At 48.7% G+C, this 64,434-nt stretch overlaps 3 protein-coding genes across 4 annotated transcripts; 2 read left to right on the forward strand and 1 right to left on the reverse strand.

The window, feature by feature from the left end:
* Window positions 1-393: 393 nt before the first annotated feature.
* Window positions 394-3,767, forward strand: AGMAT (agmatinase (putative)). 2 transcript variants are annotated; one of them, XM_081346911.1, is made up of 7 exons: window positions 394-797; window positions 1,141-1,343; window positions 1,502-1,550; window positions 2,086-2,281; window positions 2,605-2,784; window positions 2,893-2,977; window positions 3,312-3,767. In XM_081346911.1, exons 1-7 carry the CDS (start codon window positions 445-447, stop codon window positions 3,413-3,415), a joined length of 1,170 nt encoding a protein of 389 aa, XP_081203037.1. In that variant the 5' UTR covers window positions 394-444; the 3' UTR covers window positions 3,416-3,767. The 2 variants fall into 2 exon arrangements, with proteins under 2 accessions (XP_081203037.1, XP_081203038.1); XM_081346912.1 differs by lacking the exon at window positions 2,893-2,977.
* Window positions 3,768-37,470: 33,703 nt separating this feature from the next.
* Window positions 37,471-39,385, forward strand: LOC308679306 (coiled-coil domain-containing protein 166-like; the record flags this gene model as incomplete). Its single annotated transcript, XM_081346913.1, has 1 exon — window positions 37,471-39,385. One exon carries the CDS (start codon window positions 37,471-37,473, stop codon window positions 38,476-38,478), a length of 1,008 nt encoding a protein of 335 aa, XP_081203039.1. The 3' UTR covers window positions 38,479-39,385.
* A 6,729-nt stretch (window positions 39,386-46,114) lies between these two features.
* Window positions 46,115-60,710, reverse strand: LOC308679307 (germ cell nuclear acidic protein-like; the record flags this gene model as incomplete). Its single annotated transcript, XM_081346914.1, has 7 exons — window positions 46,115-46,528; window positions 54,407-54,611; window positions 56,148-56,286; window positions 56,371-56,512; window positions 58,026-58,197; window positions 60,101-60,487; window positions 60,683-60,710. The coding sequence occupies 7 exons, from the start codon at window positions 60,708-60,710 to the stop codon at window positions 46,294-46,296; spliced, it is 1,308 nt and encodes a 435-aa protein (XP_081203040.1). The 3' UTR covers window positions 46,115-46,293.
* Window positions 60,711-64,434: the final 3,724 nt, after the last annotated feature.

Raw genomic sequence — 64,434 nt, forward strand, 5'->3', positions numbered from 1 at the left:
AAGCTACGTTTTCCCGCAAAGGCCGCTCAGGATCCCTCAGATGGTGTCTTTTGAGAGAGTCACCTCTCCACAAATGCAGAAAAATCTGACTGGCTGGCCTTTTGCAGGCAAGGAAGCGGTCAGAATGGCCTTTCCTTTCAAGGTGGAGCGGCCCATGTTTACTGCAGTCCGGATGCATCATGTATCTTTAAACTGTTTTCTTAGGTGGCTTTTTAAAGTGTCCTGTGGCCAAAGGAGGAAATGGAAGTGCGTACTTGAGGGACGCCTCAGCTGGCCACGTGCCAGGCGTGGGCGGGTATATATTTCCCTGCCCCATGGTTGGCAGGAGGTCATGACTCCTGCCCTTTGGCTGCTGGAGCAGGGAGGGAGGGAGGGAGGGGCAGGCTGGCACTTCTCCCTGGCAGCTGCCAAGGCTCTTCTCGGTTGCGGCTGCTGAGTGGCGGCATGGCTGGTCTCCTTGCCCCAGGGGGCCGAGGTTTGCTCCGGGCCTCATGTCAGGGTGTCCGGCGCCTGGCACCGGCTCTGCGCTCCTGCTGCAGCCAGACCCACCCGGCCCTCCACCAGGGCATCACCTGCAGGACTCCTGGGGGCTCTTTCCTGCATGGCAGGAGGCTGCCCTGCCCTCGCCAGGCGTCAGGCTCTGCCTTCAATGTGCCCCCCAGCGCCGAGGACACGGCCAGGCTGGTGGGTGTCTGCTCCATGTTCAAGCTGCCCATGCAGGATTCGGCCGACGGGCTGGATGTGGCCTTTGTGGGCATCCCTCTTGACATCGGCACCTCCAACCGCCCTGGGGCCAGGTAGGGGGGCCCCTTCTTGGAGTGTGGGGGGTAAGGCCTGTCCAGCAGCCCAGGATTGGGGGGGGCAGCAGTCTACCACTTGTGCAGGAAAAATCCTGCATCAAATTAACATTGCTTGGGCTTAATTCACCAGGCTTGCTTATTTGATCATTTGGTTCTTTGAAACCTGCTGGAGCAGGAAATTCTCGAGAGCTGGTGGGCCTGATCCACCGAGCCACAAACCGGGGTCTTTAGTGCTCTTGAGCCCAACCAGGCGGGCCATTACTGGGGCTGTTTGAGGCCAGGGAGGTGGCCTTGGGGGGTGTTTGTGGGGGGGAATGTGTCAAGCAAGCTGCTTCTCCAGATTTGGCCCTCTTCACCTCCGTGCTGAGTCGGTCATGGTGCGCCGTTTCAACCCCGCCACCGGGGCAGACCCCTACCACTCGCTCCAGGTGGCTGACATCGGGGACGTGGGCATCAACCTCTACGACCTGAAGGACAGCTGCAGGAGAATCCGGGAAGCCTATCGGAGGATCGTGGCGGGGGGCTGCATCCCCCTCACACTGGGTAAGCCAAGCAGGAGAAGGGCGGTGGGCTTGGCCTGTGCTAAACAAAGGGGTTCTGCCTCCTGTCCATCACTCCCGTCAAGTGGCGGGCAGTTCAACAGATATCTGCCCCAGGAAAGGAAGGGGTTATTATTCACATGCTGTTTTTGGATTCTGCAGGCGGAGACCACACGATAACCTACCCCATCCTGCAGGCCTTGGCAGAGAAGTGAGTCCAAGGTGCAGTTTGGGACAGATAAGTCAGTTTTGGGATTCTTATTTGTCTTGTTGATTGGAAAGTAGCCAGAATCCCACTACAAAGAGGATGGCAACAGGGATCTCTGTGCAAACTGTGGAGGGGGCTGAACTGGAACAAACACATTGACCCCCTCCCTTTCCCCTTGAAGGTTCTAATTTTAGGCTGGCATACTCTGCCGCCCAGGCCAAGTATGTGGCTGGTTCACACTGGAGTTACACAACCCCCTGGAGAAAACATTAACTAATCCATGATTAATTTAAGAGCCCTCCCTGAAAAACAGAGCGGCTGCATTCACACAAGCTTGATTGCTTCCAGTCCCGGCTCTTTCTTGTCATGGTGGCCAAGTGTGTTGTGCGAACTGCCCATTTGAGAGTGGAGGATTCAGGGATTTGGAGAAATTGAAGAAGTGGCCCCCGCAGGGACCAGCTTAAGAGGCTATGTGAAGCCGGCCGGCCGTGGCAGACTATCCTCCAGGCACCGACCAGCCTTGTCCTCCTCCCCGCAGGCATGGTCCGGTAGCACTGGTCCACGTGGATGCCCACACCGACACAGGTGACCAAGCGCTGGGGGAGCGGATCTATCACGGCACCCCATTCCGGCGCTGCGTGGAGGAGGGGCTGCTGGACTCCCGGCGTGTCGTTCAGATCGGGATCCGGGGCTCCTCCTACTCCCCGGATCCATACAGGTTTTCCTGGGATCAGGTGAGCCCTGCCACCCCCCTGAGGGATCTCTTCTTTCTAGCTGATCCAGATTTCTGGAGCCAAAGCAAAACGGGCACCTGAGATGGCTTGAAACTGCTGGGAGGGGGCGATGAAATATAGGGGAAGGGTCCTTGAAGACCCCCATGAAGCCAGCTCCCCCTTTTCACTTATGCCAAAGGTAAAGGTGACCCTTGTCCACTCGCAAAGCCACCCTTTAAATTAACGGGGACTTTCTATTGGGGGGAGGAATCCCAATGCTCCCTGGGGCTGGGAGGACCCCCGTGCCCTTCCCAACTAAGACGTCCCCTCCGACCCCTCCGCAGGGCTTCCGGGTGGTGCTGGCGGAGGACTGCTGGATGAAGTCGCTGGCCCCTCTGATGGTCGAGGTGAGGGCGCAGGTGGGGGACCGGCCGCTCTACCTCAGCTTCGACATTGACGCGCTGGACCCGGCCTTCGCTCCCGGCACGGGGACTCCCGAGATGGCAGGCCTCACCCCAGCCCAGGTCAGCCAACTGCTTTCATTTGGGCACCTGCCCTGAGACCCCCGGGGGGGGCCTTGTCCTGGCGGCCTCTCCGCCTGCCCACTCGCTCATTCTGGCTCCCCCCACCAGGCTCTGGAGATCATCCGAGGCTGCCAAGGGCTGTGCGTCGTGGGGGGGGACCTGGTGGAAGTGGCCCCTGTGTACGATCTTTCCGGTAAGGGGGCTGGGGAGGGAGGGAGGACCAGGCTTCCACTCCCCGAATGTCAGATTCAGTGCCCAGGGCGGCCCCTCACATGCCCTGGCACCCTTGAGCTTGGGGGAGCCTCCCAACCCGTCCGCTCCTGCCCCATTTCACAGGGTGGCAGGCTGAGGCTGAGGTCATTTGGGGGTTCCCATCCTTTCCTTCCCCCCAAAGGTTGACCCCTTGGGGGAGGGGCTTCAGAGATGCTCAGTGCCCAGAAAACCACCCTCTGTGTAATTGTGCCAGCAAAATGCCCCCCCCCCGGGCCTCCCCTCTTGCTGAAATGCCTACTACTCTCTGCCTGCAGGCAACACGGCCCTCCTGGGTGCAAACCTCCTCTTTGAGATGCTGTGCGCCCTCCCTGGGGTGAAGAGGAGCCCCCTCCCCAAAAAGTCTGACTCCACGCTCTGAGAATAAAAGGGTGGCCCCCCCACCTCTGGGATCTCGGCTTTACAATATCTGCACCAGGCACCCTTGGAGACACGTAGGATCGACAGCGCCCCCCCCTCTCCCCGATCCTCTTCTGGTTTTGGAGTACTGCAGTACTGGCAGGAGGCTGCTGCAGTACTGGCAGGAGGCCGGCTCCTGAGGCTGGTCTGCGACTCCTCCGTTTAGGGGGAGAGACTGGAGACCCATCAGCCTTGTTGAGAGGAAGATTGGAACCCAGATCCCTGGAAGAAAGCCCGTTGCCCTTTAATTCCCCCCCTCCGCTAAATGACTGTCTTGTAGCCAGACATTAAAATAAGTTTATTTCAGCTTCAAACGGGTTTCAGAGTCTTAAAGCAAAGCAAACCCCAAATAAAGGCAGTGCTTGTTCACAGATACCCGGAAAGGGGAGGGGGGAGGGGGGAAAAAGGCTGTTTGCCCAATAAATTATTTATTCCCTGATACCCGCTCGTCCTCCGTATCAAAAGTGCAAAATTCATCACTCTCCCTCCAAAGCGACTTCCCTGCCTGCACTGCGGTGCCCGTCCGTTTTGGGGCACCCCTTTTCTTCAGGAGACGGGAGGCAACCGGAGGGGGGGGCAGAGGTGGTTGTGGGGGAACGAAAGTTGCCAAAGAGGAAAGGGGGGGGCTGCAGGGGAGGGATGAGGGCAGCTCAAGGCTCTGGGTTGTGCCATCTCGTCCCTTTTGGCTGCAGGCCACTTGGGCGGGGGGGGGGCAAAGCGCTGTGTTGGGCCAGGCTTGCCATTCGCCATCACTTGGCAAGGGAGCTGCCTCGGTTTTGGCACTGGCCGATGGAGTGCCCAGGTCAGCCCGCTGCCCCAAAGTGTGTTGGCGTGGGGGAGGAACGTCCCCCTTGGCAAAGCCCCCAGGCTCTGCTGAAGGCCCCTTCTCCTAAAGGAATCTTGTCTCGCCCGCTGCTGTCAAGGCAAATGGGGGTGGGGTGGGAGACACCCCCAGCCTGAAACTCAATCCCTCCCCTCATTGGGGGCAGAGTAGGGGGTTGATTTCCCCCCCCAGCCGTCTTTGTGGGGCAGGGCAGCCCCCCCCCGTGCCTTTCCTCAGTTCTCCCACCATAAAGGACCACCTGCAGGACTCTGGATCAAACTACCGAAAAGCCTTCTCGCGGGGAGAAAGCTAGCACCTCAAGAAAGGGCAGAGTCACCTACAATCTTCCAGGAGCTGAAGGGGAGAAGCTGCTATGTATCGTCTCCCCCCCACCCCTGCAGCATCTGAACCCCACAACCCACCCCGCAGTCTCAAGCCTGGCAGCCTATCTAGACACGTAGAGATCAACTTGAAGTATGAACAGCCCCCCCCCTCCAAAAAACAGGCACTCTCCCTGCCCCGTCCCAAGGGAGGGAAAAGGGAGGGGAAAAGGCAGCTCCACACAAATGTAAACAAAAACAGAGGGTCCGGGCGGTCGGGTCACCTCCAGATCCAGGACCCTTGAGACAGGGAGCCATCCCAAAGGGGTTTTGGTTTTGCACTTGCAATCAGGTGTGTGTGTGTGTGTACACAGGAGGTCACTTATGGCTGTAGACTAGACATCCTGACACAGACAGCCATGGAAGGAGACGGATGAGGGAAAATGGCCCATGGATCTGGGTGGGGCCTGGGTGGGGCCTGGCCGGGCCCATTCTGCAGCTTCCCCAGACCTGGAGGGTGAGAGGGGGTGGCAGGCACCTCCTTACCTGCTCCCCCCACCACTAGACCACCCGCCCTGTCAACCGGTCAGTAGCCAAGGAAAGACACGGCTAGTCAGGAAAGGCTGGGGGAGTCGGGCCCCAGGGCATGCAGGGGGAGGCCAGGCCCCAGCGAGCCACAGGTGGACGGTCTGGAGGGACAACAAAGCCCATCTTCAAAGGAGCAGCAGCAGTAGGAATCCATAGCCTGAGAGTCTTGACAGCAGCACTGGCTCCCACAGGTGCTTCGAAGGCTGGGGGAGGAGACGCAGGTGCGGGGTGGGTGGGTGGGTGGAGAAACCACCCCTGCCCAGGCTCCCCTGAGACAGTCCACACTATTTGACCCCAGAGGGCTGGTCAGCACCTTCCTCCGTCGGCCCCGAGGGCGAGGGCATGGTTTCTAACTCACTGGGCCTTGGAGAGGTCATCTAAAAGCTACAGTCTCATCGGACATCCAAGAGGCTCCCCGGGGTCCTCCTTCTGGGTACGAGTAATCCAGTCGCTTCTCAACCTTTCTGGATGATTTTAATCGAGGGGGGGCCTCAGTCCAGGGCGGGCCAGGAGGGGATATAAAATCTTTGCAAGGACCCCTCCAGCAGCCACTCCATCCAGAAGGACAGCTGGTGCAGCTTGCCCTTCAGGCTCTGGGGGCCCCACGCCGAGGAGGGCCTGCCCCAGGCCTCTGCCGGGCCGACAGCCTTGTCCTCGCCGGGGCCCAGGCAGCTGCTATCACCCTCCTTGGGCTGGGGGCGGGCAGAAGGGGCAGAAGTACTTCTTATGGCCATTCAGGGCCAGGATGTCGCCTGTGGAATTTTCCGGCAATGGGATTTTCCCATGTATTTTACCAGGAAACATAGATAGGGCAGGCTAGAAAAGTCAGTGCCCTCCTAACTATACCCAAGCACTCTGAATTTGTTGGCGATGTCAATTTTGCTCTATGAGTTCACGGTGACCTAACCCTAAGTGGAATTTTCCGGCAATGGGATTTTCCCATGTATTTTACCAGGAAACATAGGGCAGGCTAGAAAAGTCAGTGCCTGTTGTGATTCAGGGTCAGCCTGTGGGTTCGGCAGTTGGGTCGGATGACTCAGATGAGGGGGAGGAGGGGGGTGTTGAAGAACTTGCTGATGATGGCTTTGAGGCTCCGCAGAGCCCCCAGCCAGGCCCCTCCTACCTGGTGGAGACCCAGCTGTGTGAGCCTGATAGTGTGGATGAAGATGACCCACAGCTGGCCCTGTTCAAGGACGCCCGACGCAGGAGGCAGTCAAGTAGGAGTGAACGGAGGAAGGCAATGGGGCTTCTCGGAAGGAGGGGGAGAGAGGCCACGCCCTGAACTCTTTATAAAGGACTTGTGTGGGGAGGGCTGGTTTGCTGAAAGCAACCGCTCAGATAGTGTTTCAAAGCTCCTGTATCTTGGTACGTGTCTTGTTTGTTTTTTGTAGTAATAAATTTGGCAGACGTCATTCCAGCCTCTTGCCGTCTGTAAAGGGGTTGCCTTTTCTGCAAGGCCGGTAGCAGGCTGGTACAGAACAGTGCCCTCCTAAACATACTCAAGCACTCCAACATTGTTGGCGATGTCCATTTTGCTTCTATGAGTTCATGGTCACTTAACCCTAAGTGGAATTTTAGATAGGGTAGGCTAGAAAAGTCAGTGCCCTCCTAAGTACTTGTTTGATTTTTCAAGATAAAGTATTTACTGTTATTTTGACTCCTATATATTATAGAAAATATGATTTTGAATGAGACATAACATTTTACGCTCTTAAGATATATGTATAGGCTTACTTTCAACAAATGTACTTTTCTCATTAAAAATGATCAAATTATTCACTATCAATATGTTCTGTATTTAATATTTTCAAACTGTTGTGGAGCTGTACTTTCTGGAAGATGTTTTCTGCCCCGTGTCCCTTCACGGTTGAACAGAGGCGCAGGCTGTTGGAGGTGAGTCTGTGTTGTCTGCATCTCAAACTGAAGTGCAAATGGTTCCTGTAGTCTGCAAATTTTCTGGGAATCTGTTCATTAGAGCTGAAGCAGCTTTATTTTTGTGGCTGCTATACCTACTTGGAGAGGGACACGGTGGCTCAGTGGGGTAGGACGCTGAGCCTGTTGACCAGAAGGTCGGCAGTTTGGCGGGTCGAATCCCGAGTGCCGCGTAACAGAGTGAGCACCTGTTACTCATCCCAGCTTCTGCCAACCTAGCAGTTCGAAAGCACGTAAAAATGCAAGTAGAAAAATAGGGACCATTATGGTGGGAAAGTAACAGCGTTCCGTGCGCCTTTGGCATCTAGTCATGCCGGCAACATGACCACGGAGATGTCCTTGGACAAGCGCTGGCTCTTCGGCTTTGAAACGGAGATGAGCACCAGCCCCTAGAGTCGGAAACGACTAGCATGCATGTGCGGGGGAACCTTTACCTTTACCTTATACCTACTTGGACCACAGGATGGCATGGTTTTCCATCCCTGACGGCTGCAGAACTGGCACAGAAGAAGGAATCCTGTTTCAAAAGTGTTGAACAGAATTAAACATATGACTAGGATAGTTTCAACAGACAGAATAATCATAAAATGCCATTTAAAAGGTTTATTTCTTTTTGTGGCTGCTATTTTCTGGCAAAGGTCAGACATTGTCAATGTAAGCAGCTCTCACGAGAGATCGATGGGCCGTTAAGGTGCTTCCAAGTAAAAGAGGCAGGATGCAGAGATGCAATCATTATGAAGCTTTATTCATCGATAGATTATATAGAAAGAGCTATATGGCATGGAGGCATCCATGCTTGTATGATAGAGAGAGAATGCATGCAAGAGAGAAAAGAATAAGATGCAGAACAAGAACAAAGAGCAGCCCCTGAGCAGAGGTATTTATGGGGGGTCTCAGCTCCTCCCTAACCATAAAACACTCCAATGGGGCTGCAGGGGCCTAGGACCCCTGACTCATCAGTGGAAGCAAAGAAGCCTCTTTGCTTCCATCTGATGACCCTTTTGGGTAACTGCCAATGGCTGGCACAAAACATCTAACAATTCCCCTTCTTGCCAGCCAATGACAGGGACCAGTGAATGTGTGTGAGGGGGCGAGCAGGTGTCATAGACATGTATAAAAACGTTCAGAAGACCAAACACAAACGCTTACACAGAAGGTTGTGCCGGTCAATGGGAACAGGTTGGGTGAACAGATCAGCTATCTGGTCAGCTGTGTTACAATGCTCAACATGTATGAAACCCTCCTTGGCAAGCTGTCTGACATTTTTATAGCGTATGTCTATGTGGCGAGATCTAGAGCCTACTGCATAAGCCTCCGAGATTGCAATTGCGGCTGTGTTGTCCTCTAGAATTTGGATGGGCAGAGGAGGAGATGCCCAGATGCTCGTTATCAGATCATTGAACCAAATCAAATCATTGGCCGTGTCTGACAGGCTGGCATATTCAGCCTCGGCCGTGGAGCAAGAAACAAATTTTTGCTGCCTAACATGCCAATGTATTGGACAGCCATTTAGCAATATGAGGAAACCAGAGGTGCTCCGTCTACTTTTGGTGTCACCAGCCCAGTCTGCGTCTGAGTAAGCGGAGAGCTGGGCCGTCTTCCCCTTCTCTGGTTCCAGCACAAGGAGAGCATCGGTCGTGCCCCTGAGATACCTAAGTACCCTCTTAACAGCATTCCAGTGGAATTCCTTTGGGTGTTCCACGTGCCTGGACAATAGATTCACAGCTAAAGCTATGTCAGGCCTGCTCCAATTGCTGATGTATAGCAAGGAGCCAATCACAGATCTGTAAAGCGTGTTATCTGTGAACTCAGGACCGTCCTTGTGAGTATGGTTGTAAAAGTCACTTTGCATTGGGCTATGCGTTGGGTTAGATTCTGCCATTTTGCATTTGGCCAATAACTCCTCTATCTTTTCTTTTTGAGATAGAGCGAACCCCCCCTTATTGGCCAAAATGTGTACACCCAAGTACTTATCAACCCGCCCCAAAGATTTCAGAGTGAACTTTTCCTCCAGGGCCTTGGCAAATTCATCACACCCTTCCTTGTCAGGCCCTACATATAGTAGGTCGTCCACACAAACTAACACCCGTTCTGTGGTACCCTTGGAGTTGCGTGTGAAAACACATTCATCTGCATGGGATGCAGTGAAACCAACTCGTTCTAAACTTTTTCTAAGGCAGTCATACCATAGTTTCCCCGACTGCTTGAGGCCATATAACCCTTTGTGGAGTAACCATGTATTTCCCCCTTCTTGCTGGTAGCCAGGAGGGGCCCTCACGTAGATCTGCCGGTCCAGGTTGGCGTGGAGGTAAGCCGTCTGGATGTCGAATTGGAAGACTTCCTCCCCCAGAGCGGCTGCAGTCACGAGGGCGGTCTTGACGCTCTCTGCCTGGACAGTTGGAGAGTAGGTCTCCCCATAGTCCTCCATGTAGCGTTGGGCGAATCCCTGAGCTACCAAACGGGCCTTATACAGGTAGAGGCCATTGGCAAGTGGTTTTGCCTTGTAAACCCACCTTGTGCCAATGACTTTCCTGTCCTTTGGAGGTTGCTGCGGGGTGAAGACCTTGAGTTGTTTTAGGCTCTGCATTTCCTTCTCCATCGCAAGCTGCCATTTCTCCTGTTCTTCGATGGGCAGCTCCTGGATGTCAGAGAAGGATTTTGGGGTGACCACAATGCTGTTGACAGACGCGATGTGCCCAATGTCAATTCTCTTTGGCGGGATGCCTTTGTTGGACCGCTTTGACCTCCTTACCTTCTGCCACTCATCGCCTTTTTCTTCTGCGGGTTTTTGAGGTGTCGTTGGGGAACTGGATGGCTCATCCTCCCCATCTGAACCAGGTGGGATGACATCTTCGTCTTGTTCCACACTTTCGTCGGTGGCAGGGTATGTGGACGTCTCAGGTGATGTCGTAGTCGGTGTGCCCTTGCTGGGACGGTTGATATATGGGCTCAGATCATTGGAGTGTATCTGGGCCCAATTGGAGTCCTCTTCGAAGGAGGCAGATTGAGAAGTCACAATCCTGCCCCCTTCTCCCAGGAAACGGTAGGCCTTGGAGCCAGGAGCGTAGCCCAAGAACCTCAGTCTCTGGGAGACAGATCTCCCCTTCTTCCGCAGCTGCTTGGGGATGTGAACCCATGCGTAGGACCCAAACACACGTAAATGTCCCAGATTTGGTTTCCTACCGTGAACTAGGAAATATGGGGTCTGGTTCACAACACTGCTCCAGGTGCGGTTTAAGGTGTAATTGGCGTATTTTACCGCTTCTGCCCAGTATGATTCTGCGACTCCAGCGTCTGCAATCAGACTACGCATCATAGTTTGTAGAACTCCATTTCTTTTCTCTGCCACGCCATTCTGAGCTGGAGTGAAAGGCGCGGTAAGAAAATGGCGGATGCCCTTACGCCTTACCCAGTCCTGGAATTTTCGGGACATGAACTCAGCCCCGTGGTCGCTCTGCAGTTGTGCGATCTTGGTTTTATACTGGGTCTCTACAAAGTTGTAGAGTGATTTTATGGCGTCAAAGGCTTCAGATTTTTCTGTGAGGATATACACGTGGCCGTACCGTGAAAAATCATCAACGGCAGTGAGAAAATACTGACTTTTCCCTAGGGATGGTGTGAAGGGCCCGACCAAATCGACATGTACTAGTTGGTACGGGTATTGGGCCTTACGTAGTGACACTTTTGGAATGGGCGCAGCCTTCCTCTTTGACCTCTTACAGATTGCACAGTCCAGGAATACCTCACAATCTTTGAGCTGGACTCCCTCAGCAAACTCTCCCATCTTTTTAACTACAGGGAAGCTTGCATGACCTAATCTTCGGTGTAAGAGATGGGCACACTTATCGTGGAGTGGCTTCCCCACTGACACCCTCTTGGCATTGGTTGCCTTGAGCGGTGCTTCAAGTGACAGCTGAGGTTCGGATTTCTTATCCACACTGCCTTGCTGTGGGGGCTTGGATGCAACTGCTTCGGCCTTACGCTCGTTAAGCAGCCTTGGGGCTGGCTGTGGGGCCCCTTCTGAGGTGGGTGGTTTCTCAGGGGAGAAATATGGCAAACCATTTATGATGGCAATATTTCCAATGACCCTCTGGTTCCGGGTGACATGACCTCCCCCTTTGCGAAATAGAACTTCCACCCTGTCATCGTCACATAATTTGATAATGCTTAATAGGTTGTTGGCAATGGAGGGAGCATGTAAAACACCTTCAACTTTTCCAAGCCCGGGTACAGAAACAGTTCCCTCCCCAACAACCAAAGCCTTATCACCATTTGCCACCTTGACAGATGAGTTAATTTTCTTTAACCTTTTAAAACCTTGTTTCATGTTGGTAATGTGAGATGAAGCTCCAGAGTCCAGTAACCATAAGTCAGTGGGGCTATCAGCCTTTGTGGTGGGGGCACAAGTATGCAGAAAATTTCCCTTGGTATTTCCTTTGCCCCTGCCACGCCCCCTTCCTTGCCCCTTGCCCCTTACTTGATTGGGACCACGCTTGGGGCCTTGTTGATAATGGGGGCAGTCCTTCTTGAGGTGCCCCTCAGAGCCACAGATGAAACACTTGAGTAGAGCATTAACCTGCTCTGAGTTGTGGTGTCGTCTGCTGGCTGGCTGGGTGGTGACTCTGGTGTATTCTCCTGCATCTCTTTGTCTCCTATCTTCCTCAATGAGTCTGCCCTCGAGATAGGACAGAGGCATGGCTTCATCCCTGCCCCCCTCCAGAGAAATAATAAAATTGCTCCAATTTTTGTCCAGGGAAGCCAGGATGACAGCGACCATGTTCTCTTCAGGTACATGGTAGTTTCTGGACATCAGTTGCGCCCTGAGCGATTTTAATTTTCCAAGATGTTCTGCCATGCTGGCACCAAACCTGAGTCTTGTGTGGTAAAACTCAGTTGTGAGTCTGGTGAGGGAACCAATGCTGTTGCTGTTGAATAAATTGTATAACAACTGCCAAACTGCGCTAGCTGTGAGCCCATCTGGAATGCTAGGGAACAAGTTGTCATCTATCGAACTCATTAGAGTGGTGAAAGCTTGTCTGTGCCGCCACTCTTCTCGCAGTCCCCACGGAAGAGGTGGTGGATTCAGAGCCATCTCAAGAGTCCCATCCTTTAATAGACATACCTGCACATTTCTATTCCAACTGTGGTAGTTCTCCCCCCCAATTTTCAGTTTTTCAAAGTCATGTGGTAACGGGGACGCAGGTACAAGTGAATTCTTGTCTGTTTTGTCATGATTTGAAAAAATTTGAGAGGTTTCCATTGAAAAGAAAGGTAAAGGGACCCCTCTAGTGGTCGTTGGTGGTATTTTTCTCTGATTTTCAGATGGCCCCATCTGGGCATGCCCGGAAAACATGTGATCAGGGGGTGGGCATTGCCCAAGATTGCCAGCCGGCAATTGGATTTGAAAAAACTCTGGAAATCCTTCCTGGAGCCTTCCCGGCCCTGGATTGCCCCAAAGATGCTGTGGATTGCCTTGAGAAGCCCATCGCTGGTCCTCAAAACCTTGGGGATGGCTAAAGCCGATGCTGGAGGAGGGGGCCAATCCCCCCGAAGGCCATCTGGTAAGGAGAACGTCTGAGGGGTGGCGAATGGAAAATTGGGGGCCCCGGGGAGAGGGTCGGGGGCCTTGGAGGGTAGGTTACCCCCGATGTTGGAGCTGCAGTCTTTTTGGCTTCGAGGGCCGCAACTAGGACCTGGATGGCTGTTTTAAGCGCAGCTGTATCTGTATCAGCCTCGGCTGAACAGTCCTTATTGCCATCATAGGTCTTGAGGGTTTCTGGTGGGGAGAGCCCAGTAGTTTGCATGCTGCTACGGCTGGATGCCAGGGATTGCTGGGCCTCCAGGCTTAATTGAGGCCTGTCTTTATTAGACCATGTGGGGTTACTGGGGGCCGCCATCTTGTTTCCTGTGCCGGGCCATGTGGCCTCCCTGGGGGCAGCCATCTTGTTTCCTGTTGCCCCAGGAAGCTGTAGGTCACAGTTTGGCGGGGAATTTTGCGCTGAAAGCCCTGGGGTCCCGGGGTTACTCAGGGTGGCGGGCGCCATATTAAGAGGCCTCGTGGTCGCTGAGGGGGGGCTTACCCGTCATCCAGAGTCCCTCTGCGCTGATGTCCCGCGTGGAGAGGCTTGTGGGGGCTTCTGTACTGCAAGGAATTTTAGGAGCAGTTCCTTGCATTCCTGTGTAGACATTTGGTCTACGCGGTGCCTGTGCTGGGCCCGGACCGCTTCTGCTGCATCTGTGCAGTCTTGGGCGGACTGTAAAACTTCCATGCTTCCCTCTGTGGCGTGCAGATGGAAGCCATCTGTGCTCTCACCTGGAACGGAGCTTGCTTCAGGGGCTGTAGGTAGGGCTGCTGATCTTGACTGAAGACTCCTGGTCACAACCGGGGACCTGCTGCCATCCGTTTCAGTTTCAAATCTAGGCATCTTACTGCTAACTGCAAGCTTGGAAGCTTTACCTTAAACCATCCTCTCTGCTACCAACTTGTAAGCAGCTTTCACGAGAGATCGATGGGCCGTTAAGGTGCTTCCAAGTAAAAGAGGCAGGATGCAGAGATGCAATCATTATGAAGCTTTATTCATCGATAGATTATATAGAAAGAGCTATATGGCATGGAGGCATCCATGCTTGTATGATAGAGAGAGAATGCATGCAAGAGAGAAAAGAACAAGATGCAGAACAAGAACAAAGAGCAGCCCCTGAGCAGAGGTATTTATGGGGGGTCTCAGCTCCTCCCTAACCATAAAACACTCTCTCCAATGGGGCTGCAGGGGCCTAGGACCCCTGACTCATCAGTGGAAGCAAAGAAGCCTCTTTGCTTCCATCTGATGACCCTTTTGGGTAACTGCCAATGGCTGGCACAAAACATCTAACAGTCAATGCCTGGCGGCAGTCCCAGAATTGAGGCACAAGAGAAGATGTGGCAGGTAAGCTGGCAGGAAGAGAAAGCAACGGCGGCACCCAAGTTAAGGGTAACAAAAGCATCAGACGGACTGTGTACACTACAGGGACAAAGAGTGGCAAAGGTCAGAGAGTCAATGCCCGGTGGCACTGACGGAATTGAACACTGCCCAGTGGCGGCAGTGCCAGAATCCAAGCACACAGGCCCTGGGAACATCGAAGCCAGAGACTGTCTGGCAGGTAAGCTGGAAGGAAGGACAAGCAACGGCGGCACCAAAGTCAAGGAAGGGAACAAAATGCAGGCTACGCTTAAGAGAGAAAGAGTACCAAGTTCTGTCAATGCCCAGTGGTGGCAGTGCCAGAATCGAGACAAGCAGGCCCTGGGAACACCAGAGCTCAAAGAGATGCGATGGGCAAGCTGGCAAGGAAAAGCAATGATGGCACCAAATTCAAGGAAGGGAACAAAAAGATAAGACGGATTACGCTTAAGGGAAGCGGTGCCAGTATTCCATTCAAAGGTCCCCACGTACCCGTTACTCCAACCCATAAAAAGAGGAAACCGATCTCCCATCTGATCTCCTTCCCTGCAATGGCCCCAGATTGCAGCAAGCAAGCTCTTCACTGGGTGTGTCAAAGCTCTCTTCTTTCTTGGGTTCCTTCGTAGCAGCAGCAGCAGCAGTACACAGATCATTTCATCTGCAGCGATTTAGGGCTCCCCTTTCCTTCATCCCAGAAACATGCAGGTATAATGTCTTCCAAGCAGGATGACTACACCTCAATACATTTGCTCTGCTAATACAAAAGGTATTCTCGGCATTTCTCAAGAAGGTACAAGCTTGGGGAACTACACTAGCCTCCTCGGCTCTGCCTCTCCCAGGGGATGCCGACCGATTCGGTGTCCTGGTGGGAAAAGACAAGTTCGCTATGGCTTGAGGGGCCGGTATCTACATCGCCGGTCCAGTGGTGCCTGTTAACATAACACAAAACACTGGCTCCTTACCTCTAAACTCCAAGCTCTTGCTGTCCCCCATGGCCAAAAGGATAGGGTGGTCACCTTGGCATTTCTCTTTCCAAAGGGCAGGCTGATGTAAGGTCTTCGCAGAAGGGCTCCACACCTGCATCCATCAAGCAGCCTAGTTCCAGAAAGTGGGAGAAACAAGTGTTACACGGACTGCTTTTTTCCCAAAAGAGGGATAAAGACAAATGCAAAACAGCTATTGAAGTTGCCCCTATGCTCGGAAAAACAGTGCTGACTCAATAGGACCCCAAATACTATCGGAACCACCCTGGGTTTCATCTGCCGCCTGCTTGCTGCAAAGCTACCTGCTTGCCTGTCTCGTCTCCTCCTTTCTGTTCTGGATTCTGCTGCTAAGAGGGCCCTGGAGGTCGTTTCTGACTCCCAGCCCCCAGCCCCCACCCCCGGCCAGAAGGCGCCTTCTCTGCACAGCTAACCGGACTGCGCGACAGGACCCTGGAGAGCGGCTCTTTGCCCTACCCTCAAAGGATTTAAGAATAGGGCAGTTGTGCATCTCTTTAACTGAGCTTCCACCTGAAACCTATCCTGATGCTTAATTTGAACCAATTTCCATGGCAGAATCTTGCTCTGATTTTCACTTGATGATTTAAAAAACAAAAGTACTGCTTTTGCAGGCAGGGGCTGTTACAGTTACGCTTCTGTGTTTTTTATTTTAAAAGTGTGGACAGCAAATTAACCCTAATGATTTTCAAAATTTGGTTTAGTTACGTTTATTCCTAGAGTTTAGTATGCTAAGGTTTAAGATGTAATCTAAGTTTATAGTTATTTCTAATTTTACATTTGGTATTTTATATCTAGGCAGCTTTTGTTTCTTCTACCATCAAAGTGCATCACAAAACACTAACACTGTAATCTATAAACAACATTAATGCAATTAAAATCGGTCTTAAAATTACACAAAAGGATTGTTCAGAAACCAAAAGCTCGCCAAAAGAGATGCGTTCTACCTTGTCCCTAAATGCCTGGAAAGTGGGGCCCATCAGCATCACCCGAAGATTCTGCTGCTGTTGTGATTCCGTGTCAGCCTGTGCTCCCAGCAGCTGAGTCCGAGGGAACTGAGGAGGAGGAGGAGGAGGAGGAGGAGGAGGGGTTTGGAGAGCCTTTGGTGTCGGAGGGAGGCTCTGATGCATTACAGGATTCTCAGTCAGAGGAACAGCCGGGCCACACCAGTTGTGTTCATTATGAGGCTCAGCTGTGTGAGGAGGAGTGTTCAGACTCAGAGGAGTCACAACTGAATCTGTTTAGAGATGCTAGAAGCAAGAGGCACTTGAGCAGAGCAGACCAGAGGAAGTCTATGAAGCAACTCAGTGAAAGGAGGAGGAGGCATTGAGAAGCCACACCTTTGGGCTGTTAATAAAAGGGGAAGGTGTGGGTGGTGCTGGTTGCTGAAGGCAACCGTTCATAGAAATCCAAAGAAAATCCTGGTCTGTTCTTGCTAATCTTCCTGTTTGACTCTTGTTTGATGTTTGAATCATTTATTTTTGTTAAGGAAAATATTCTGCTGCTTTTTTGTTTGAAGGACTTTATTATTTGGAACTGTAAATAAGTTTGGATTGGTTTTTTTTCCCCAGCCTATTGATTTAAAAAGAAAAAAGGGGTTGTCCTTGAAGCAAACTGGGACGGTCGTTGTGCTGCCACCATGTGGTTGTTTTGGGGAAAATAACAGCATGCTAACTCAGAGCCAGCCCTTCCCTATTATGTCCCTATGTTATGACGTATTTCCTCCTTCCCCCCCCTGACTCTGTGCCTTCACCCCTCCCCTTTCTGGGACGGACTTCCTCCTTCTCCTTGTTCCTTTGTGTTTCATCTGCTCCTCTATAACCGGCAGATACAAGTGCAGACACTGTGAGTCGTTACTGTCTTTTGACCTTGGAAATATCGTGCGTTTATCATCTACCTCACCTTGACTGCTGTACTCTTCTCTGCATGAAAATAAAGGTATTTCTGGATAATAAAAGATACTTTCATGAGTTCTGCTATCTGGCAAAGACTGTTAACAATGATAGTATCCGCTTATACAGGCCAGGCACAGCGGTCTTAGCAAGGGGAAAAATCATTAAATGACAGTCTGATCCAGAATAGTCGTAGGCTGGAACAGAACAGCTGCACGGCCTGGCAGGCATGCCAGAAAGGGCCCTTTCTGGTAGACTGCCAAGCTCTGCTCATGGGAAGGCCCTTGGAAAGGTCCCTCCTGCTATTTCCCACCAAAACTGCAATATTTAGAGTGCTGGCCATCACAACCTCCCACCGTGTTTCCCGCTGCCTCTTGTGGCTTTTAGTTGACTCCCAAACTTACTCAATTTCCATCCCCATCTCTTTAAAAGGAAAAATCTTAACCACACTGAAACTGGCAAAAAAAAAAACACCTCAACGAAGAAAGTGTTACTGTTTAGCGTGGGAAACAAAGATGCTACCACGCTCCCCTTCTGTAAAAGAAATAAGTTCCTTATGTCTAAACCCCAAGCTCTCCTGTCCCCTCGCGCAAAGGATAGGTGGTCATCTTGGCAGCAACCTGTTTGACTATTTCTCTTTTTCAAAAGTCAGGCCAATGTAAGGCCTTCGCAGCAGGAATCTTACCTGCATCCATCGAGCAGCCTAGTTCCAGAAGGTGGGAGAAACAAGTGTTACGCAGGTAGCTTCTTTCCCCAAAAGAGGGCTAGAGGAAAGACAAAACAGCTACTGAAGTTGCCCCCTATGCTTGGAAAAACAGCACCAATAGGACGCAAAATATCAGCCGTCTGCATGGAACAATCCTGTGCTTCATCTTCCACCGGCTTGCTGCAAAGCCTACCCCACCCTACCCCTGAGCCCCCCCCCCTCCATTTTGGATTCTGCTGCTGCTGCTTAGATGGCCCTGCAGATCCTTTCTGAACCTTCCCCCTGTGGCCAGGAACTAAAGCACCCGGGGGCCGTAGGAAAGAGCCTTCTCTGCACAGCTACTGGACTGTGCGACAGGACCCTGGAGAGCGGCTCTTCAACCGACTCACGGAGGATTTAAGAACAGGGTAATCATGCGTCTCTTTGACTTAGCTCGGACCTGAAACTTATCCCCCAATGCTTAATTTGAACTGATTTCCACAGCATAATATTTCTTTAATTTTTACTTGCTTTTTGTCTTTAAAAAAACCCAAGCACCTTGATGATTTAAGAAACAAAAGAATGTACTTTGGCTACACTTTGATGACATTTAAAGTAATTACCATTATAGTGATTTTCAAGAGAGAGAGAGAGAGAGAGAGAGAGAGAGAGAGAGAGAGAGAGAGAGAGAGAGATCTCCTGCCCTTCCTAACCCTGACTCTCCCTTTGGACAAAGATGGCAGGGGAAAACCAAGTCGTTGGATTACCTGCCCTGTCTTGGTATTGCCTGCCTAAAATTAGTTGCCATTCCAGGTCACAAAAAATGCTTCAGCTAATGTGAAGGCAGAATATATTTCCCCAAAGGAATAATGGAGAAGATCTTTAAAAAAAGGCAGAAACCAGCCCCAGCCTCTCTCCCCCAAGCAGAAACTAAGCAGAGGCCAGCTTTTAGAAATGCAGATGTAATAATCCATTCAGAAAGGTTGGGGCCAGGAAGCTAGAAGGTAATGAAATTAGGAAGACAAAGACCTCTAAAATCTACCTACCTCCACCCAAATTCTAAGGACAGGAAACAATAGGATTAACCCATATCAAAAGGACAGACTCAGGTCAACGTACACGACACAGGAAATACAAAGCCTCAAACAGGAAGAACTCCAAATACAAAGCCCAAAGGAGGTATAAAAGCCCACCACTCCCTGCTACATGTGGTCAGGTTTCCCAGATCCATATTTCTGTCTGGCTCTCCTCTCCAATAAACAAAAGCTTTTTTTCTAAAGCAGTCTCCATTTTGTTTATTCCCAACTTCGTCTGGACCCTGATGAAGATTTTTCTTTCAACAAGCTCTTCCGATGTTCTAGATGCATCAAAAGTAGGGAAGATTCCACAGATTGTTCCTTATGATGTCAAGTCCTTCCACTTCCATGGATGCACACAACCTTCCACAGAGGTTAGTTGTTCCTACCTGCTTCCTTACCCTTTTCGTCAAATTTGATAGACTCCAACCTGAGAACAATAATTTAAGAAGTAAGGAAAGCAACTTTACGATACAGGTTGGTGCTTTTCACAGGATCCCTGGTGGCATTGCGTGGGGGTCCCTTGGGATATTTGAACCTGCCTTCCAGAATCGTCCTTGGGAAGTGATTGATTTACTTCACAATCAAATCTACTCTCTGAAAGTTAAAGCAATGGAGGTTTCCACATAAAAATAAACTTCATGGCCTGCTAATACCCATTCCTTTAGCCTGACATTAGTTGTTCTGTACTTGAATATCTTAACTCAGTTACCAGTTACCAGGTACTGAGTTTCTGCTGAAAGTTGCTCAACAATAAAACAGATTCATGGAAAAGATTAACCCAAGATATCACTTTTATACCAATACAAAGATAACTTGCCTTAAACCAATACCTTAACAAAAAATATTACAAACACATGAAAATATATGGCTGTGATATACATTGCCTATTAACAGTCTCAGTTCTTTGCTCATAATTCAGCATTCCTTATGGGTAATCACAAATTATGGGAATGAATGACTACTGTCCTAAAAAGCCCATGAAGACAGAGGGAATCTGCGAATAGACTTTATGAAGCTGATGCACCGTCAGCCATGCAAAAAGTGTGGGAATTCAGCAGAGACATTGCAGAAATATAATGGAATTTCATTCCTTTGGATAACATTGTTTTAGCACTGTGGTTGGCTGGTTGAGGGAATGTGAGAAATATTGCAATTGCTTTTATTATTTCTGGGGTCACGCTGCTGTTACAGGGCAGCTATTTTGAGATTCCTTGGTGGAGGAACAACAGACATCCAGTTGTGTCGGAGGATGGCAAGCTCAGGATAAGGCCATTCTTCCTCTCTTGCCTTCTCTTTCTTTTACTCTTTTGGCCAGATTTTCTCAACAAATATAATAGAAGGAGATGTATAAAAATAAATTGCAATGGATAAAGCTATTATAACAAAAATACAGACACATATAGGGGCTTCCGGTTCCAGAATTTCGGTGCTCCCAGATGCACGAGGGAATTGCTCCTTGTGTCGCCTGGATTTCTTCATGGGGGGGCCTGTAAAGGGGTCAAACGTTGCCCTGGAGGGGCAATGAGTGGGGGAAAGGTCTCTCCAGTCAGCAGTAGAAGGGTGGCGACCCTCCCATCGGCTTGGAGCTACTCTCTGAACCGAAGAAGAAAGGATCGGCCACTGCCATGGCCTATCATTTAGCTGTTTCTACCAAAGCCAAAAGCACAACAAAGCACTTGAAAGCACTTGAAAACTGGGTGAGAATTGCCTTCTTGTTTTCCTAATTGTCTACTTTCCCTGCCAAAAGCTTCTCGAATTTGCGTCCCCCTGCGAGAGAGTGGGAAGAGATTTTTTTTCCTCCACCCTCCTTAAGAGCGGCCTTTGTCTACGTTGGGAGAGAAAAGAAAAAGCCTTGTATTAAATTATACTGATTTATTGGACTTACTGCCTTCCTACTTTTGGCCCAAAGCTCCAATATTTACAGAAATGGACTATTCTACTTATTAGTCTAAAAAAGGGGACAAAAATAAATAAATAAATAAATAAAAATATACTGTCTGAAAAGGTTCTGAAGTACTCTGGTGATATCTAGTGAATACTATTGGCAAACAAGCTTGTTTACATTTTGGACTGACCTTGGCTGTGTTGCCACCACGTGGCTGTTTGGGAAACTATACATTATGGTAATGGGCCAGTCAATCCCTCCCTCTTTGTGATGTATTTCCCTCTTTCTGAGCTAACTTCCTCCTTCTTCTTGGCTCCGTGCCTGATCTCCTCCATAACTGGCAGATTCACATGCTCCTTCATTTCACGTGCAGACACTGTGAGTCATTACCATCTTTTGACCTTGGGAATACCGTCCAAATATCATCTTAACGCACCTCATCTGCTGTAATCTACTCTGCATGCAAATAAAGGTATTTCTAGATGATAAAAGGTGTTTCCACGAGTTCTGCTATCTGGAAAAGGGCTGTTAATAGTGATGGCATCATACAGACCAAGCGCAGAGGTCTTAACAAGGGGATTAATCACAATACATCAGCTTGATCCAGAATATTGGCATTAAGATAAAAACCTGAAACAGCTGGAGATGAATTTGGCTTAGACATGTGGAGGTGGACTCTTACTGATTCTTGTTTGAAAAATAGCCTCCACCAAGGACTATTTATAATTATTACAAAATGGAGAAGGATCAGCCACAAACCTCACTTGACTACAACCTTATACTTGAAACAATTTAGAGTCACTGAGATGTCTATCTCCAGATTTAATAATTTACATGCCAACCTTAAGTCACAAATTGAAACCCAGACTGCAACTAAAGAATTTACATTTCAGAATATAACAAAATTGGAAGATATTACTACTGAGACAGAAGAATATAAGCAACAACTATCCAAAGAACTGACAACTTTAAAATTACAAGGAACTATCACTAAAGCAAATAACCTTAAGGACCAACAACATACTATGGGAAAACGTAATGTGGAAGATAGTGATGCTAACACAGAGGACGTGGAAGATCAACAAAGACAGTTTCCTGAAAGCCTGGATAGCCAAGCATTAATTACAAAATTGGATAAGACTCTCTATTTAAAGCAGATGAACCCAGATGGAAGAGGAATCCAGACCAAACTGAAGATAAAGTTTTTAGAGCAAATACAAAGACTAGAACTAACAGGGCAACAACATAATGATTACAAATGGTTTGGTTTTTGTGGACCACTGATGGCTAGATGGCCTCCTTCAATTCAAATAATATGTATTGGAGCGAAGGGAGACCTATCTGGCAATTCAAAGGCCTTGGTCTGGAAACCTGATTGGCAAAAAAGAAAAAAGGAAAAAAAAGCCAGATTTAGATTTAAAAAATGAGTTCTTAGAGAACCATTAAAGGTTATCCTTTTAGTAATCAGTGACCTATCAGGATCTAAAATAGAAAACGTGTATGAGATAGAACTAGAATGTGTTTATGTATCTATTAGGCTTATTTTAGACATAATTTGTGCACTGACATAATGGAAATTTGGTTTATAGATCCCATGTTTGATGTTAAAAGACGTTTGATTATTCTATTTAAGAATTAAGAATTAGCTAAAATTTAAAACAGAATCTGGTTGTGTATAAATAGTTGTAGATTGATAAACATAGGCTGTGGTCCTGTCAGTAACATGTGATGTATTAGGATGTGAAACAGACAATGTTTATTAGGTAGAACATAGCTACTCAGCCACTGTGTACATGTTGGATGCTATACTTTTCGCTGTAATGAAATAAGGGAAATTTGGGTTGTGAATATTATTTGGGATGTTAAAGGCTTAATTTGAATAATATAATTAAAATTAAAATTAGGTAAACTTTAATAACAGGACATAGATATATCTCATTGAAATTGAATTGACAAATGTTTTGTGAGGTGTTCTCACGAGTGAATCGTTAAAGGAGCTTCCAAGCAAAGGCATCACGCAGAGATGCAATCATGTTAGCTTTATTCATGATAGATCAAAGAGAAAGAAATATTTGGCATGAAAGCATTCATGCCTGCATGTGAGAGAGAAATAAAATAAAACAAAACAAGCTAGCATTACATGACTAAAATAGAGGTTAGGAGTAGAGATAGAACTGGAGAATAGAAGTAGAACTAGAATTAGAACTAGAACAAAGAACAGCCCCTCGTGCAGAGGTATTTATGGGGGGTCTTGGCCCCTCCCTGACCATAAAACTCTCTCGCCAATGGGGCTGTGGGTCCGAGACCCTTGGCTCATCAGTGGAAGCAAAGAAGCCTCTTTGCCTCCATCTGATGATCCTTTTGGGGAACTGCCAATGGCTGGCACTAATCATCTAACAATTCCCCTTCTTGCCAGCCAATGACAGGGACCAGTGAATGTATGTAAGGGGCGAGCAGGTGTCATAGACATGCATGAAAACATTCAGAAGGCCAAACACAAACGCTTACACAGAAGGTTGTGCCGGTCAATGGGAACAGGCTTGGTAAACAGATCAGCTATCTGGTCAGCTGTATTACAGTGCTCCACATGTATAAAACCCTCTTTCGCAAGCTGCCTGACATTTTTATAGCGTATGTCTATGTGGCGAGATCTGGAGCCTACTGCATAAGCCTCCGAGATTGCAATTGCGGCAGTGTTGTCCTCTAGAATTTGGATGGGCAGAGGAGGAGATGCCCAGATGTTTGTTATCAGCTCATTGAATCAAGTCAAATCATTGGCCGTGTCTGACAGACTGGCAAATTCAGCCTCGGCCGTGGAGCAAGAAATAAATTTTTGCTGCCTAACATGCCAATGTATTGGGCAGCCATTTAGCAATATGATGAAACCAGAAGTGCTCCGTCTAGTTTTGGTGTCTCCAGCCCAGTCTGCGTCTGAGTAAGCGGAGAGCTGGACCGTCTTCCCCTTCTCTGGTTCTAGCATAAGGAGGGCGTCAGCTGTGCCCTTTAGGTATCTAAGCACCCTTTTAACAGCAGTCCAGTGGAATTCCTTTGGGTGTTCCACGTGCCTGGACAATAGATTTACAGCTAAAGCTATGTCAGGTCTGCTCCAATTGCTGATGTATAGCAAGGAGCCAATCACAGATCTGTAAAGCGTGTTATCTGTGAACTCAGGACCGTCCTTATGGGAGTGGTTGTAAAAGTCGCATTGCATTGGGCTATGCGTAGGATTAGATTCTGTCATTTTGCATTTGGCCAGTAATTCCTCTATCTTTTCTTTTTGAGATAGAGCGAACCCCCCCTTAGTGGCCAAAATATGCACACCCAAGTACTTGTCAACCCGCCCCAAAGACTTCAGAGTAAACTTTTCTTCCAGGGCCTTGGCAAATTCATCACACCTTTCCTTGTTAGGCCCTACATATAATAGGTCGTCCACATAAACTAACACCCGTTCTGTGGTTCCCTTGGAATTGAATGTGAAAACACATTGATCTGCATGAGATTCTGAGAAACCAACTCATTCTAAACTCTTTCTAAGACAGTCATACCATAATTTCCCTGACTGCTTAAGACCATATAACCCTTTGTGAAGCAACCATGTATTTCCCCCTTCTTGCTGGTAGCCAGGAGGAGCTCTCACGTAGATCTGCCGGTCCAGGTTGGCGTGGAGGTAAGCCGTCTGGATGTCGAATTGGAAGACTTCTTCTCCCAGAGCGGCTGCAGTCACGAGGGCAGCCTTGACGCTCTCTGCCCGGACGGTTGGAGAGTAAGTCTCCGAGTAGTCCTCCATATAACGCTGAGCGAAGCCCTGGGCTACCAAACGGGCCTTGTATAGGTAGAGGCCATTGGCAAGTGGTTTGGCCTTGTAAACCCACCTTGTGCCAATGACTTTCCTCTCTTTTGGAGGTTGCTGGGGGGTGAAGACCTTGAGTTGTTTTAAGCTTTGCATTTCCTTCTCCATCGCGAGCTGCCATCTCTCCTGCTCCTAGATGGGCAGCTCCTGGATGTCAGAGAAGGATTTTGGGGTGACCACAACGCTGTTGACAGACGCGATGTGGCCAATGTCAATTCTCTTTGGCGGGACCCCTTTGTTGGACCGCTTTGACCTCCTTACCTTCTGCCACTCACCGCTCTTTTCTTCCGCGGGTCTCTGAGATGTCGCTGGTGGTGAAGACAGCGTGTCTTCTTCCATGGGACTGGACGCATCTTCGTCTTGTTCCTCACTTTCGTCGGTGGCAGGGTATGTGGTCGTCTCAGGTGATGTCGTGGTCGGTGTGCCTCTGCTGGGTCGGTTGGCATATGGGCTCAGATAATTTGAGTGGATCTGGGTCCAATTGGAATCCTCTTCGAAAGAGGCAGATTGGGAAGTCACAGGCCTGCCCCCTTCTCCCAGGAAACGATAGGCCTTGGAGCCAGGAGCATAGCCCAAGAACATTAGTCTCTGGGAAACAGATCTCCCCTTCTTCCGCAGCTGCTTGGGGATGTGCACCCATGCATAGGTACCAAAAACACGCAAATGTGCCAGATTTGGTTTCCTACCGTGAACCAGGAAATATGGGGTCTGGTTCACAACACTGCTCCAGGTGCGGTTTAAGGTGTAATTGGCATAATGGACCGCCTCTCCCCAGTATGATTCTGCGACACCCGCGTCTGCAATCAGACTACGCATCATGGTTTGCAGGATTCCATTCCTTTTCTCAGCTACACCATTCTGCGAAGGGGTGAACGGTGCAGTTAGAAAATGGCGGATGCCCTTACGCTTTACCCAGTCCTGAAACTTCTGAGACATGAACTCAGCCCCGCGATCGCTCTGCAATTGTGCGATCTTGGTTTTGTACTGGGTCTCTACGAAGTTATACAATGACTTTATGGCGTCAAAGGCTTCAGATTTTTCTGTGAGAGTATATACGTGGCCGTATCTTGAAAAATCATCAACGGCAGTGAGGAAATACTTTTTCTTTCCTAGGGATGGTGTGAAAGGCCCAACCAAATCAACATGTACTAGTTGGTACGGATATAGAGACTTACGTAATGACACTTTTGAGGTCGGGGCAGCCTTCCTCTTTGTTTTCTTGCAAATGGCACAGTCCAGAAACACGTCACAGTCCTTGAGCTGGACTCCCTCAGCAAATTCTCCCATCTTTTTAACTACAGGGAAGCTTGCATGACCCAGCCTTCTGTGCAATAAGTGGGCGCACTTATCATGAAGCCGCTTTCCCACTGACACCCTCTTGGCTCTAGTTGCTTTGAGTGGTGCTGTAGGTGCCTGCTGAGATTCAGGCTCCTTGCCCACACTGCCCTTGGAAAACCTTGGGGCAGGCTGTGGTGGCTTGGGAGAAAAATATGGTAAGCCATTTATGATTGTAATATTTCCAATGACCTTCTGGTCCCTGGTGACATGACCTCCCCCCTTGCGAAATAAAACTTCCACTTTGTCATCGTCACACAATTTGGTAATGCTCAATAGGTTGTTGGCTATGGAGGGAGCGTGCAAGACACCTTCAACTTTCCCAAGACCAGGTACAGAAACAAACCCCTCCCCAACAACTAAAGCAGTATCTCCATTTGCAACCTTGACAGATGAGTTAATTTTCTTTAACCTTTTAAAACCTTGACTCATATTAGTAATGTGAGAAAAAGCTCCAGAGTCCAGTAACCATAAGTCAGTGGAGCTATTAGCCTTTGTTGTGGGGGTGAGGGAACAAGTATGCAGAGAATTTCCCTTGCCCCTGCCACGCCCCCTTCCTTGCCCCTTGCCCCTTACTTGATTGGGACCACGTTTAGGGGCTTGATGTTGATGGGGGCAGTCTTTCTTGAGGTGCTCCTCAGAGCCACAGATGAAACACTTAAACAGAGCATTAATTTGCTCTGAGTTGTGGCGCCCCTTTCTGGCTTGTTGAGTGATGACTCTGGCGTATTCTCCGGCATCTCTTCTCCTTCTATCCTCTTCGATCAGTCTTCCTGTGAGGTAGGACAGATTTATGTTTTCCCTCTTGACCGCTTCGAGTGAAACAATGAAATTGCTCCAACTCCTGTCTAGGGAAGCGAAAATGACCACAACCATGCTCACATCATTTACAGGAAAGCCTCTGGATATTAATTCTGACCTGAGTGCCTTTAATTTTGCAAGATGTTCAGGCATGCTGGCACCAAACCTCAGTCTGGTTGAATAAAGCTCAGTTGTAAGTCTGGTGATGGAACCAATGGTATCGCTGTTAAATAAATTGTATAATAGGCGCCACACTTCATCAGCTCTGAGCCCCGCTGGTATGCTGGAGAACAGGTTATTATCCAGAGAACTGAGTAGAGTCGAATAAGCCTGCAAATGTCGCCACTCTTCTTGACGTCCCCATGGAGGAGGGGGTGGTTTCTGGACCATTTGTAGAGTCCCATTCTTTAAGAGATATAGCTGTATATCTTTACTCCAACTGCTATAATTCTCCCCTCCCAGTTGTAGTTTTTTAAAATCATTTGGCAGATTGGCTGCCGGAATATAGTCCTTATCAGACCCACTTTCAAAAATTTTTGAGGTGTCCATTGATGTGAATGGGAGAGGAAAAGTGGTTTCCACAGTGAAAGGGGTCCCTCTAGTGGTCGAGGAGGGAATCCTTTCTTGACTATTTATTAACTCCAGATGGGCGTGCCCGGAAACCATGTGATCCGGGGGAGGGCGTTGTTCAGGATTTCTCCCTTCTTCCCATGAGGCATTGGGGGGGCGGAGCCCAGATTTGCCGGCCGGCATTTTGTTCTTAGAATTGCAAGCACGTGGATTTTCATCGTTGCTGCAAGCACATGGATTTTCATCATTGCCTGTTTTTCTTTGCCCTCGCTGGTCATGAAGACCTGAAGAGAAGGTAGGAAGCTGCGGGGGTTGATCGTTGGGAGGCTTCAGGCTGGACCCCCCCCGGCAGTTGGGCCCTGGGGAGAGAATAGGAGGCCTGGGGGGGGGCTGGGCACCCCTGATGCTGCCGCCGCTGTCTTGCTGGCCTCTAAGGCGCTGGCCAAGGCTTGCATGGCTGTCTGGAGAGCCGTTGTAACAGTTTTGGCTGGACAGACCTCATTGTCATCATAGCACTTTAGGCTTTGTGGGGGGGAGAACTCAGGATTTTGCATGCTGCCTTGGTCGGATGTCAGGAATTGCATGTCATTTCTGCTGTATGCCAGGGACTGCTGGCTATTCTGGTTGGATGCCAGGGACTGCTGGCTTTCCAGGCTTAAAAAGTCTTTGTCTCTGTTAGACAGTGTGGGGTTATAGGGGGCCGCCATCTTGTTTCCTGTTCCAGACCATGTGGGCGGAGCCATCTTGTTTCCGCTTGCCCCCGGAAGCTGTAGCTCACAGCTGGGCAGGGGGGTTCGCGCCAAAATCCCTGGGGTCCCGGGGTCACTAAGGGTGGCGGACGCCATATTTGGAAGCCTCGTGGTCGATAGGGAAAGGCTCACCAGGGGTTCTGAGGCTTTCTGGGCTGTTTCGTGGGCTGCCCCCCCCTTCCCTTGCATTGCAAAAATCTCTTTAAGCAGCTCTTCACGTTCCTGTGCAGTCAGTTTACTCACGCGGCGTTTGGTCTCAGCCAGGTCCATCTCTGCAGCATCTGAGCAATCTTGGACAGTCTGCAAACCTTGTATGCTCTCCTCTGTGGCGTTCAGTTGTAGAGAGGCATGTGAAGGGGTCCCAGATGCTCTGCTGGATCCTCTGACGGGATGAAGGTCATTTGAGCTCTCACCTGCAGCTGAGGTTGCTTCAGGAACTGGGGCTGTTGATTTTGATTGAAGACTCCTGGTGACAATCTGGGATCTGCGGCCATCCATTTCAGTTTCAAATCTTCTGCAAGCTTGGAAGCTTTCCTTTAAACCATCCTCTCTGCTGCCAACTTGTGAGGTGTTCTCACGAGTGAATCGTTAAAGGAGCTTCCAAGCAAAGGCATCACGCAGAGATGCAATCATGTTAGCTTTATTCATGATAGATCAAAGAGAAAGAAATATTTGGCATGAAAGCATTCATGCCTGCATGTGAGAGAGAAATAAAATAAAACAAAACAAGCTAGCATTACATGACTAAAATAGAGGTTAGGAGTAGAGATAGAACTGGAGAATAGAACTAGAATTAGAACTAGAACAAAGAACAGCCCCTCGTGCAGAGGTATTTATGGGGGGTCTTGGCCCCTCCCTGACCATAAAACTCTCTCGCCAATGGGGCTGTGGGTCCGAGACCCTTGGCTCATCAGTGGAAGCAAAGAAGCCTCTTTGCCTCCATCTGATGATCCTTTTGGGGAACTGCCAATGGCTGGCACTAATCATCTAACATGTTTCAACTGACCATGCAATTTCTAGAAATTTTATCAGTTTAAACTGGTTGTATGAAATGTTAAGGGAAATTGAGAAGGATGTTTTGATAATGTAACCTGAATTATGTACTGAAAACTGTTACTGAATCTCTGATTACCCAGTCATCATGATGCTTTCTAAATATGTAGATTTTAACTGAAAAACCAATAAAACTTGTTTAAAAAATACAGAAACTGTGAGATGATCTCATGAGGTCGATGGATCGTTAAGGTGCTTCCAAGTAAAAGGCATCACGCAGAGATGCAATCATATTAGCTTTATTCAATGATAGATTAAAGAGAAAGAATTACTTGGCATGAAGGCATTCATGCCTGCATGTGAGATAGAACAAAAGAAAGAAAGCAAGCTAGCATAGCATAACTAGAACAGAACAAGAACTAAACTGAAGAGAGACTAGAAGCTAGGACAAAGAGCAGCCCCTCGTGCAGAGGTATTTATGGGGGGTCTGGGCCCCTCCCTAACCATAAAACTCTTTTGCCAATGGGGCTGTAGGGGTCTGAGACCCTTGGCCCATCAGTGGAAGCAAAGAAGCCTCTTTGCCTCCATCTGATGACCCTTTTGGGGAACTGCCAATGGCTGGCACTAAACATCTAACAATTCCCCTTCTTGCCAGCCAATGACAGGGACCAGTGAATGTATGTGAGGGGCGAGCAGGTGTCATGGACATGCATAAAAACATTCAGAAGGCCAAACACAAACGCTTACACAGAAGGTTGTGCCGGTCAATGGGAACAGGTTTGGTGAACAGATCAGCTATCTGGTCAGTTGTGTTACAGTGTTCAACATGTATAAAACCATCTTTGGCAAGCTGCCTGACATTTTTATAGCGTATTATTATTATTATTATTTATTGCATTTATATACCGCCCTTTCCCTGAGGACTCAGGGCGGTTTACAGGGAGTTAAAAATCAACCATACAAAAGATAAAAAACCAATTTAAAAAAGATTAAACCAACCCTGTACAATTAAAAACCCCAATTAAAATAAATTTCTCCTCAGCCTGGGCCCGAGAGCTCAAAGAGCCAGGTCTTCAGGCCCCGGCGGAATGATCGGAGGTCGGGGGCAGTCCTCAGCCCCACTGGCATGTCTATGTGGCGAGACCTAGAGCCTACAGCATGTGCCCCTGAGATTGCAATCGCGGCCGTGTTGTCCTCTAGAATTTGGATGGGCAGGGGGGGAGATGCCCAGATGCTTGTTATCAGATCATTGAACCAAATCAAATTATTGGCCGTGTCTGACAGGCTGGCATATTCAGCCTCGGCCGTGGAGCAAGAAATAAATTTTTGCTGCCTAACATGCCAATGAATAGGGCAGCCATTTAGCAATATGAGGAAACCAGAGGTGCTCCGTCTACTCTCGGCGTCGCCAGCCCAGTCTGCGTCTGAGTAAGCGGAGAGCTGGGCCGTCTTCCCCTTCTCTGGTTCTAGCATAAGAAGAGCATCAGCTGTGCCCTTAAGGTATCTAAGTACCCTTTTAACAGCAGTCCAGTGGAATTCCTTTGGGTGTTCCACGTGCCTGGACAATAGATTCACAGCTAAAGCTATGTCAGGCCTGCTCCAATTGCTGATGTATAGCAAGGAGCCAATCACAGATCTGTAAAGCGTGTTATCTGTGAACTCAGGACCGTCCTTATGAGTGTGGTTGTAAAAGTCGCTTTGCATTGGGCTATGTGTAGGATTAGATTCTGTCATTTTGCATTTGGCCAATAATTCCTCTATCTTTTCTTTTTGAGATAGAGCAAACCCCCCCCCCCCTAGTGGCCAAAATATGCACACCCAAGTACTTGTCAACCCGCCCCAAAGACTTCAGAGTAAACTTTTCTTCCAGGGCCTTGGCAAATTCATCACACCCTTCCTTGTCAGGCCCTACATATAGTAGGTCGTCCACATAAACTAACACCCGTTCTGTGGCACCCTTGGAGTTGCGTGTAAAGACACATTCATCTGCATGGGATGCAGTGAAACCAACTCGTTCTAAACCTTTTCTAAGACAGTCATACCATAATTTCCCTGACTGCTTGAGGCCATATAACCCTTTGTGGAGCAACCATGTATTTCCCCCTTCTTGCTGGTAGCCAGGAGGAGCCCTCACGTAGATCTGCCGGTCCAAGTTGGCGTGGAGGTAAGCCGTCTGGATGTCGAATTGGAAGACTTCTTCTTCCAGAGCGGCTGCAGTCACGAGGGCGGTCTTGACGCTCTCTGCCCGGACGGTTGGAGAGTAGGTCTCGGCATAGTCCTCCATGTAGCGCTGAGCAAAGCCCTGGGCTACCAAATGGGCCTTATACAGGTAGAGGCCATTGGCAAGTGGTTTGGCTTTGTAAACCCACCTTGTGCCAATGACTTTTCTCTCTTTTGGTGGTTGCTGGGGGGTGAAGACCTTGAGTTTCTTTAAGCTCTGCATCTCCTTCTCCAGCGCGAGCTGCCATTTATCCTGCTCTTCGATGGGCAGCTCCTGGATGTCAGAGAAGGATTTTGGGGTGACCACAACGCTATTGACAGACGCGATGTGGCCAATGTCAATTCTCTTTGGCGGGATTCCTTTGTTGGACCGCTTTGACCTCCTTACCTTCTGCCACTCACCGCTCTTTTCTACCGCGGGTCTCTGAGGCGTCGCTGGGGGTGAAGACGGCGTGTCTTCCTCCATGGGACTGGATGCATCTTCGTCTTGTTCCTCACTTTCGTCGGTGGCAGGGTATATGGTCGTCTCAGGTGATGTGGTCGGTGTGTCCTTACTGGGTCGGTTGGCATATGGGCTCAGATCATTCGAGTGGATCTGGGTCCAATTGGAGTCCTCTTCGAAAGAGGCAGATTGGGAAGTCACAGGCCTGCCCCCTTCTCCCAGGAAACGATAGGCCTTGGAGCCAGGAGCATAGCCCAAGAACCTTAGTCTCTGGGAGACAGATCTCCCCTTCTTCCGCAGCTGCTTGGGGATGTGTACCCATGCGTAGGAACCAAACACACGCAAATGTCCCAGATTTGGTTTCCTACCATGAACCAGGAAATATGGGGTCTGGTTCACAACACTGCTCCAGGTGCGGTTTAAGGTGTAATTGGCGTAGTGGACTGCCTCCCCCCAGTATGATTCTGCGACTCCAGCGTCTGCAATCAGACTACACATCATGGTTTGCAGGATTCCATTTCTTTTCTCAGCTACACCATTCTGAGTGGGGGTGAATGGTGCAGTAAGAAAATGGCGGATGCCCTTACGCCTTACCCAGTCCTGGAACTTTCGGGACATGAACTCAGCCCCGCGATCGCTCTGCAGTTGTGCGATCTTGGTCTTGTACTGGGTCTCTACAAAGTTGTACAGTGACCTTATGGCGTCAAAGGCTTCGGATTTTTCTGTGAGGGTATACACATGGCCGTATCGTGAAAAATCATCAACGGCAGTGAGAAAATACTGTTTCTTTCCTAGGGATGGTGTAAAAGGCCCAACCAGATCAACATGTACTAGTTGGTACGGGTACTGAGCCTTACGCAATGACACCTTTGGGATAGGGGCAGCCTTCCTCTTTGTTTTTTTGCAAATGGCACAGTCCAGAAAAACGTCACAATCCTTGAGCTGGACTCCCTCAGCAAATTCCCCCATCTTTTTAACTACAGGGAAGCCCGCATGACCTAATCTTCTGTGTAATAGGTGGGCACACTTATCGTGGAGCGGCTTCCCCACTGACACCCTCTTGGCTCTAGTTGCTTTGAGTGGTGCTGTAGGTGCCTGCTGAGATTCAGGTTCCTTGCCCACACTGCCCTTGGAAAGCCTTGGGGCCCCTTCTGAGGTGGGTGGGCTCTCAGGAGAAAAATATGGTAAGCCATTTATGATGGCGATATTTCCAATGATCCTCTGGTTCCGGGTGACATGACCTCCCCCCTTTCGAAATAAAACTTCCACCTTGTCATCGTCACATAATTTGATAATGCTTAATAGGTTGTTGGCAATGGAGGGGCATGTAAAACACCTTCAACTTTTCCAAGGCCGGGTACAGAAACAATGCCCTCCCCAACAACTAAAGCTTTATCACCATTTGCCACTTTGACAGATGAGTTAATTTTCTTTAACCTTTTAAAACCTTGACTCATATTAGTAATGTGAGAAGAAGCTCCAGAGTCCAGTAACCATAAGTCAGTGGAGCTATCAGCCTTTGTTGTGGGGGTGAGGGAACAAGTATGCAGAAAATTTCCCTTGGTATTTCCTTTGCCCCTGCCACGCCCCCTTTCTTGCCCCTTGCCCCTTACTTGATTGGGACCACGTTTAGGGGCTTGTTGTTGATGGGGGCAGTCTTTCTTGAGGTGCTCCTCAGAGCCACAGATGAAACACTTAAGTAGAGCATTAATTTGCTCTGAGTTGTGGCGCCCCCTTCTGACTTGCTGAGTGGTGACTCTGGCGTATTCTCCTGCATCTCTTCTCCTCCTATCTTCCTCGATGAGTCTCCCTGTGAGGTAGGACAGATTTATGTCGTCCCTCCTGGCCCCTTCCAGTGAAACAATGAAATTGCTCCAACTCCTGTTTAGGGAAGCCAGAATGATAGCAACCATGTTCGCATCAGTTACTGGGTAATTTCTGGGCATCAGTTCTGCCCTGAGTGCCTTTAATTTTGTAAGATGTTCAGGCATACTAGCACCAAACCTCAGTTTGGTGTTGTAAAACTCAGATGTGAGTCTGGTGAGTGAACCAATGGTATCGCTGTTGAATAAATTGCGTAATAACTGCCAAAGCTCACCAGCTTTGAGTCCATCTGGAATGCTGGAGTACAAGTTGCCATCCAGTGAGTCTAGCAGAGTAGTGAACGCCTGCCGGTGCCGCCACTCTTCTCGGGGTCCCCAGGGTAAAGGGGGTGTTTTCAGAACCATCTCTAGAGTCCCATTCTTTAAGAGACACACCTGCACGTCTCTATTCCAACTGTCGTAATTCTCCCCCCCAAGTTGTAGTTTTTTAAAGTTGCTTGGAAGATTAGTTGATGGGGAGAAATCCTTTTCAGTTCCTTTAGCATACATCTCAGAGGTGTCCATTGACATAAAAGGGAAAGGTATCCCTCTAGTGGTCGTGGAGGGAATTTTTTCTTGATTATTTAGTAACTCTAAATGGGCGTGCCCGGAAACCATGTGATCCGGGGGAGGGCGTTGTTCAGGATTTTTCCCTTCTTCCCGTGAGGCATAGGGGGGGCGGAGCCCAGATTTGCCGGCCTGCATTTGAGTCTTTGTTTTATGCTGCAATGAGTCCTCCTGAGATCCCCTGGGCACTGGATTTCCAGGATTGCCTGATTTGCCTTGAGAAGCCCATCGCTGGTCCTGAAGACCTGAAGAGAAGGTGGGAGGCCGCGGGGGTTGATTGTTGGGAGGCTCCAGGCTGGACCCCCCCCCGGCAGTTGGGCCCTGGGGAGAGGGTAGGAGGCCTTGGAGGGAGGCTGGTCGCTCCCGATGTCTTTTTGGCCTCCAGGGCTGCAGCAAGGACCTGGATGGCTGTTTCAATTGCTGCTGTATTTGTATCAGCCTCGGCTGGACAGACCTCATTGCCATCATAGGACTTTAGGCTTTGTGGTGGGGAGGACCCAGGAATTTGCATGCTACTTTGGCCGGATGCCAGGGATTGCAGGGCCCCCAGGCTTAATTGAGGTCTGTCTTTATTAGACCATGTGGGGTTACTGGGGGCCGCCATCTTGTTTCATGTGCCAGACCATGTGGACGCCCTGGGGGCAGCCATCTTGTTTCCGCTTGCCCCAGGAAGCTGTAGCTCACAGCTGGGCGGGGAACTTTGCGCCAAAAGCCCTGGGGTCCCGGGGTCACTAAGGGTGGCCGGCGCCATATTTGGAGGCCTAGTGGTCGCTAGGGAAAAACTCACCAGGTGTTCAGACGCTTCCTGCGCAGTTTCCTGGGCTGGGGTCCCCCTCTTTTGTGTTGTAAAGAGCTTTACAAGCAGCTCTTCACGTTCTTGTTCAGTCATCTTACTCATGCGGCGTTTGGCTTCAGCCAGGTCTGTCTCTGCAGCATCTGAGCAGTCTTGGGCAGTCTGCAAGCCTTCCGTGCTCTCCTCTGTGGCGTTCAGGGGTAGGGAGGCGAGCGGAGGGTTCCCAGATGCTCTGCTGGATCCTCTGAGAGAATGGAGGTCATCTGTGCTCTCACCTGCACCGGAGTTTGCTTCAGGGGCTGGATGCTTGGCTGTAGGCAGGGATGCCATCTTAGATTGATGACTCCTGGTCACAATCGGAGATCTCCTGCCATCTGTTATAAATGGATTTGTGCTGGATCTTCCAGACATCTTGTAAGCGTTCCTTTAAACCATCCTCTTGCTACCAACTTGTGAGATGATCTCATGAGGTCGATGGATCGTTAAGGTGCTTCCAAGTAAAAGGCATCACGCAGAGATGCAATCATATTAGCTTTATTCAATGATAGATTAAAGAGAAAGAATTACTTGGCATGAAGGCATTCATGCCTGCATGTGAGATAGAACAAAAGAAAGAAAGCAAGCTAGCATAGCATAACTGGAACAGAACAAGAACTAAACTGAAGAGAGACTAGAAGCTAGGACAAAGAGCAGCCCCTCGTGCAGAGGTATTTATGGGGGGTCTGGGCCCCTCCCTAACCATAAAACTCTCTCGCCAATGGGGCTGTAGGGGTCTGAGACCCTTGGCCCATCAGTGGAAGCAAAGAAGCCTCTTTGCCTCCATCTGATGACCCTTTTGGGGAACTGCCAATGGCTGGCACTAAACATCTAACAGAAACATATACTATTTTGTGATGCACTTCCTCTGCAGATACAAGTCTGTGATTTGAAGTCTTCTGGACTCACAGATCCTGCTGAAGCATAAGTGGAGTTTGTGGCAGCACAGCCTTTGCCTGGTTATGGTTTGTGTGCCAGCTGTGACTTTTTTTGGAGTGAGATGTCTTGGCAATTACACGTGCCTTTGCCATCTCATGACTGGATTACTGCAATGGGCTCTGTTGGGGGCTGCCATTGTAGAACACTCACGTTGGTTGTTGCAAAATGTAGCTGGCTGTGTGCTGGCAGTACTACACCCGCTGCCTTGACTGCCACTGTTTCCTGATACACTTAAGAGTGTCATTGATAAGACCCTTTGCAGCCTGGGCTTGGGTTACCTGTGTGGACAAGCCAAGAGAGTATGTTCCAAACTGTATGGAGGAAGGTGGAGGAAGCACACAGGTCCAAGAGAGCAATCTGCTGAGTGGACGGGCTGGAGGAAAAGATTGCACACTCTGGCCAACAGGCCAGGCGTCAGCAAGGACAGCTGGACAAGGAAACTGGAATCCCAGAAGCTGCGAAATGAGCTATTTTTTTCCTCCCTCTCACTGCATTAGGTGGGCAGCAAGGGAAATAGCTAAGACACTGTACAAAGCTCCATTTAAAATTGTCTTTAGAACTGTAGGTGTCTCATTTCCCTAAATCCCAGGGAGGCAGGCAGGCATCTTTCCTCTTGCCTGCCCCGTGGCCCTTTCCAGGCCCTTTCAGCTGCATCTCCCCTTCATTGGATGGGGGGAAGCGGGGCTGGTGGGGCTTTCTGTGTGCAAGTCTCTGCCTAACGTTAAGCCCAAGACCCCCTCGTACCTAAAGCAGAGGACCTGGGGCTAGTGGAGATGTTTCTAATGAAGATCTTATCTTACCATGGCTTCATCTGTATCCAAGGACTGAGTTGCCTGACACTTATTTCATAACCGATAATCTCTTTGTTCCTGTAAATTAGATGTAGCCTATATTTATTTTAGTCATTTATTAATCAAATATGTACACCATCCATCTTGCTATCTAAATTATTTTGGCAGTTCACAAATAAAAACCATAAAATCTATACAAAAACAGACAAGGTTAAAAAATATAAGTTAAAAAGACAGGGGGAGCGCCCTTAAGCCACCATCCACATGCTGGCTTGCATGCCACTGTGGGATCCCCACAGTAGATGACACTCAGAGCACACTGCAGTCAGGTCCATTCAGGAGGTGACCAGGACACAAGTGATTAATTGGGCAGCGAGAAGCGTCTTTTGCCGTGGGAGTGTTGCTAATGTGACTGTGTTGCTTTGTCCAACTGACTAGATAGAATCATAGAAACAAATATTTGCAGACAATATTCAATTTGTGGTCTTCAATGAGTCAAGGAATGGGTGGCCTTCTCTGTCAAAACAGATGAGAGGGAAGAGATTGCTAGGATTTTGTCTCCAACACCAGGCTTCAAAATTCACAAGTTAAGGCAGGGGGGGGAGGAGAGGGGGGAGAGAGGGAGGGAGAGAAAACTTTGCTTGGAGCTCGTTAGCATTACAAGCACAAAGCAAGGACACAAGCGTTAAGGGCCATGGGACTGATTTCCCCAGAGCAGCAGTTGATTGCTAAAAACATAGGCCACTCCTTTCATGGCCAATTGTCTCTTCCACTATTTATTTTGTCATCTCTCCTTAATCCTCCCAGTGAAGTCTAATTTCTCCTCAACATCTCGTAGCATCCCTAATTACACTCTCCTACCTGTTGTTTCCATACAGGCTACATGACCGACCATTTCCTTTCATTTGATCAGTATTTTGACAGACAGCATGGCACAACCGAAAACTAAGCTAAGAGCTAAGAAAAGTATAGCCAGGCAACAAAGCACCTCTGGGCAATTTATCACCGAGAGAGAGCAGCAGCTGAAGAAGGAATATGCCGTCCTGACGGAGTATATCAAGACCTATTCAGATCGAGTGGATCGCTTTCAAGATGAAAATGAATTCCTGGACAAGGAAGCCCAAGAGATCCGAGAAAACAACAACGCTTACCTCGCCTACTTAGCCAGGCGCGCTCTCCTGTGCCGGAATGCCATCGTTACCTTGAATGACCAGAACCGCTCAGATCTGGCCTCTGTCCTGAAGCAGAAGGAGGAGCTGACCTCTCAGTGCAGAGACAGAGAGAAGGAGGTCAGGAGCCAGCTGATTGAGATGGAGACCAAGTACTCCCTCATGAACAAGGAGGTTGACGAACTGAGGCCTTTCAGGGAGCTGCAGTCAGACCAGCTTGCCCGCATCCGGGAGCTGGAGAAAGACCTTCTGGCCATGAAAATCCACCACTCTGAGCAAATGCACACCGTGAAGAGCCAGTTCCTGCAAAAGAAGGCAGAATATGAAATGGAGTCCCAGCAGAGGGTCCAAGCTTTGGCCAAAAAGGCAGAGAAAGAGGCCACGCGCAGCCTCATCCAACACACCAAGCAGGTAAAAGCCGAGAACGGGAGGCTGCGCCATGAGCTGCTGAACCTCATCAAGAGAGCCCAGGGCCTAAAGGCCATCCTGCACCAGCTCCAGGAGCAGAAAGAACAGCTTCTTCAGGAGCTCCGATACCGTGAAGACTTGGACCAGGTGCACAGCTGGCTAACTCAACGGCGGAGACCCAGGGGTGGGACCGGCCTGCCTTCCAGGACTGAGGTAGGCCATCCCCTCCAACCACCCACGAACAAGAGGCCTGAATCTCTCGCAAGTCTCCAAGGCCCAGCAAAAAAACAGTCAACAGCTCAGACCCAGAAGACCAGCGTGGGAGAACCATTATGCCCTCTGGCCCAAAGGTTCCCATAGCACCCACGGCCGATGGGAAGGGCTTTAAAGGCAGCCGAAGGAAGACTGGCGTAGCTCTGCCGTGACACTCCCCACCACCACCAGAAGCAGCAGGAAGACTGGCGTAGCTCTGGCATCTCACACACACACACACACACACACACACACACACAAACACACAGAGCAGCCTTCGCACTGCCTCCCTAGCTGAGGGGGAAGAGGCGGCGTTTTTCTGCCTTAGCAAACTGGAGTAACAAGTGTGTTCTGCTTTTCACTTTTACAGCTAAGGTGGCTAAAATAAAAATAAAATTGCCAAAGCTGCGGTATATCATTAGTGACGGGGTTAATTCATATAATTGGGCAGAGGGTAAAAGAAGTCAAGAGGTCTAAGTGCAGTACAATTTTTCTCTGTGTTGGGAAGAATAATGTTTGCACTCTAGGATGTGGGAGCCTTGCTGAAATTCAGCGCTGTTGATTTGGGTTATAATATGGATTTGCCTTCCTTGGGCTGATTCTTCTTTTTTTTTTTACTGTATATAGTTCTCAGCTTCTGATGAGCCATTTTTATGACCATTCTAAATTATGATGGTCACAGAATCGATATTTTATGACCCATAAATACCCCGGCCCTTGTAATTGGTTGCACCACCACTCACTCCTAGGCCGTGTCCTTTTTTTTTTGCTGGTTTCCAGCATTTTTTTACCGTTTCTGGCAAAAAGCACCCATTCAAGCGTTTTAACTGTCACAAAGCAGGCCAGAAAATTTCTTCTATCACATGGCTCCTTCAGTTTATTTCACCATATTCCCAGTCCCGATTATGATCTTAAGCAGAAGACTGCTGCTGCCTGAGCACTGACTTTTGACACCCTTTTATTAATCATGACATGGCTATTCATAACTAATCAGATCTTTTTTTTTATTGAAAAGTTTTAAAATACATTTTATCTTTAACAATCCCCCCCTCCCCCTCCCCAACCTGTCCCTCCCTACCCCTCCCCCCCTCACCCCCCCCGACTTCCCAGAGCTAAGTACAGGGTATAGAAACAAAGAACAATCATAAACATCCATATGCTACCAACAATAAATTCTTAAATCTACCACTCTCTAGCTCATATAAAATAACTACAAGCAATATTAATATTACATATAAAAAGAAAGAAAAAAGAAAAAAAAGAAAGGAAGACTTATTCAAATGCTAAGTGAAACTTTTTAGTCCCATATTTCTTCTGAATATATTCAATCCATTTTTCCCACTCCATAATATAACGTTCTTGCGAATGATCTTTCAAATAAGCCGAAATCTTTGCCATTTCTGCCAGGTCAGAAACCTTTAAAGTCCATTCTTCTATAGTCGGCAGTTCCTCCTTCTTCCAATACTGACCTATTAAGAGTCTTGCTGCTGTAACTAAATTTAACATCAACTTAGTGTCTACAACAGTAGCACCTGTAATTATACCCAACAAAAAAAATTGCGGACAAAACTTTATCTTTTGCTTGAAGATCTTCTGCATATTCCACCAAATTTTTATCCAAAAAGCCTTGACCTTTTTACAAGTCCACCATATGTGAAAATATGTTGCATCTTCACCACCACACCTCCAGCATTTTGGCTGATAATTCGGATACATACTTGCAAGCTTTTTAGGATCTAAATGCCATCTATAAAACATTTTGTAAAAGTTCTCTCTTAAGTTTTGAGCTTGTGTAAATTTTACGTTCTTCACCCAGATCTTTTCCCACGTATCCATTGTAATAACTTCTTGAATGTTCTGGGCCCATTTTATCATACAGTCTTTAACCAATTCTGTTTCTGAATCAATTTCTATCAATGCAAGATATATCCGTTTGATATGTGCTGGACCCTGATTTCTAATTTGCTTTATCAAATTTTCATCAGTCATTGCAAAACCAGTTTTCTGATCTTCTTTCCACCTGGCCCGTAATTGAGTATATTGAAACCAGGTTTGAACAATCTTCTCATCTCGCAAGAAATTATACGATTTTAAACACCATACACTTCTTTCCAAGCTTAAAATCTCCTTATACGTAGTCACGTCATGTTTAAAACCAACATGAATGCCAGGTCCGTAGCTAACAAGGCACACCTTGTTCGTGACCTAGTGGAGAGCGAGCACGCGGACCTGGCTTGCATCACGGAAACCTGGCTGGGCCAAGAGGGTGGTGTCCCTCTGGTTGACCTCTGCCCGCCAGGTTTCCAGGTGCTGCACCAGCCTCGGACCCATGGGAGGGGCGGGGGAGTGGCAGTTATCATCAGGGAATCCCTTAGCCCGCGAGAGATCACCGTCCCTCAGATGGTCGGGTGTGAGTCTCTCCTACTGAGATACGGCCCGGGGGCGCAGTTGGGCCTGCTGCTGGCATACCTACCACCTAATCGTGCAGCGGCAGCCCTGCCCGAGCTACTCGATGTCCTCTCAGGGTTGGTGGTTGAATTCCCAAGACTCATGGTCTTGGGCGACTTTAACCTACCGTCCCTGGGAGGATCGTCCGATCTGGCTCGGGAGTTCATGGCTTCCATGGCGGCCATGGACCTGTCGCAAATAATTTCTGGACCGACTCATGAGAGAGGCCACACCACAGACTTGGTGTTCTTGTCTGGACGGTGGCGCGATGATATCGGTGGGGGTGCCACGACTATTATGCCCCTGTCATGGACCGATCATCACCTCGTGCGGCTAGACTTCCCCTTTGCCACCCCCCGCCGTGGGTGCGCGGTGCCAACCAGATGGTACCGCCCTAGGCGCCTAATGGACCCTGATAGGTTCCAGGCAGCGCTTGGGGACGCACATGCACTCCCTGCTCACAGCTCGGCGGATGCCTTAGTGGAAGCCTGGGAGAAGGCAGCCACGGAGGCTCTGGACCGAGTTGTACCCTTGCGGCCTCTGACCCGGCGCAGATCCCAGCGAGCCCCATGGTTCACCGCGGAGCTCCGGGAAATGAAGCGTCGGAGACGAGGCCTAGAGAGCCGTTGGAGATCCAGTCGATCCGAATCCGACCGATTGCGATTAAGAATCCTCACCAGGTCTTATCTCGCTGCGATAAGGGTGGCAAAATCCAACTACTTTTCCACCCTCATCGCGTCCGCAGATAATCGCCCGGCTGCCTTGTTCAGGGTGACTCGCTCCCTACTGAACCAAGAGGTGAGGGAGGAACCCTTGCAGGGTCGAGCCGAGGAATTTGGTCAATATCTGCTGGATAAAATTGCTCGGATCCGAAACGGCCTGGACTCCAACTGGGCTGAGTTGGAAGAACAAGGCATGGACAGTCTTGTCGACGTCATCTGGGAGGAATTTGATCCTGTGACTCCTAAGGAAGTGGACAGGATTATGAGGAGGTTGAGCTCCTCCACATGCTTACTGGACCCATGCCCTTCCTGGCTGGCATATGCAGCTCGAGAGGGGACACGAGGCTGGTTCCTGGCGGTCATCTCCGCTTCTCTGAGTGAGGGTCACTTCCCCACCGCCTTGAAGGAGGCGGTGGTGAGGCCTCTCCTCAAGAAGCCCACCTTGGACCCATCCTCATTGAATAACTTTCGTCCAGTCTCCAATCTTCGCTTCCTTGCGAAGGTTGTTGAGAGCGTGGTGGCGCACCAACTCCCTCAGATCCTGGATGAAGCGGTTTATCTAGACCCGTACCAATCGGGCTTCAGGCCGGGCTACAGCACGGAGACGGCATTGGTCGCTCTGATAAATGATCTCTGGAGACCCCGGGACAGGGGCCATTCCTCTGTCCTAGTCTTATTAGACCTCTCGGCGGCTTTCGATACCATCGACCATGGTATCTTGCTGCGGCGCCTCAGGGGACTGGGAGTGGGAGGCACGGTTCTGCGTTGGTTCTCCTTTCTCCAGGGTCGCTCGCAGTCGGTGTTGGCAGGGGGACAGAGGTCGACCCCGAGGCCTCTCGCTTGCGGAGTCCCTCAGGGGTCGGTCCTCTCGCCTCTCCTGTTCAACATCTACATGAAACCGCTGGGCGAGATCATTCGCAGCTTTGGAGTAGGGTACCATCAGTATGCTGATGACACCCAGCTTTTCATCTCAACTCCAAACAACATCAGTGATGCCCTCGACGTGATGTCTCGCTGCCTGAAAGCGGTCCGGGAATGGATGGGGAGGAACAGGCTTCAACTGAACCCGGACAAGACTGAATGGCTGTACGTACCGGCAAGCCAGGATACTCAGAACATCCCATCCCTTAACATCGGGGACAAGTTACTACCCCCTGTTGATAGGGCCCGCAACCTGGGTGTCCTCCTTGACTCGCAGCTCTCCCTGGAAGATCACATAGGAGCTGTGACCAAGGGGGCCTTCTCCCGGGTTCGACTAGTTCGCCAATTACGGCCTTATCTGGACCTGGATGCCTTACGTACAGTCACCCATGCTCTTGTGACCTCTCGCCTAGACTACTGTAACGCTCTCTACTTGGGGCTGCCCTTGAGATCCACTCGGAAGCTTCAACTGGTGCAAAGTGCAGCGGCACGGACACTCTTGGGAGCCTCCCGATACTCCCATATCACACCTCTCCTCCGTGCACTGCACTGGCTTCCAGTTGCCTTCCGTGTGAAGTTCAAGGTGCTAACAATGACTTACAAAGCCCTGCATGGCATGGGTCCGGACTACCTACGGGAGCACCTTCTGCCAATGTCAGCACCCCACCGTCCTGTGCGCTCCCACAGAGAGGGCCTCCTCAGGGTGCCACCGCTCAAGGAATGTCGGCTGGTGGCCCCCAGGGGGAGGGCATTCTCAGTGGGTGCGCCAGCCCTCTGGAACAGCTTACCAACCGAAATCCGGATGGCCCCCGACCTCCGCACCTTCCAGCGCGAATTAAAAACTTATCTGTTCCAGCAGTCCGGCCTGGCCTGATAGCTCTAATTGGGGTCCCAGTTTGTATTTTACTATTGTTTGTTTTCACTATTGTTCATTCTGTATGCCTACCTTATTCTGTACACCGCCCCGAGTCCCTCGGGAGAAGGGCGGTTTATAAAAACAAATAAATAAATAAAAATAAATAAATAAATTTATGTTTTCTATTGCGTGTTTTGGAATAGCCCACAATGGTATCTTGCAGTCTAGCTTGTATCTATACTTTTTCCAAACTCTCAACAATGCCTGTCTTAAAATATGCACTTTAAACACATTATCTACCTTCTTATCATACAACAAATACGCATGCCAGCCAAATAACAAGTCGTGGCCCTCAAGATTTAATAATCTCTCTTGTGTCAAATTAATCCAATCACTTATCCCTGCTAACGCAGCAGCTTCATAATATAATTTAAGATTGGGCATTTTAAGACCACCTCTTTCACGAGTATCCTGCATAATCTTAAGTTTAACTCGTGGCCTTTTCCCTGCCCAAACAAATTTATTGATACCCCGTTGCCATTCTTCCAAATTAGAATCTTTCTTAAGAACCGGTATCATTTGAAATAAGAATAAAAATTTAGGCAGGACATTCATTTTCACTGCTGCGATTCTTCCCAACAAAGACAATTGCAATTTTTCCCAACTCTCCATTTCTTTTTGAATTTTACCCCATAGTTTTTCATAGTTATTTTTATATAACTTTGTATTAGAGGGTGACAAAAACACCCCCAAATATTTGACCCTTTTAACAATCTCAAATCCAGTTAATCCTTCTAAAAGAGCCTTTTGCGATACTGTCATATTTTTGGCCAGATTTTAGTTTTTTGTGCATTAACTTTAAATCCAGAAACCCTCCCATATTGCCTTATTATCTCCATCAGGTCCACAACAGAATTTTCTGGCTGGGTCACTGTAACAACCAGATCGTCTGCGAACGCCCTCAATCTATAATCCTGATCTCTAATTTGAATACCCTTAATTTTTCCGGAGTTCCGAATTTTTATCAATAATATCTCCAATGTTAAAACAAATAATAAAGGTGATAACGGACACCCTTGTCTTGTGCCCTTCTCAATATTACATGCTTCAGTCAAACTATTGTTAACTATTATTTGGGCCGTTTGTTTTTGATATAATGCCCTAATTGGTTGCAAAAATTTATCCCCAAAATTCATTTTATCTAAAACTTTCATCAAAAATTGCCAATTCAATTGATCAAAAGCTTTTTCAGCATCTAAGAAAATTAGCGCCGCAGGGATCTGGTTGTTCCTTTCCAAAAACTCTAACACATCAACTATATGCCTCACATTATTTTTCATTTGCCTACCACTAATAAACCCAGTTTGATCCCCATGAATCACCTGTTGCAGAACCCTCATCAGTCTGTTAGCCAACACCTTAGCAAATATTTTATAATCTGTATTTAGAAGTGATATCGGTCTATAATTTTTAACTTGAGTAGCATCTTGATCTTCCTTCGGAATCAAAGAGATAAAAGCAGTTCTCCAAGACGGAGGCACCTTTCCCCCTCTCTGAATTGATTGAAACAGTTCCTTTAACGGCTTTATCAACTCCATTTGCAAATTTTTATAGTAAACCGCAGTCAAACCATCCGTACCTGGCGCTTTATCCAACTTCAATTCCTTAATTGCTATAAGAATTTCTTCTTCTGTTATCAACTGGTTAATCTCCTCTTTTTGTACTTGCGTAAGAACCGGGATGCTAGCATTCTCCAAATATACATCAATGTCTTTTTCATTAATCTTTTCCTTAGCATATAATTTAGAATAAAAATCCACAAAGGCTTCCTTAATAAGATCCTGTTGAAACACAACCTTTCCCTTATATTCAATTTTATCTATATTAGAAGCCCTTTGCTTTTTCCTTAGTCTATAAGCTAGCCATCTACCTGGCTTATTAGCATTGCAAAAAGTATTATGCCTAGCAAACCGCAAGTTGGTTGCCACTTGATCAGCCATCAGTTTATCGAATTGTCCTCTTAATAGCTTAATAACTTCCTTAGTCTTTACATCCGATGGATTCAAAATTAAGACCTTTTCTTTTTCCCTAATTTCATTCTCCAGTTCTTTCCTTCTGGCTTCCAAAGTACGTCTGTATTTATTATTCATATATATCAACACCCCTCTCATATAGGCCTTGCTGGCATCCCAAACCATGTCCATAGAAGTATCCTTATTCATATTAATTTCAAAAAAATCCTTCATCCGCTGCTTACATTCTTCCACATTACTCTGATTTCTAAACAAATTCTCATTTACGCGCCACGAGTGCCTATCCCTATTGTCCTTATTGATCTCTAACCAAACTGGACTGTGATCCGAAATAGTCCTTGCACAAATCTTTACTACATTGATTTTATCTCATTTTTGGTCCAATGACTTTCTTAATAGAGTGTTAAATACATATGGAATTCAGCAAATCTTTTCACAAGTTATCCCATTAACTCAGCAAGCTTAGTTAAGCAGGAGGTTTTGCCCCTGGAGTAGCTGCCTCAGAGACAAGTATTCAGACTGCTTCACAAGCAGCTCTTATCAAATGGGAGAAACGCACCCAGTCCAGGGCCCAAGTCCAAATCCTCTGGTTTTTGATACTGTTACTGGTCTTCATGGAAAAAACACCCAATCTGCAGATTATGCGCAGTTCTAGAAATTGGCTAGAGCGAATCGAATTTAACGTATTGGGGATGATCACTATGGAGAACCACAGCAATATTTACACCCACATCATTGTAATTAGAAATAAAACATTTGAAACATACAGCAGATCACTTTATTAGTACTTCATAACATATGCTTGATTCGAAACCCTAGGAGAAAATAAACACAAATGCATTTAAATATTTGTAATATTTAAACATGCAAGTAATATTTAAAAGGCAGAATTGTGACAATGGTTTTCCACCTCTGCGTCAGAAAACCTCCTTTGGTCGCTCAGTCAGGCGCAGGAGGCGAAGTCCGCACTGAGCTTCCTCATTATGGCTCCGTGGCTCAGGCCCTGCTGCGCCTGCTTCACGGCGCTGTAGTTTTCCTTCACGTATTTTGCAAATGGAGCGAGGGGGGCTTTAGCTGGGGTGCCGTCTTTGAGCTTGGGCTGGCAAAGCTCCAGCTGCCCCTTGCAAAGAGCGCAGACGAAGCGCTGGGTGTCCAGGGATTTGGAGTGGCGTCCAATCCTGAAAGGCAAACATAAGCGGACAGAAGACAGAAAGCAGCTAAGGAAAGGCAAAGGTGGCACGCATCTATAGGCAAAATTATAGAAGCAAAACCTTCAGGACAGAGGTTTGTTATTTGACTTTTGAAGTCAGTGTTGACTCCTGGAGACTTTCTGGACAGTTTTTTTGGCAAGATTTTTTTTTAATTACCGAAAGTTGGTTCTAAGCCTACAAAGAACCAAAACAGAACACTAGCTCCCAGTTAGCTTCCACTTGCATTCAAGGTGCTGGTTATCAGCCATAAAGACCCGCAGGGCATTAGGGCCTGGCTACTTGAAGGCCCACCTGTCTCCTTGTGTTTCCCCCTGCCCACTGAGGTCAGCTGAGGTGGGCCTGCTCCAGGCTATCAGGGAAGCAGCGTCACCTTGTGGGAACTGTGAAGCGTGATGCCCTGTGGAATGATGCCCCCACGCAAAAAAAATCTTTTCTAAAAGATTGACACACAAAAATCTACTAAGGATCATTTAGGATTCACCTGGAAGCCAGCTTGAATCCCACAGCCAGGAAGGGGAAATGGCTGATTCACAGGTGACTGAGAGCAAACTATTAACATCTGCAGCATAAACAGTTAACGGCCATCAAAAACTCTACACATAACTCTATCTTGAAAATACTGGTTGTAAGCAAGAACCATGGTCCAGGGTCATGGTTAATACTGTCTTAATACAAGTTACAAAGTTCTACTTCATTGTACAGGTATTCCTCAGGTTACACAGCAGTTGGGACCAACAATTCCATCTCTAAACGTGATGTCATATGACTGCCTCACTTAGAGATGGGCAATTCCAGGAGTCCCAGTTGCCAGTGTAACCCCAGTACCGCATGGGTTATTAAGCAACTGTGGTGTGGGAAGAGACGGGGGCCCCCAAAAGAAAGCAGGCCGGTGGGCCAGAGCTGCAGGTGCCCAGAGTGGGCGCTACGGAGGGCTGGAGAGTATGCAGAGTATGGACAGATGGGTCCCACCAGTGGGAGCCAGGCGGTGCAGGTGGGCAAAAAAGCAGCCGGAGAGGGAGTGACTATTTAAGCCACCGGGTGGAATTCTCTGGTCCTCAGCCTCAAAACTGTTGCAGACAACACTTGTGCTTCTCCTCTCTTTGAGTCTCCCTTGCCAGCCGTTTGCTGACTTCAGGTGACAAGGCAAGTCATAAAACGCTCCAAGAGCCCTGTGAGGTGATCTCACGATGGATCGTTAAAGGTGCTTCCAAGTAAGAGCATCACGCAGAAATGCAATCATATTAGCTTTATTCAATGATAGATCAAAGAGAAAGAAATACTTGGCATGAAAGCATTCATGCCTGCATGTGAGAGAGAAATAAAATAAAAGAAAACAAGCTAGCATTACATAACTAAAACAGAAGAACTAGGGGCTAGGAGTAGAAGTAGAACTAGAAATAGAATTAGAACAAGAAAAAAGAGCAGCCCCTCGTGCAGAGGTATTTATGGGGGGTCTTGGTCCCTCCCTGACCATAAAACTCTCTCACCAATGGGGCTGTCGGGTCTGAGACCCTTGGCTCATCAGTGGAAGCAAAGAAGCCTCTTTGCCTCCATCTGATGACCCTTTTGGGGAACTGCCATGGCTGGCACAAAACATCTAACAATTCCCCTTCTTGCCAGCCAATGACAGGGACCAGTGAATGTATGTGAGGGGCGAGTAGGTGTCATAGACATGCATAAAAACATTCAGAAGGCCAAACACAAACGCTTACACAGAAGGTTGTGCCGGTCAATGGGAACAGGTTGGGTGAACAGATCAGCTATCTGGTCAGTTGTGTTACAGTGTTCAACATGAATGAAACCCTTTTTGGTAAGCTGTCTGACATTTTTATAGCGTATGTCTATGTGCCAAGACCTAGATCCTACTGCATAAGCGCCCGAGATTGCAATTGCGGCCGTGTTGTCCTCTAGAATTTGGATGGGCAGAGGAGGAGATGCCCAGATGCTTGTTATTAGCTCATTGAACCAAGTCAAATCCTTGGCCGTGTCTGACAGGCTGGCATATTCAGCCTCGGCCGTGGAGCAAGAAATAAATTTTTGCTGTCTAACATGCCAATGTATTGGACAGCCATTTAGCAATATGAGGAAACCAGAAGTGCTCCGTCTAGTTTTGGTGTCGCCAGCCCAGTCTGCGTCTGAGTAAGCGGAGAGCTGGGCCGTCTTCCCCTTCTCTGGTTCTAGCATAAGGAGGGCATCAGCTGTGCCCTTTAGGTATCTAAGTACCCTTTTAACAGCAGTCCAGTGGAATTCCTTTGGGTGTTCCACGTGCCTGGACAATAGATTCACAGCTAAAGCTATGTCAGGCCTGCTCCAATTGCTGATGTATAGCAAGGAGCCAATCACAGATCTGTAAAGCGTGTTATCTGTGAACTCAGGACCGTCCTTATGGGTGTGGTTGTAAAAGTCGCTTTGCATTGGGCTATGCGTAGGATTAGATTCTGTCATTTTGCATTTGGCCAGTAATTCCTCTATCTTTTCTTTTTGAGATAGAGCGAACCCCCCCTTAGTGGCCAAAATATGCACACCCAAGTACTTGTCAACCCGCCCCAAAGACTTCAGAGTAAACGTTTCTTCCAGGGCCTTGGCAAATTCATCACACCCTTCCTTGTCAGGCCCTACATATAATAGGTCGTCCACATAAACTAACACCCGTTCTGTGGTACCCTTGGAATTGCGTGTGAAAACACATTCATCTGCATGAGATGCATGGAAACCAACTCGTTCTAAATTCTTTCTAAGACAGTCATACCATAATTTCCCTGACTGCTTGAGACCATATAACCCTTTGTGGAGCAACCATGTATTTCCCCCTTCTTGCTGGTAGCCAGGAGGAGCCCTCACGTAGATCTGCCGGTCCAAGTTGGCGTGGAGGTAAGCCGTCTGGATGTCGAATTGGAAGACTTCTTCTCCCAGAGCGGCTGCAGTCACGAGGGCGGCCTTGACGCTCTCTGCGCGGACGGTTGGAGAGTACGTCTCGGCGTAGTCTTCCATATAGCGCTGAGCGAAGCCCTGGGCTACTAAACGGGCCTTATATAGGTAGAGGCCATTGGCAAGTGGTTTGGCTTTGTAAACCCACCTTGTGCCAATGACTTTCCTCTCCTTTGGTGGTTGCTGGGGGGTGAAGACTTTGAGTTTCTTTAAGCTCTGCATCTCCTTCTCCATTGCGAGCTGCCATTTCTCCTGCTCTTCGATGGGCAGCTCCTGGATGTCAGAGAAGGATTTTGGGGTGACCACAACGCTGTTGACAGACGCGATGTGGCCAATGTCAATTCTCTTTGGCGGGACCCCTTTGTTGGACCGCTTTGACCTCCTTACCTTCTGCCACTCACCGCTCTTTTCTTCCGCGGGTCTCTGAGGCGTCGCTGGGGGTGAAGACGGCGTGTCTTCCTCCATGGGACTGGACGCATCTTCGTCTTGTTCCTCACTTTCGTCGGTGGCAGGGTATGTGGTCGTCTCAGGTGATGTCGTGGTCGGTGTGCCTTTGCTGGGTCGGTTGGCATATGGGCTCAGATCATTTGAGTGGATCTGGGTCCAATTGGAATCCTCTTCGAAAGAGGCAGATTGAGAAGTTACAGGCCTGCCCCCTTCTCCCAGGAAACAATAGGCCTTGGAGCCAGGAGCATAGCCCAAGAACATTAGTCTCTGGGAAACAGATCTCCCCTTCTTCCGCAGCTGCTTGGGGATGTGCACCCATGCGTAGGAACCAAACACACGCAAATGTGCCAGATTTGGTTTCCTACCGTGAACCAGGAAATATGGGGTCTGGTTCACAACACTGCTCCAGGTGCGGTTTAAGGTGTAATTGGCGTAGTGGACCGCCTCTCCCCAGTATGATTCTGCGACACCAGCGTCTGCAATCAGACTACGCATCATGGTTTGCAGGATTCCATTTCTTTTCTCAGCTACACCATTTTGCGAAGGGGTGAATAGTGCAGTAAGAAAATGGCGGATGCCCTTACGCCTTACCCAGTCCTGGAACTTTCGGGACATGAACTCAGCCCCGCGATCGCTCTGCAGTTGTGCGATCTTGGTCTTGCACTGGGTCTCTACGAAGTTGTACAGTGACTTTATGGCGTCAAAGGCTTCAGATTTTTCTGTGAGGGTATACACGTGGCCGTATCGTGAAAAATCAACGGCAGTGAGAAAATACTTTTTCTTTCCTAGGGATGGTGTAAAAGGCCCAACCAAATCAACATGTACTAGTTGGTACGGGTATTGAGTCTTACGTAATGACACCTTTGAGGTAGGGGCAGCCTTCCTCTTTGTTTTCTTGCAAATGGCACAGTCCAGAAACACGTCACAGTCCTTGAGCTGGACTCCCTCAGCAAATTCTCCCATCTTTTTAACTACAGGGAAGCTTGCATGACCTAGCCTTCTGTGCAATAAGTGTGCGCACTTATCGTGAAGCGGCTTCCCCACCGACACCCTCTTGGCTCTAGTTGCTTTGAGTGGTGCTGTAGGTGCCTGCTGAGATTCAGGCTCCTTGCCCACACTGCCCTTGGAAAGCCTTGGGGCAGACTGTGGTGGCTTGGGAGAAAAATATGGTAAGCCATTTATGATGGAAATATTTCCAATGACCCTCTGGTCCCGGGTGACATGACCTCCCCCCTTGCGAAATAAAACTTCCACTTTGTCATCGTCACACAATTTGGTAATGCTTAATAGGTTGTTGGCAATGGAAGGAGCATGCAAAACACCTTCCACTTTTCCAAGTCCAGGTACAGACACAAAACCCTCCCCAACAACTAAAGCTGTATCACCATTTGCCACTTTGACAGATGAGTTAATTTTCTTTAACCTATTAAAACCTTGACTCATATTAGTAATGTGAGAAGAAGCTCCAGAGTCCAGTAACCATAAGTCAGTGGAGCTATCAGCCCTTGTTGTGGGGGTGAGGGAACAAGTATGAAGAAAATTTCCCTTGATATTTCCTTTGCCCCTGCCACGCCCCCTTTCTTGCCCTTTGCCCCTTACTTGATTGGGACCACGTTTAGGGGGTTATTGTTGATGGGGGCAGTCTTTCTTGAGGTGCTCCTCAGAGCCACAGATGAAACACTTAATTAGAGCATTAATTTGCTCTGAGTTGTGGCGCCCCCTTCTGACTTGCTGAGTGGTGACTCTGGCGTATTCTCCTGCATTTCTTCTCCTTCTATCTTCCTCGACGAGTCTCCCTGTGAGGTAGGACAGATTTATGTCTTCCCTCCTGGCCCCTTCCAGTGAAACAATGAAATTGCTCCAACTCCTGTCTAGGGAAGCTAGAATGATAGCAACCATGTTCGTATCAGTCACCGGGAAACCTCTGGGTATCAGTTCAGCTCTGAGTGCCGTTAATTTTGTAAGATGTTCAGGCATACTAGCACCAAACCTCAGTTTGGTGTTGTAAAGCTCAGATGTGAGTCTGGTGAGTGAACCAAGGGTATCGCTGTGGAATAAATTACGTAATAACTGCCAAACCTCACCAGCTTTGAGTCCATCTGGAATGCTGGCGTACAAGTTGCCATCCAAAGAGTCCAGTAGCGTGGTGAAAGCCTGGCGATGCATCCATTCTTCTCGAGGTCCCCAGGGTAAAGAAGGAGTTTTCATTACCATCTCTAGAGTCCCATTCTTTAAGAGACACACCTGGACGTCTCTATTCCAACTGTCGTAATTCTCGCCCCCAAGTTGTAGTTTTTTAAAGTTGTTTGGAAGATTAGCAGATGTGGAAAAGTCCCTTTCAGTTCCTTTTTGATATATTTCAAAAGTGTCCATAGACATAAATGGTGAAGGTATCCCTCTAGTGGTCAAGGAGGGAATTTTTTCTTGTTGATTATTTAGTAACTCTAAATGGGCGTGGCCGGAAACCACGTGATCCGGGGGAGGGCATTGTTCAGGATTTTCCCCTTCTTCCCATGAGGCATTGGGGGGGGGCGGAGCCCAGATTTCCCGGTCTGCATTTGAGTCTTTGTTTTATCCTGCAATGATTCCTCCTGAGAATTGCAAGCACATGGATTGCCTGGATTGCCTTGATAAGCCCATCGCTGGTCCTGAAGACCTGAAGAGAAGGTGGGAGGCCACGGGGGTTGATTGTTGGGAGGCTGCAGGCTGGATCCCCCCCGGCAGTTGGGCCCTGGGGAGAGGATGGGAGGCCTTGGAGGGGGGGGTGGCTACCCCCAACATCTTTTTGGGCCCCAGGGCAGCAGTTAGGAGCTGGATGGCGGCCTGAATGGCTGCAGCATTTGTTTGAGTCTCGGCTGGACAGACCTCATTGTCATCATTGGACTTTAGGCTTTGTGGTGGGGAGAACTCAGGAATTTGCATGCTGCTTTGGCCGGATGCCAGGGATTGCATGCTATTTCAGCTGGATGCCAGGGATTGCATGCTATTTCGGCTGGATGCCAGGGATTGCTGGCTTTCCAGGCTTAAAAAAGGCTTGTCTTTGTTAGACCGTGTGGGGTTACTGGGGGCCGCCATCTTGTTTCCTGTTCCAGACCATGTGGGCGGAGCCATCTTGTTTCCGCTTGCCCCAGGAAGCTGTAGCTCACAGCTGGGTGGGGGGGTTCGCGCCAAAAGCCCTGGGGTCCCGGGGTCACTAAGGGTGGCGGGCGCCATATTTGGAGGCCTCGTGGTCGCTAGGGAAAGGCTCACCAGGGGTTCTGAGGCTTTCTGAGCTGTTTCCTGGGCTGCCTCCCCCCTCCCCTGCATTGCAAAGATCTCTTTAAGTAGCTCTTCACGTTCCTGTGCAGTCAGCTTACTCACGCGGCGTTTGGCTTCAGCCAGGTCCATCTCTGCAGCATCTGAGCAATCTTGGGCAGTCTGCAAGCCTTCTAAGTTTTCCTCTGTGGCGTTCAGGGGTAGAAAGGCATGCAGTGAACTCCCAGTTGCTCTGCTGGATCCTCTGACGGGATGAAGGTCATTTGTGCTCTCACCTGCAGTGGAGATTGCTTCAGGGACTGAAGTCTTGGATGTAGGCAGGGACGCCGTCTTTGATCGATGACTCCTGGTCACGATAGGAGAAGTCCTGCCATCCGTTATAAATAGATTTGAGCTGGATCTTTCAGACATCTTGTAGTATAGTTCCTGGCTGGCTTGGAAGCGTTCCTTTAAACCATCCTCTGGCTACCAACTTGTGAGGTGATCTCACGATGGATCGTTAAAGGTGCTTCCAAGTAAGAGCATCACGCAGAGATGCAATCATATTAGCTTTATTCAATGATAGATCAAAGAGAAAGAAATACTTGGCATGAAAGCATTCATGCCTGCATGTGAGAGAGAAATAAAATAAAAGAAAACCAGCTAGCATTACATAACTAAAACAGAAGAACTAGGGGCTAGGAGTAGAAGTAGAACTAGAACTAGAATTAGAACAAGAACAAAGAGCAGTCCCTCGTGCAGAGGTATTTATGGGGGGTCTTGGTCCCTCCCTGACCATAAAACTCTCTCGCCAATGGGGCTGTCGGGTCTGAGACCCTTGGCTCATCAGTGGAAGCAAAGAAGCCTCTTTGCCTCCATCTGATGACCCTTTTGGGGAACTGCCATGGCTGGCACAAAACATCTAACAAGCCCTCTGTGTAGTTTCTTACCCAGCTACTTTCAAGACGTTTACCATAGGACATCATATCTCAGCTGTGCCAATAATTAAAAAACAACATGTCCAACGTGGAGCCTCTTGTAGATAAAGCCCACAATCACTTGGATCCATCCATGGAGCTGCCTCCCCTTCCAAGGGAAGGTCCCCCAGGACCAAAGGCCTGGGACACTCTAATCCCAACCTCTTTCAGCTGCTCCTACCACACTTCTAGCCATTTCAGCAGGTAGGCAAGAAAAGGATCAAAATATACGCTAGGCAAAAGGAAATTCTCCACTCACGTGTTCTTGCACCGCAAACATTCATAGGTAAACTTGTATTTTATCTCATAGTTGTGGCACCGTGAGACCACCGGGAGCTCTGGATGAATTGCAGCAGACTTGTTGGCATACAAATTCCAGAGTCGCCCATGTCCGTCTCGAACACCATGGATCAGCCACGTTGCTGCATGGCACACTTCGTGGATGAGAGTATCCCGAAGTCGATCTAACCAGGGCATGAAATAAGAGAACAATGAAACTTGTCTGAGAGCTGTGCACTTTAATCTGAGTCTAAGTCTAAAAGGTTAAATCTGACTGCCAGGCATGAATAACCAGGACCACACGTGAAGCCTCAACTAAACCGATCTGTTATTAATCGTGCCTCAGCACAGGAATCTGCTCAGCTAATGGTCAGCAATATTCTGACGCTAAGTGATGGTCAAGAGAATTCAAGAGAGGTTGGCCTTAGTTTGTGGCCACCTAGCGATTCTAGGCTGATTCCTCTTTTGACTCCGCCCCCGGGTTCCGCCACTCCTCCTCCTACGATAATGTTCCAGGTAATACTTTATACTGGAGCTGAACATTTAACCAAGAACAATTAAAAATCACCATCTAAACTATATAGGATATGTGAACTTGTAATAAAAAGGTAAAGGTTTCTCCTGTCCAGTCGTGTCCAAATCTAGGGAGGTGGTGTTCATTTCCGTCTCACAGCCAAAGAGCGGCGTTATCCAAAGACATTTTCCTTGGTCATGTGGCCAGCATGGCTATAGGCCAAAGGCACACAAGAACGCTGTTCCTTCCCACCGAAGGGGTACCTATTTATTTACTCACGTTTGCCTACTTTCGGACTGCTGGGTGGGCCGGACAACTAGCAGTCTAGGATCTTTATTCATACAAATAGTAAAGCGGAGAATATTGTTGCAGTTTAAATCCGCAAAGTAATAATTTAACCAAGCAGCCAATTTCCCCCAGTTGGCCTGATTCCTTGCCACCAATGATCCAGCTACACGATGCTCCCAAAAACGTAGAAGAGCTGGAAGTTGCCTCAATTTAGGACAACTGCTTGGTTGCTGCTGAAGAACCCCCAGGAAGCCCAATTCATATAAATATTGGGGGGGGGGAGAGGGAAGAGAAGAGGAATGGGTAATGTAGACGAGCCAAACAGCTTGGACACTGCAATTGCCCAAATTGTATTAAAATAAGAACTGCAGATCTTCAACTCCTCCTCCCTGCCTCCCCCCCACCATTCCTGGATGATAAGAAATCAGAGGAATGGTTTTCAATTTCACACAAAAAACATAGCTGAAACTTCCAAAGGGAAACCCTCTTCCTAAGAACAGCCTGATCCCACCATCAGTCTGGTGCTGGAGACAGCTATTACCAGCCTTTGTGATCCCTCTTGGAACATGAAGGCGACTTGTGATCGCCCACAAGTGCTCCAGCCAGTCGTTCCCCACAAGGAATGCAGCAAAACAGGCATCTCGGGGTGGGGTGTTGACTTTGAAAAATTATAACTAAGGGGGCTGGACTAGAAGACCTCCAAGGTCCCTTCCAGCTCCCATTCTATTCTATTCTGTTCTGTTCTATTCTATTCTCTAGTAACGTCATCAGTGCAGTTTGGGGAATGAAGAAAACTGCGGCTCAGAGAGCGCCAAGGACCCGTTTTAAACCTGAGCTACAGACCTTCTCCTCTATGGAAGAGATTCTGCCTTCGCATCCAGCACAACCCTTCCGCAGTCAGAGAGGCAAGAGGGCCTACCTGCAGAATCGCAGACTTTTTCCGAGAGCATTATCTTGGCGTAGCGCTGTGTCTCTGGGCCCTTCTCCTGGCCACTTACACAGCACCCTGCCGTCTTCTGCATCTTCTTATTCCAGATAATCTCCATCCTCTCTGGCAGCTGAGGGAAACGGCAGACAACAAGAGACTTGCAACACGGACCCCCTGCTAGAGGTAGCTGCACCTATAAACCCAAATTCCCTACCTTTCCCTCAAAGACAGAACGGTTGTAAAAAGAATACAGCCTTTGAGCCAGCTCTTCTTTGTTGCTCCGGAAATGTTTTGCTAGTTGGGATTCTGGGTCTGACAACTCCTGCAGGAAGCAGCCCTGGACACGGCAGGCTCCCCTGGCGAGAGAAAAGCCAAGAGAAGGAAGGCTGGAGGAGCAGCCCACCCTCCTCCCCTCATCGGGGGTGGGGCAGGCAGGACGTGGCCACCCTGGCCTGAGAAAGCATTGCTGTGAGCTTTCCAGCCTGATCTAAGTTTGATCCTGAAAAGCAGATTCAAAATGAGAACATAAATAAAAGAATGAACGTCTCCCGAAGATCTGGGCACGGTTGAGCAACTTTCAAGATCCACCCATGTTCACCTGAGCAGAGAAGCTCCAGATTTCCTCAAACAAACGATCATTAGCCTGCTTCTAACCACGGTACACACAGAGACATTCTTCTTCCTTCATTCCGCTTTCTCTCCCCGTGTTCCAAATATTATATTGCAACAGAAATATCAGGCCCAAACTGGGATATTAAAGGCACTGGCTGTTTTGTTTGCGGGTGCTGTGGAGAAAATCAGTTTTCGGATGAACAGCAGTTCAAGGTACAAAGAACATGGCCTTGCAAGGTCTGGCTCACTGTGGCACGTTGTAAGATTTCATCAGAACAGTCCCACTGCAAGGCCTGAACCTCAAGATGCAAACGTTTCTTTTAACTAAAACCAGAGTTCTCTGCAGATATCAGATCGGCGGGAAGTAACCCGGGACCTATTACGTTACTGGAATACGCGTGCCTGCGTCATTTCTCCCTCCTTCCCGGAGTGCATAAATACGAGCGCCTGCCTCTCCCGACTCTGCAGGACGGGTGGCTCCCTCACTGCCCTGGAGGCTGCCAGGGCCTGGACGGGGCGCAACGGACTCTGAGCCAGCCCAGGCAAGGTAGAGTGGCTTTGGGTTTGTGGGCCTTTTGGTGACAAGGCTTTTCCACCACTGGTCCTGGATGGAGTGGGACTGCCCCAGACACGCCCAGGACGAAATCGGGGCTGGGTGGGGGTGGGTGGTGTCCTCTGTTATGTCAAGTAACCCTTTACTACTCAAAATGAAATGTTAGACGAACCAGACATCCGTATGTCTTGGGCACCTAGAAGATTAGCAGCTGTACTACGCTGTTTTTCCACCATGATTCTCCTGCCTCTTCAGAAATGATGCTGGCCTCCTCAGTGAGGCCTTCCCAGATGATGGGGGAGACTGAGGAGGATCTTTGGGGAATAGCTGAGCGCTACCTGGAACTGTATTTGTGCAATTCAGAAAGTGATATTGCCCTGTATTTGTTGTACTTTATTTTGATCTGTTGATAATGCAACAGTTCTGTTTTGGCCAGCTTGAATCAACTACAATCAATTACTATTCAGCAGCATATAAGTTTGATAAACAAACAGAGAAACAAATACATCTAGAAGGATCCAGGTCCAAACAATGCTAAATTATGGAAACAGATGTCAGCCTCTTAAAAGTTTTCCACAAAGTCTCAAAGTCACTTGGCAACTTTTCTTCACTCACTGTGAAAATGTTTCTCCTAATGGATGTGTGAAAACTTGGCCAGCCATTTGGACTCTCAACGTAGTAGTAAAGAAGCAGTAGAGACTCACCTCATTTGCACCTGAGTAGCCGACTGAGTAATATCCACGAGGGCCTTGCTCTTAGAAGTCCCAAGGGAAGGCGGTGTGCCAGGAGCAGGGACCCTGGGTGCCGAAGGAAGGCTGCCCTTTCTCTCCGCAGCGGTGGCTGGGCTTCCAAGAGAAGACACGAGGCCCCTCTCCTCTGCAAGGGTGACAAGAGAGAACGCTCAGCACAGCACTCTGCAGATCAGCCCGGCCAGGCTGGGGCCACCAGACGGGAGCAGCTGCTCAGGAGAACGTGGGGCAAGGCAAAGGACCCTGTTGGCTTAAATATTATTATTATAATAATAGTAATAATAATAAAAACGTTGGAAGGGACCTTGAAGGTCATCTAGTCCAGCCCCTGCTCAGGCAGGAAACCCTATACCATTTCAGACAAATGGCTGTCCAGTCTCTTCTTAAAAACTTCCAGTGTTGGAGCATTCACCTCTTCTGGAGGCAGGTGGTTCCACTGGTTAATTGTTCTAACTGTCAGGAAGTTTCTCCTTAGTTCTAGGTTGCTTCTCCCCTTGACTAGTTTCCATCCATTGCTTCTTGTCCTGCCTTCTGGTGCTTTGGAGAATAGTTTGACTCCCTCTTCTTTGGGGCAGCCCCTGAGATACTGGAACACTGTCCCCCCTCATCCTTCCTTTCATTAAACTAGATATACCCAATTCCAGCAACCGTTCCTTATGTTTTAGCCTCCAGTCCCCCAATCATCTTGGTTGCTCTTCTCTGTACTCTTTCTAGAGTCTCTACGTCTCTTTTACATGGTGGTGACCAAAACTGGATGCAGTATTCCAAGTGTGGCTGATTTGTTGCCTGATTATCTTTTCCAGAATCTTCCCAGGTATTGAGGTCAGGTTGATAGGTATGTAGTTTCCTGGATCCATTTTTTCCCCTTTTTTGAAGATGGGAACTACATCAGCTCTTTTCCAATCCTCTGGTAGTTCCCCAGTGCTCCAGGATCTTTGAAAAATATAGTTCAGTGGTTCTGAGATCACGTCTGCCAGTTCCTTGAGAACCTTAGGGTGTAATCCATTTGGTCCTGGTGATTTGAACTCATCTAGGCTGGACAGGTGCTCACTTACCATTTTCTTGCCTATCTTAACTTGCGTTTCTATTCTGTTTTTTATGGCACTGGTTTGGGTAGGTTGGACTGCTTTTTCCCTTTGTGTAAAGACAGATGCAAAAAAAGAGTTAAATAGTTCTGCTTTCTCCCTATTGCTTGTCACCTTCTTGCCACTTTCCCCCACTAATGGACCAGTCATTTCCTTAACTTTTTTCTTGTTTTTTATATGTTGAAAGAAGCATTTTTTGTTATTTTTGACTTTGGTCGCAAGCCTTAGTTCATTTTGAGCCTTAGCTTTCCTCACTTCATCTTTGCAGGCACGGGCTATTTGCTGACATTCTGCCTTAGTTATGTGCCCCTCTTTCCACTTTTTATTCTTGTCCTTCTTATCTTTCAACTTATCAGAGAGTTCTTTATCCAACCATGCTGGTTTCTTTTGATTAAATAACTTCAGACAGCTCTTCCATTCCCAGACCACGAGCAAGGAGACCAAGAGTGAAGTATGGAAGCAGCTCTGCCTACATAGCGGGACAAAGAGACTAGCTGAAACAGCCTGCACAAACCCACAGGCATTGTAACAAAGCTGGGCCTTTATCATCATTTGCGAAGTGGCCCAAGCAGGTGAAGGGCTAGCAATGCCAGGGTGGACTCAAAAAGGGCTGGATTTACTCCTCCCTCCCTCCCCCTGTGACTCAAAATTCTCTTGAAATTGTAGAGAAACACCTTTACTTTGGCCTGTTATTGGAGGCAGGAAGACCAACACCACACACTTCTTCCATACCAGAAGAGTACACCATGTGTATTTTCTGGGGGCCCTGTGCTCCCATAGAAAGGAAACGGCTCCCCCAATAGTGCGCAGCCCTGAGAGGCCTACTGCTTCTGATCCTGAATAACATACATCAACCACACCAGCTACCGAAGCCCTCCTGCTCCCCAGCAGGTAGGAAAATGTATGCACGGCCTAGCCAAGCCTAAGAAATGGCCTGTCTCTTACCACGGGGGCGTTGCTGGTTCCCGGCCCTCTTGACGTTGGGGAAGAACATCCTTTGCTTCATGCGAACGATGAGGCTGTCCACCTCCTCGTCGGAGCTCTCCGGCTCCCTTGATTTCTGCCGCTGGCTCTGGGCTAGGCCTTCCTGGGGGAGAGAAGAGCCTGGCCCCCCCCAGGAAGCAGCAGAGCCCCTCTGAGGAGAGGCAAGAGGCAGGCGATGGCCGGTCCCTCTGAGCTGGGAGGGGCTCTCTGGGGGGCCTCCGACGAAGACGGAATCGTCCTCCGTGTCGAGGTCGCTGCACAAGAGTGGGGAGAACACAGAGCCGGCAGAGCTGGCAGCCGCCCTTCCAGCAACACCAGAGGCTTTTGCTGCGTGGAGAACTTGCGAATCTGCAATGCAATTAAACGGTCTTACTTCCAGGCCACCCACATCCCCGAAATTTTTTATTCTAAGCCAAACTGGGCACATCCATCAGGTAAGCAGAGCAGAGCTTCCCTCCCTGGAGTTCTGCTTGGCAGCAGTGCGGACATGGCTGGCTCCTCCCTTCTCCTCAGGTCTTTGCTCGGCTGCCCAGACTACCTTACAGTGCTGCATTTCCTGGTGGTGCCTCATCCGCACATAATCCCTGATCAGTTAGTTCTATGACAGCAGCCAAAGCTGGCTTGGCATCATGACCTAGCTGGGCATAGATGTTACATAAAATTAGTTAGCCCATCATCCTGGAGTCTCATTTATTTCAAATTCATGGCAACAGCCAACTACAAAGGAGACTCTAAGATCAAACCAAATGTCAGCCTGGGCATTTTGCTTTCTTTCAAGCTGCCATGGAAATGGGGGGGGGGGGAAGGGGGAAACGCGTGCAGGAGGTGAAGGTGGAATTTCTGAGAAGCGATGGGGAGGCCTGGACTCGAGAGAGGCCAGCTCGGGTTGTTTAACATCTTCAAGGCCAGCCATCCTAGGAAAGGCACGCACGAAGGAGAAGCCATGCAGCTGGACCAGAGGCGTTCCCAAAATATCTTCCTGGACAATGACTGAACCCTGGTTACCTGGCTCCTGGAGGTGGGGGGGGCCCCCTCTGGGCTTGGTTTCAATTTGTCTCTTCGTGCACATTTTGCTTCCGACCTTGCCTGACTTTGGCTGCCATCAGTTCTTTCCTAGTAAAAGAACCTTTCCTCTGAATCTGTGGAGGATTTTCCTTCCCCGAGCACTGACCGGAGGCAGCCCTGACGCCAACCGTCAGGAGGTAAGCAACAGCCCGAGACGAGGAACCCTCAAACAAACTAAGGGTAAACAGTCCAACCAACGACTCGCCAAGACTACCCAGACCCACATCGAGAGGACAGTCTATTCTAATATAAACTGAGGGCAAACCCCACTCCCTTCTAGCCCCACTGACGATGTTGCCTAGTTTGGGCAAGGAAACGTCTGCCAGAAAACAGCCGGGCTTAGAGAGCACCGGGGGTCCCTCAAAGGAGACTCTGCCGGCACCTTTTCCTCAGAAACAATGCGGACCCTTCGACTAGGTAATTTGGGGAGGGGGGCATAGCGAGAGGGTGTTTGGCATAATTCCCAGGGAATTTAACCGAAAGAATCTGGCCTTTTAGCCTGGCTGCAAAAGTGCCATCCAGCAGTCATAACGGCGACGGAGGCATTTCAAAATTATAATCTTCTTCAGTCGGGGCTGCCTTGTGCCAAATTGGGCCGCTGAACCAGCACTGTCCTCCCCCCCACTTAAGAATTTGGGAAAGGAAAAAGCAGATAAACTTTGCCAAGCCCTGCTCCCAAAGGTGGGGGGGGTTTGGACTCACTTGCCTTTTGTTGCAGATCCATACTTGTCCTCAGGAGAGCTAAAAAATTTCTCCCTTGATCTTTTCAGACAGAAAGATGAGGAAAAAAAATAGAATTAAGAATGAAACTCTGAAAGCAAATAAGGACTTTTAAAAGTCCAATTGTCCCCTCCCTTTCCATCCTAGGAAGCTAGCGGGACTTGCAGCCCAGTACTTGTGAAAGGCCCACCTTTGCACCCCTGGGCTAACCCCCCCCACACACACACCCGCCCTTCCTGGACCCGAGAGAGGTCCCAAGACCCCTTCCGTTCTGCCTCCTGGGCCCCTCGTCGCCTCTTGGGGCTCATGGGAAACCCAATGTCAGGCACGAAAGGCCGGGTCCACGTGCAACTGATTTATTGCTAAAAGCTCAGGAATCTTCCCAACTAACAGCCAGCACTTGGTTAGAGTTAGGTAAGGGTCAGTTGGGGGTGGGGGTGGTTTGGACTTCATTTGTGGCTACCAAGAGATGTTAGGACAATCCCAAAAGTACTTTTTTCATGAGGCAACTGGACTTTCTTGTTTTTCTTTGAAGATGCTTCAGCTCTCATCCAAGAAGCTGCTTCTGCCGTGACTGGATGTTGGGGAATGGAAGGATTTATATTCCTTGCAGACGGCTGGTCATTTGCCTTCTGTTAGAGCAGGCATGTCAAACTTGCGACGTCACATGACGTATTGCGACTTTTTCCCCATTGCCGGCAATGGGGAGGGCGCAGTTTCATCATGATGCGTCCGGCCCGTGGGCCTGCAGTTTGACATGTCTGTCTTAGAGAGTGGCTGGGGCCACCTGGAAGTTTGTGTGTGTCCTGAAGGTCACCTGAGTGGTGCAAATGGATGTGGGGCCCTCTTGGAACTGCTGCAAGGACCGTGTGGCAGACAGGACACAGGTGGTGCCGTATCCCTCCCCCTCTGTTGAGAGGGGGCTGTTTTGACCTAGATGGCCTCTTCGACCCCTCTTCCAAACCACAAAATCCCTCTTTTCACCCCTCCTCCTGACTCAGCTAGTCCTTCTCCTACTACACCAACCTCCCTCCCGTCTTTCACAGGGCCCAAAACTGGGTCTTCTTCCGTCTTAATTTAAGAGATTAAAATCCTATCCGCTTGATGTTTCTTACCATTGTTAAAAGCATTTAGCTCATATTGAGATTGCATTTACAAGAGCAAGCAAGCAAGTCTCACTTTAACCTTTGTAACAAAGTTTTAAATATTAAGTGTGGAATAAACAGTCCATTTGGCCATTATTGTCCTGAGGCTCATCATGCATTTTGGGGTGATCACCAAAAGGTACAGAAAACATTCATGAAAGTCAGTAAAATATCTCTTCCACGCAACCCCTGAGAAAATCCTTGGGTTTTTTTTTTTACTTCACCTGGGAAATCAGCTGAACCAACAGAGTGCTTGCAATATAAAGGGCCTTGCAATAGTGGCGGATATCTGCAGCTCAGCTGTAGGATGAGGGCGAGGGTTCGTTCTCCGAGCTTGTGGGTTGGTTTCCGAACAGTGAAGATGTTACCCAGCCTGGTAACGAAACGTGCAGAAACCAACCCTCAAGCTCGGAGAACCAACCTAATGAGAGGTCTTGTGAGGGAGGTTATAAACAGGCTGCACTTTGCCCGATGTTTCTTACTCGGTCCTGTGGCCGTGTATTTACTGTCGCTTCATTTTCTGCTACCAACTTTAACTGACCTCAAATTGCTCAGAAGAACCAGCCTGGCTGGTCCTTGGGGTGGGGGAGAACAAACAGGAAGCCTCAGAGCTTCCGAGGACCCTCCTGGATTGTTCCCGAGAGAGCGGCCTGGCTCTTTCCACCAGGCCATCGGGAGACCCGGGGGGGGGGGACACACTTGCCTTGCCTGCTGTTACCGTGGCCGCCCGTCTCACGGAGCCCCTCTGAGGAACATTCAGGAGGCGCAGGGAAGGGGCTCACGGGGGGGGGGGAGGAAGCCTCCCATTCAAAACACATCCTGTCCGTGAGCTCCTCAAAGGGCCAGGCGAAATGGCTGCGCTCTGCTCCAGGTCGCCTTTTTCTGGGGAAACTGAAGCCAATTTGATGGGGCCCGACTCCCCCAGAACCCAGGTAGCTGTTATATGTCCCGCTAAGGACTGGGAGAAGTTTTATTTTGGGGGGGAAAAAACAAAAACAAAAAAACAAGCTAGAAAAGTGAAACTTACAAATCTATACGCAAGTAGTTTCTGTTCTCTCTAGCGTACATTTTATCTTATTGCTGTTTTTCTAAATTAGTATGTTACAGTAATTACTATACTACTCTTCAATTATCATTACTATTACAATATTACCTCTCTACTATATAATATAGCTATACTCTCTCCACCGCAGTCTGTATATTCTAATTTTTAAATGATTTTTCAAACTATTACTACAGGTTATCTATTGTTTTACGATTGTTTTTATATTGTGATTTTGTCTGATTCATGTACGTCATCCAGAATCACTTCTGGTGAGATGAGCGGCTATATAAATGTGATTAAATGTTTTTCTGATTATCTCT

Source organism: Vipera berus, assembly GCF_964194415.1.
Source record: "Vipera berus genome assembly, contig: HAP1_SCAFFOLD_147, whole genome shotgun sequence".
NCBI classification, from domain to species: Eukaryota; Metazoa; Chordata; class Lepidosauria; order Squamata; family Viperidae; genus Vipera; species Vipera berus.

What these genes read in the sequence shown, in the direction of transcription:
- AGMAT (XM_081346911.1), top strand. Translation starts at nt 445, where the DNA reads ATGGCTGGTCTCCTTGCCCCAGGGGGCCGAGGTTTGCTCCGGGCCTCA. An exon ending in TCCAACCGCCCTGGGGCCAG is followed by an intron (nt 798 to 1,140) that starts GTAGGGGGGCCC and finishes CTGCTTCTCCAG; the next exon opens with ATTTGGCCCTCTTCACCTCC. An exon ending in ACAGGTTTTCCTGGGATCAG is followed by an intron (nt 2,282 to 2,604) that starts GTGAGCCCTGCC and finishes ACCCCTCCGCAG; the next exon opens with GGCTTCCGGGTGGTGCTGGC.